Source organism: Vicugna pacos, chromosome 6 (genome assembly GCF_048564905.1).
Source record: "Vicugna pacos chromosome 6, VicPac4, whole genome shotgun sequence".
NCBI classification, from domain to species: domain Eukaryota; kingdom Metazoa; phylum Chordata; class Mammalia; order Artiodactyla; family Camelidae; genus Vicugna; species Vicugna pacos.
In genome coordinates this window covers 60,201,665-60,273,753 of record NC_132992.1, presented here as the reverse complement: position 1 = coordinate 60,273,753, position 72,089 = coordinate 60,201,665, and the positions used below count along the sequence as shown (strand labels likewise).

The following is a 72,089-nucleotide window of genomic DNA, read 5'->3' as shown; positions in this document are numbered from 1 at the left end:
GGTAGTAAAGATTGCTTGGGATATTCAAAGGCAATTTAAATGCATTTAGGCCACAGCTTACAAGGGGATCATCTTAGGAAAATCAGAAGTGAGTAAACATTAACAGCTAGTAAAATAAGCAGTATTAAAAACCACACTCCATCTTGCTTGCTTTTTTATTTAGTGAAAAATAAAATTTTTTTTGACATCTGGAAACTTATGCCTGCTTCTAACTTGGGCTTAGGATGACTCATTTCAAGACTGTGCCACAATTGCCATATGCTAGAATACAGAAATCTGAGGCTGCTTATTTTTTAAATTTAATTTTTAAGCTCAAAAATATTCACTTATGTTACCATTCTTGCCAAGACCAGCCTCAGGAGTGTGCAGACCAGGTAGGGAAGCGTTTCCCCACCTGAAAACACAACCCCTCACTGATGTGTCTGTCAGTGTTGGAGAATCATTTCTTTAAGATCTAGTGACTTTTCAGCCTTTCAGAGTCTCTGGGGGAATTCAAAGTCCCCTCTGAGAGGAAAGCTTAGACTAGCACCTTAAAACGCCACCAGCTGTGATCTGCTAACACCCTGGTAGGAACCTGGAAAGGGGTCCCAAGAAGAACATAGAAGAAAGAAGAGATTGAAAGAAGCAAGTGCAGGTAGGAAAGACAAAAAGCCTGTTTCTTAATATTTCCCTGAGGGCATTGCTTGATTGCAATAATTGGACCAAAGCCTCAAGTGGCTTTATTAACTTTATAATTTTGTTTAACAAATACTTTCACAGCACTTACTAGACGTTAGACACTATTCTATGTACTTTACAAGTACTAGTTCATTTATTTCTCAGAACCACTAGGCACTTTTATTATCTCCAGTGGATCTCCATTATCTCTGAGTGCCAGATGGGGAAACATGCACACAGAGGTCAAGGGAAGGGTACCAAGGATCCTCCGGAGCCACTAGGTGGCAGGGCTGAGAGTCTGGATCCAGGTCCGGAACTGGCTCCAGAGTCCTCACTCTTAACCATTCCACTGTGCTCATATACAAACTGTGAATGCTTTGCACTCTCTTTGAAAGCTTTGGTGTTAGGGAAGGCGGATGAGGAGACAGATCAGTTTAATGGTAACAGCTAGCTCCCAGAATGCAGCTTTCAAGTAGAGAATACATAACACTCTACAGAAGACTCAGGGGACAAGAGTCCTGGAATTTGACTCCTTCCTCTGCTTTGTGTAACCTTTAGAGAGCTACAGCAACTCACTGCCTGCGTATTCATCTTTGAATGGAGATTTTGATGCTGACCAGATAAGAATTTTAATTTTCATCTGAAAGAGAGGTTGAACTCTCCCGGGGTGGGGCAGTTGGGCATTAGCTTGATGGCCTGTGAAGGAAACTTCAGTTTTTGCTCCTTTGAAAGCAGAGAATAGTGGTATGCAAGAAAAAAGTATTTTGGGGAATCTGAAACTCTTCTCTGTGGCTTAGCGTCATGGGAATTTTCTTGGCCTGGGCAGTGAAGGTAGCATGACCCTCTCTCTATGAGGGATATGAGTTATTCACTCTTTCCAACCATACAATTGCTTCGTTATGTCCACACCCACATTTTTCTGTTTACAGCCAAAGAAAAGGCCCATTGTTGATACCAAATCAGCACCTGAAAACAAGTGTATCATAATTCATCTAAAATATCTTAAACTATTCTGGGGAACAGTATATTTTATTTTATTCTGGAAAGCAATTTTTAGTCATCTCTTATTTAAGAAAATGGTGTTAAATCTTTCTTGGGTATTAAAAATGTCTAGATACTTAAAGGTATTAAGTCTTTAAAGGTATTGCAATAATTCTTCACAACCCTCAAAACTGCATTTTCTTTTTTAAAATTTTATGTGTTTTTGCATATTAATAGTTTATCCACAGGAGCCTGGGTTTCTGGCCTTGGAGAGCTACAGAGGACTGAAGTAGTTGTTAGTCATTGTTCAGAGACCACTGCATTCCAAAGACACAATGGACATTGAGTGATTTTGGTCCCTCAGGGGACATTTCCTTGGCTGTAAACAGAAAACTGGTGGTGGGATGTTGTTAGGGGCATTTAGTGGTTGAGGCCAGAGATGCTGGTAAATACCGTACAATCCACCAGACAGTTCCCTACAACAGAGGATTATCTGGCCCCAGATGCTGATTGTGCTGGGATGGAGAAACCCTGCAATAGAGATGTTCAAAACATTATTTGTAGGACTTTTTACAGAGTTAATTTTATGCTGTTTACCTTATAAACCTTCTTGATGCATAACTAGTCAGTCCATCTTGGGGTTTACCAGCTTGAGAGGGTGCCCAGTAGGACTCTATGTTCAGAGGATCAGAGAAACTTATTTCAGGGCTTCAAGTTCCAAACCACACTAAAAACACTTTCATGAGCTAGCTTAAGAACCTAACCTTCATTTATAATTTTGAAAAACTATTTGCTAAGTTCTAGTCTTAGAACAAACTTTTGGAATGTATCTGTTTGAAAACGAGGTGCTGCCTTGGTGGCGTTTCTCAGTTCACCTCATTGGGAAAATAGTGGTGTTTGCATTGTTCAATGTCATGCTGTTTGCTCTCGGAACTACTAAAGAATAAGTCACCGCTAGGAGGATTTCTGTTGCAAGAGTACAGAATATCATGGGTGAGGGTAAGATGATGGGCTTTGGAGTCAGTGTCACCTGTTTTTGATGTGTGGTCTTTCTGGCGCTAATCCTCAGTATAGTCATCTGAAGATACCGATTTTGATGGACTTGTTTGAATGATATGAAGTGATTTCTCCAAATCATGTGCACCAGTGCCTGTGAACACAGTAGATGTTCAATTAATGCTAATTCTCTCCTCCCCACCTATTTTTCTTACAGAAAACTCTTCCCTTCTTCTCTTAGCTCATAAAAAATGAACTGTTCACCCTTTTGGAGGCATTGACAAGGGAGTTTTCATCCTTCCTTCCAGCTGTTATGTTCTCTTCCAAGGAAGGGGAAAAGACTCATCTGACTGGCGAGATTTGAGGAAAGTACCTTTAGGAGAGCCCCGTGAGTTCACATGGAAGTTTTGTACAAATGAGACAAAGGTCCCCCTCTGGGTGGACACAGTCCTCTAAACACAAGGCTTGATGAGCAGATGATATCTCTTTTCAACACAGGCACAATGCAGGGTGCCAGCTCAGTTAACAGAGAGTGAGCTGGATTTCAGCCCCCTGCTGCCCCTCAGCTGGCACCCTGTGCAGGGAACAACTTGCACTTATATGGGCATTCTCATTTTTAGAAATGCCCTACCTGCAAAAAACATGCATTTTCCTCTGCCCCTGGTTCTGTGGGTCAGTACATCTGGGTCAAGGCCCAAGGACCAACTTCCAGAGACAGGTCTCTCTTGACTCTGTACGTGATAGGAATGAGACAGGAGGCCACTTCCCCTGTGGGACAATGGCTGCTCAGCAAATCTTGCTTGACTTCCAGGGTCTAGACATCTAAACTTGGGGAAAGGAATAGGAAGCCTGATGGTGGCTTGTGGGTTCTGGTGGCATTCCCCATGTGACCCTTAACTCTATCGCTCCATAGAGGAAAGGGGTGAGATTACCATTTCAGAAACTCCAAGAACATATTCATTAATCCATACGTCTATTCATTTATTCCACAAATGTTTTTCAGCATCCTCATGTGGCAAGTACAATGTTAGAACTTGGGAGTAAAACTTTGAATGAAACAAAATCTCTGCTCTAAAAGAACTCACAGCCCAGTGGGAAAGAGAAGCAAGTCACAACATAGTATAACCAGTTCTCTGATAGACACGTCTATGGGGACCAGATCAAGAACTTAACTCAGTCTGAGAGGACCAGAGAAATCCAGGATTTTCCCAGGAAGGGTAAGATCTACTTAGCCTTGAAGGTAGAGGAGTTTTTTATACCCACGTGGAGGTGAGCAGGAGGATGGCACCTGGCGTGATGTTCAGGTGTCTGGCTTGGACAACTAGGTGAATAAGGGTGGCAGTAATTGGGAAAGAGGATGCAGAAGGAGAAGAGTTCTAGACATGCTGCTTTGAGTTGATGGCCTGTGTGTCATCTGGAGTTGTCTAGTAACCAGGTAGTTATAAGAATTTTGAGGGGAAAAAAGAAGACCATTGTTCTACTGAAAACCTAATATATGCCAGATACTGTTAAGTGACTTACATGCATTACTTCATTTAATTTTCCTCAGACTTTGTGAATTATGTATTATTATCTCCACTTTGCAGGTAAGGAAGAAAAGGGCTTTCTGAAAGCCACACAATGGCAGAACAGGAATTTGTATTTGAATCCAGGTTTTCTATGCCAAAGCCCATGACCCTCCCAGGATCTAAGAATGCTTCTGGGAGAGATGCTGGAGGTCAGGGTTGGAGAATCTGGTTTGGGATCTTTAACCCAGAAATGATGGCTTATCCTGCATTTGCATTTGTCTTATTAAGGCTGCGTCAAGGTGTTCTTGTTGGGATAATTTTTGGCATAGTGTTTAATTTACATTAGATTTTCCTTTTTTTTCTTTTTTCTTTTTAAGAACTATTCATGTAGTGTTATCTTTTAATTACTGTTTTATTTTAAATTTTATAAGTCAGACTTTGGGCTGGATATCACTTGGTTTTAATGCTGTCACTATGCTGGGTACTGCCAGTCAGTTGGCCCGGTGACTCCCAACCAAACACAATTCAATCTGCTTTTATACAGATTGAATTTTCGTAGCAGGAGAACCGATCATTATACTTGACCAAGATTACAGCTTAAATTTTGTCTCAAGAAGATAAAAAGTTTATCTCATGAGCTAGAATTAACATACACATTGTAAGAACTGTAGCTGGTGATGTCACAAAGGAAGCATTTACTTGAGTTTATTTTTGAGGTTGCTAGAGTAGGAAACCAGTCCCCGTTTACTCTGATGAGAATTTACTCTCATTCTCTGGCTTTTTCTCTCTGTATTCCTGTCTCTTTTTCTCTCTCCCTCTTCTCTAACGATCTATTTTTCTGTCTCTTTGACTCTTGCTGTTTGTTGTTAATATATTGGAATTCATTTTTTAAACTTGCAATTCTTAAAATCAGAAAAAAGGCCTTATTTCTGAGGAACATTTTATTTGACCACATTAATAGGCATAGAGGAATATCCAGACAGCTTGGATCTCCTAGTTTCCAAGCAGCTTTCATTGAAATTCAGAAAAAATATCAAAAATTCTGTTTAAATCACCTTGGACACAATTGAGGAATAAACACAGATCACCCAGTAGAGGGCAGTGCTGACTTATTCATGGATGCCTTCAACAGCCGATGCAAAATTTAGTAATGAAAAGCCTTTTTCTTTTTTCTTTAAAGGAAGCCCCTGATAGATAATACATAGCTTTGCCTGAGAATATTTTTGAATTCAGCAAAAATGCCTTTTTATAAAGCAGAAGCGCAGTCATCAGCTTTGCTCTCTGAACACCTAAGAGCGTTCTGTGCTAGCTCAGCTCAGGTACTGATGAAGAGATTCTGACTGCTGCCTAGACTAAGGCAGTGCAGACACCACGTCCCACCCTTCCAGTCCCAGTCCCCAGTGTCCCTTCAGAGACTTTGTTGGGGGCTTGCAGTGGGGAAGATGATTCAAGGCATCAGTGGTGCCTGCTGTCTTTAACTGGTCCTCAGACTGGTCTGTGGCTCTTATGGAGAGAAGGGTTTGCGGCTGATAGGATCTGGTAGATATCACATTAGCTTTGTGAGACTGAGCACAAGGAACAGTACATAAGACATGAAGGAGGGAAAAGACGCTTCCCTTTCTTGTTCAGGAAACCAGGGACAGTCTTGCATCCAGACTAGAAACCTTGGAAACAGAAGCCTGTACAATGGTGAGTGGAAGCAGAGGTTTCCACAACTCATTCTACAGGAATCACTTAAGGACAAGTGGGAGTAGAGGCAGGAGATTAGGGCAGAGGAGTTGTGATTGTGGTTTTGATTTGCATTTCTCTAATGATTAGTGATTTTGAGTACTTTTTCATATACCTGTTGTCCATTTGTATGTCTTCTTTTGAGAAATGTCTATTCAGGTCCTTTGCCCATTTTTCAACTGAGTTATTTTTATTTTTGCTATTGAGATGTATGAGATCCTTATATATTTTTGGTATTAATCTCTCATCAGAGATATAGTTTGCAAATATTTACTCCCATTCCATAGGTTGCCTTTTATTTATTTATTTTGATGGTTTCCTTTGCTGTGCAGAAGTTTTTTTAGTTTAATGCCATCTCATTTGTCTATTTTTGCATTTTTGGCTTGTATTTTTGGTGTCATATAAATAAAAGCCATTGCCTAGTCCATCCTTTTACTTTTAATCTACTGTATATTTAAAGTGAGTTTCTTATAGACAACATACAACTGGGTCTTGTTTTTTGATCTACTCTGACAATCTGTGTCTTTTAATTTGTGCTTTTAGACTACTGACCTTCAAAGTGGTTCTTGACATAACTGGATTAATACCCACCATATTTGTTACTACTGTTTTCTATTTATTGCCCTTGTTCTTTGTTCCTAATTTTGTTTCCAGCATTTTTAATGCCTTTTGTGCTTTTAACTGAGCATTTAATATGATTCTATTTTCTCCACATGATGGTTAATCTTATGTGTCAACCTGACTGGGCAAAAGGGATGCTCAGATAGCTGATAAAACATGTGTCTGTAAGTGTGTTTCTGAGAGATATTGCATTTGAATCAGTATACTGAGTAAAGATCACTCTCATCAATATACTTGAGGTCTAAATGGAACAAAAAAGCAAAGGAAGGGTGACTTTGCTCTCTGCTTGAGCTGGACTTTCATCTTTGCCTGCCTCTAGCATCAGCACTCTTGGGCATTTGGAATTGGATGGGGACTTACACCACTGGTTTCTCTGGGTTTTCAGGCCTTTGGACTCAGACTGAATTACACTACTGGCTTTCCTGGTTCTCCAGTTTGCAGACAAAAAATCATGCGACTTGTCAGTCTCCATAATTACATGAGGCGATTCCCATAATAAACTTTCTTTTAAACATACACACTCTCACACACATATCTTATTGGTTCTGTTTCTCTACACTCTCCTTTACTAACATATTAATTACATTTCTGTTCCTTTTTTAAAACTTCCTAAAGTAGTTGCCCTAGAATTTGCAATATACATTTACAAGTAATCCAAGTCTACTTTCAAATGACATTGTACTGTAGTGCAGGCACCTTATAATAACAAAATATTCCTACTTTACTATAAAATGATCATAGAGCCACAGGAAGTTGCAGAATGAAACAAGAGAGGTTCTGGGTATGCTTCACCCAGTTTTTCCCACTGGTAACAGTTTACATAATTTCAGAACAGTCAAGAGCCAGCAAATTGATACTGGCACAATCCACAGACCTTACTCAGATTTCATCAGTTTTATGTGTGCCCATCTCTCCATCTGTGTGAGTGTGCGCATGATCTTATGCAATTTTATCACCTGTAAATATGAGTAACCACCACCATTGACTAAATAATTTACTGAGATATATAAAAAGAAGTCTAAAATAAGGCATTCATTGAGAAAGAGAGAAAGGGAGAGAGAGATACACAGTGAACTTTCCAAGTTTAAGAGACTCAGGATAACAAGGAAATCAGCTAATCTAAAGAAGAAATCTAAATCTAAAGAAGCAATCAGTGCAACGATATGCAGACCAACATGGGGCCAGGAGCACAGTGAGATGTTCCTATTGAGAAATCCCATGAAGTTACTAAAGAAAAGGAGACAACTATGTAAGAGGCGCAAGGCTCTTTGGGTAAGGTTTTGTCTGAGCTTGCCTGTCTGCAGAATATCAGGATACTAAACAGTAACCTGACTGCTTGTGCATGCAGTGTGGCCCAGCAGATGCAGAGGGGTGGAAGACTCCCTCCCTTAAGCAGGGGGCAGACCGTGAAGCTTCCGTCCACCATGGCCAGGCTGCAGTATTTCTAGACAAGTGCTGTGGGCATCTGGGGCCAGACAGTTCTCGGTTGGGTATGTCTTTACATGCTGTTGGGATCTTTAGCATACTTGGCTCTCGATCACCAGGCACTACAAAAACAAAGCACACCCAACAACTTTCCAAAAGTACCCAGAGGTTGTAATCATTGTCCCCAGTCAAAAGCCACAATCCCCCATCTTGCTCTTGAGGGAGAATATTCTCTCCCCAGGCTTCCTCAGTCTCTGTTTCCACTCATTGGGTCTTTCTCTCCCTGCCCCGCCCCCCACCCCGCTGCCAGAGACTGCCAGTCTTGGAGGATCTAGATTTTCTAAGTTGTTTTTATACATGTATTTATTATGGAAGGTGAGAATTTTCTTACACACAACTGCTTACATCTTGGCTGATGTACCCTGATGGGGCCTGAGACCATACTATCAAAACTGTAAGGAGGGAAGGTGAGATATCATTCTGTCACAGCTGGAATTAAAAACTAGGGTTACTGATTACACAAAAGGCTTTGATTGGGACATTCAAAGCATTTTTACGACATTCAGAGAAGTTTGATTACCAACTTGAGAACTAAAGGAGGTTTAACTTTCCAGGAAAGGAGAATTTAATTCAACTTGGGCTTATTGTTATATTTACACTAAGCTAAGTTCTGTAGTCTCTTCAAAAGAAACATTAGCTTTGCTACCTTATCTCAAGGGGCTTAAAGTTTCATTGGGGCAATAAAACATTAATCCTGAAAGTAATTAGAGATATCATAGTTCCCATCAGAGGTAACTGTAAAAAGAGGTGAGACCAGGGAGGAGGTGATATGGCTCCAAATAGCCAGAAAAAAACCTTCCGGAGAAGGATGAGAGTAGGGCAGGGGTGGTGGTGGAGGGATTGCAATGGGACTAGAAAGAGAGAAGGAAGAGCTGCTGAAGGAAATTTAATTATCGCAAGCAACATTCTTCAAAATGTTTCAGGATGAAAGAAAAGGAAGTTTGGTAAGCAAGACAAAGAAGTAAAACATTGAGGAGGGAAGCCACTTTCTCACTTTCATGACTGTATTAAAGTTACGCTGCGCTTCTGCCAAAGAACAGCCTTTGAGATCAGAGCATACAAGGTACTACAGGAGTTAGAGGGGATGAAGTTTTGCAGCATCAATGCCTAGAACATTCTCCATTTGACTGTCCGTTGTTATCAGCTATGACCCCGTTTCTAGGCACTCTCACTTGGTCCTCACGAGGCTCGTGGATTGAGGCTCTAGCTTTTAAATGCTTAAGAATAAGAAAGTTGCTGCTCTTGATGTTTATCTAACACAAGTAGGTGTCTAGAAGGAAGCGATTAAATGTTTTGAAGCATATTTCTAGTGCAAATTAACCAAGAACAGCATCTTAATATTTGGTGAGTTAGACTGTGGTGTTTGATGACTTTCTGTTTTCCTTGCATTGTGTAGTTTAGGATGTGAATCATGGCTTGGGTAGGAGATGTAAGACCAAATAAAGGATTTATTTGCCAAAGCAGATACTTTTGCTGAGAGTAAGTTTGTGTATATTCAGAATCATGTTGTAAGGTACTGAAGTACAGTATTAAGTTTTAGTTTTTTCCCCTGTGAAAGCACCCCGTCTTAACTGAGGGTCCTTTGCCTTGGCTTGTGGGGACTTGCATGATGGCCACACTCTCCAGCACTGTCCTGTCCTCATAAAAAGATCCTGAGACCTGAGTAGAGGAGTAGCCACAGCTCTTTTCAGATGAGAATGGAGAAGTGGGGCTGAAGTGACAGTGATCCTCTCCTTGTCTCTTGGCAGTTGTTTAAGTTTCCCCTACCCTAAGGAAATAATGTAGCTTATGTTTGATTAAGTTTTTTAAAAAATTGCTGGAATGTTATATTTAAATGGTTCAGAATTGGTCAGCTCATGAGTGGACTGATTCAGGTGAGGCTGGGGTTCCCCTGCTCTGCCTGTTACCCCTCACCCGTCTCAGAAGATTTCCTTCATTTGTTGATCTTACTTGCTTTGAGCATTTTGGCTTCAAGTTTTGAGGTAAATTCTGTACAAAATGGAAAGAGGCAACCCAGATGGACGCTATTTGTGAAAGAACTTGCTGAGTATTTTCCCCAGAGGCAGCAGATTCTGAAGCTGGATTTTTCTCACCAGTGAATAGAACAGTGAGGACCTTTTGCACTGCAAAGATATTAGTTATGATAGTTATTTTTTTGATGATAGTAATTGATTCTTTAGACTTATACTGGAGCTGCAAAATGAATTATGCCTCTATTGAAGTAAAATAAAATTTCTGATGTTGAAATTTGTGTATTAATTTGCTGTTTTCACTTTCCAGTGCGAGAACTGCTGGTGAGGTGAAATGACTGTGTGGTTTTGTAACTGAGCAGGACCCTACGGGGCCTTCTGGGAAGAGACTGCCCCCAAACCCCCGATGTCCTCTGCCTGCCTCTCGTCTGTAGAAAAACTTCAGTCTCCCAGGCTTCCCCAAGTTCCAAAGAATACACTTAATCAGAGAAATGAGAAAATACAGAAAGAAAGGAAAATAGTCAAGCAAGACAAAATAATAATAGTTTAGCCATTAAAAAAAGTCAAGGACCTTTAGTTCCTCCTCAAGGGCTATAGACAGTATTCTGAGCCATGTCCTTTGAGCTGTTTTGCAGATACTGAAACTCCCACCGGGTGGAAGAAGTATGTTGCCCACAAGCACGTAGACCCCAGACAGGTTGGAACCAGAAGCTTGATGGTGTTGCCTGCCAATTACCTCACCACCAACCAATCAGAAGAATGTCCATGTGCTGATCACACACCACACAACCCCCCTCCCTCACCCTAACTGTAACTCAGGACAGTTGAGGTCTTTTAAGCACAACTACCTGGACTCCTTGCTTAGCACCCTGCAATAAATGCTGCAATTTCCTTCATCACAACCTGGTGTCAGTAGATTGGCTTTGCTGCACCAGGCAAGCAGATGCAAGTTTGGTTCAGTAACAGTTTTTTATAGCTTGTGAATTAGTCAGGGTTTTCCATAGAAACAGAACCAATAGGAGATACACACACGCATACACACACACACACACACACACACACACACACACACACACACACACACAGAGAGAGAGAGAGAGAGAGAGAGAGAGAGAGAGAGAGAGAGAGAGAGAGAGAGAGAGAGAGACTTATTTTAAGGAATTGACTCAGAATTGTGGGCACCAATAAGTCTGAAATTTGCAGGGCCACTGGGCAGGCTGGAGACCCAGGGAAGAGTTGATGTTGCATCTGGAGTTCAAAGGCAGTCTGGAGTCAGAATTCCCTCTTCTTCACAGGATCTCAGTCTTTTTTTACTTAAGTCCTTTAACTGATTGGCTGAGATCCACCTGCATTATGGAGGCTAATCGGATTTACTCAAAGTCTACTGATTTAAATGTTAATCACATCTAAAAAATACCTTCAGAGCCACATCTAGACTAGTGTTTGACCAAAAACTGGGCACCATGGCCTAGCCAAATCAACAAATAAAATTAACCATCACAGCTTGTAAATTAATAAATGTACATAAGTTTACAACAAGTACATACCCTGGAATGAATGGGACAGTTATACTGGACCAAATCATCAGATAAAAAGACAAAGGCAGATTTTTGAGACTTGGATGTTTTCAGAGCTCATGTAAACCTCTTACCTTCCAGGGCTGACAGATCAGAAATCGTATTCTTTGGGCCAGTTTTTCCCAGCCCTGGACCTGCTGTCCCATATCCCACTCCCATAATTGCCACTTGCAGATCTGTCCCCTTTCACCCTTGCCCCCTCCTCCCCTGCAAACACAGCTGGAGTTTGTGATGGAGAATTCAGTATACCCATCCATGGTGTGGTCTTGTTGGATACAAAGTATAACTCAATCCATTCAGTTTACAGAAGAGAAAAAAGGCTCAGAGGAAACTCTTGAATAGAATTTGTTCACTGTAGTGAGACTCAGTATAGTATTGAAACCAAGCACGACCCTGAATAGCCCTCCCAGGTACAAAAACTCAATGTACCCTGTCTCTTGTTTGTAGAAAAACTGTAGTCTCCTAGGCCTCCCCTGAGTCACAAAAGAGCAGGCTCAGGCAATTACTGATTGGGACAATAGGGTCACAGAATCTTTAGTTCCTCCTTGAAGGACATAGAAAACAGTGTCTGATGCACATTCCTAAGTTGTTTTGCAGATAGTAAAACTGCCACCAAATGGAAGATGCTAACTGCATGATGACCAGACTGTAGACATAACATACATAAGCTGCTCCATTTTGCACAATTCCAAGAACTGGCTTCAACAAAATGGTGACAAATTGACCCTAGAACTGAAGATTAACTGCATTTAAAACAATCAAGACAGTGCTGACCAGACCACCACATAACCAGTTTCAAGGTGATTTTTGGAGCTGACCGTGCTGTTCTGCACATAGCCCAGGCCTGCACACCCCTGAAACTTCCTGATATCTTCTTATAAAACCCTTTACCCTCTAACTGACAAGTGGGAGATGGTTTTTGGGGAGCTAGTGCACCATGCCCCAGGTTGCCAGCTGCCTGAATAAACCATCTTTTTTTTTTTTTTTTGGCCCCCACCAACCTTTGTCTCTTGGAACATTGACTTGAGAAATGAGGAGAGGAACCTGAGTTCAGGTCCAGCTATAACGGTAACAGTATTTTTAAGCACCTTATTTGAAAAGTCATTTTTCATAAGGAAAATAAAACCCATATTGCAAAGGTGACAATATTATTCCAAGTTGTAATTGGGGGAAATCACCAGTCAGGGTCAAGTTCTACCTAGGGCACATCTTTCTCCAGGAACCCAGAATATCACAACATTCCGATTCATCACAATGTAAACACTCTTATTGCTTTCAGGTGCAAGGAACTCTATAGGTGAGAATACAGAAGTTTATAAACAAAGTCCCTGCCTTTCAGGTTGGAGTCTAAGAAATGATAATTACAATAGAAACAATAAATAATAATTAATAATGATAATTCTAATAACTACGAAAGAAAGAATGAATATAATTATTGTATATGAGCCACTGTGCCCTTCACAGGCATTGTCTCATTTAAGTCTCCCTATATATTCTTTCCTGGTACAGTTTGGGAGATAATTTACTCAAAGTCCCGGAGGGCTCAGCTACTGAACTCTATTTGAGACGGCTCCTAGCACTTCACTCAAGGATACGTGTGAATCTGCACTTCCTCATTCATCAGTGGGGCAAGGGTCACCAGCAAAGTGTTTTCCAAATGTGGGTGGACGATCCCACTCAGCCATTGGGTTAAATCGGTGGGGGAGGGGGGTGGAAAACAAATGGATGGTTTGTTGGGTTCCTTTAGCTAAAAAAGGAAAGATAAGAAGGGGGAGGGGGAGGAGGCCGAATTCATAGGTTGGAATATTTGCTCTCTTTCTCTTGATACAAGAGCTTTGAAGGCTCTATGTCCTCAAGACAACTGTTAAAGAATCGTTCTTGATGTCACAAATGCTGTGACTACTGTACCAACAGAAGCATCGCCAAGTACTTGACATCTATGCCGTCTGTTCTTACTGCAATCCTTTACTGGGCGCCCAAGCAGATGAGACCTGGGCAGCGATCCCGGGGCTCGCCGCTGGGCCGGCCTCCCCCACGCCCTATGGGCAGAGCGCTGCCCGGGGGCGGCTACCGGCCGCGTGGTGCGGGTCCGGCCGCGCCAGGCCGCTCCTCCTCCCACGAGCCTGCTCTCGGGGCGGGCCCGGGCCCGGCCGGGCGGGGCGGCGGCGCTGATGCACGAGCTCTGCCGCGGGGCTGAGAGGCGGTCAGTCGGCCGGTGGGTCCGTAGGTCTTTCGCGGAGCCCGGCGCGCGTGGCCGCGATGAGCTGGGAGCTGCTGCTATGGCTGCTGGCGCTGGGCACGCTGCTCGCGCTCGTGGTGCAGCTGCTGCGCTTCCTGCGGGCCGACGGCGACCTCACCCTGCTGTGGGCCGAGTGGCAGGGGCGACGCCCAGGTGAGGGCCCGCAGCCGCCTCTCCGGAGTGGGAGGCCGGGCTCCGTGCGGTCCGATTTCCGCTGCTTCCGCGGCCCTCCGAGTGGCGGGGAGCTTCCGGGCGGCGCTTTCCCCGGGGTGGCGGCGCTGTGGATGCGGGAGGAAGGGGCCGGGGCCAGGCGGGGCGGGTCTGCCTCTTGTCTTCTGTCCTCGTCCAAATGGACTCGTGGGGTTGCCAAACTAAGAGAGCGCTGGAATCGGCGGGGGCGCCCTCAGGTTTCCGAATCCGGTTCCCAGGGATTCTGATGCAGGGTCGGTGGACAATACTTTGAGAAACAGCGCATTTGTAAAGGAGCTTCCTTTTGAAGACTAGAGCTCGGTTTTTCTACTTCCTGTTGTTGTTTATCTTCCATTTCACACTGTACTCAGAGTTGTAAAATCCGAGATAATCCAGTCAGCCACATACCTGCCTTCTCACTGGGCTGAAAGTATAACCCTAGATAGAACTGGGTTGGCAAGATCATTATTGGTATAATAAAGGGCGTTCTGCCTATCTCACTTTTCTGTGTGCTCTATTTAATATTTAATGGTGTTTTACTAAACGCATTCTATGTGCTAAGCAGGGTGCTCGGCTCTTTTCACACATGAACCCTTAACAATGATTCTTGTAAAGCAGGCATTATTAATGTTATTCTCCAGACAGGGAAACTAATGTTCAGAGAAATTCAGTGGCCTACCCAGAGCTAGGCTTTGGATTCACAAGGGCTGGGGGGAAGTGGGGTTTCCCTGGGCCTGGTTTCCTGTGTGAAAATATGCAAGTCATGTGAGGAGGTTTGCTTGGAAGCGATAGCTAATATGCTTTAAAAATGGGGCCCGGGAAGGAAAGGGGGAACCATATTGCTTACAAGGGGGTGAAAATTCATTCTTGGGGACCGAAAAAAACCTTAATGGTACATTGTTTTCTGCCCCTCCAAAGCTCAACTCTACCTGACAAAATGTTATTCGTTAGTATTTCATTTTTCTTCCTCGGGTTTTTGGGGTATAGTGTGTGCAGCGCTGTTGTTGAGTTCATAGAAAGTATATTACACATATACAAAGTCAACGCCGCAAAACTATGGCAAATGGAGGGCAGTGACTGGCAGACGTTTCTCTTGGTCCTTTGCTCCATCTCAGCAGGTGGAGTGCATATGCCTATTGGCTGCTTTGTGGATGTTTGTGGTTGATCCTCAGTGCTTTTGTGTTAACTTGGACTGTGAGAATTGTATACAAATAGTTATAATTTATTAGTCTAGAAAACTTATTTCACCCATTACGTCAAGTGCTGGAAAGGAAAAATGTTGACAATATCTAGCAGCTAAATTAAAAGTCATTTTTACATATCAAGCAAAAGTTACAAGTTAAGATAATTTTTAAGAACTTTATTTAATTTTTTCAATTTTACTTTCGCTGGAAAAATAAAAGTTTTGAAGGTTTTTTAATATGTTTGATTACTTTGCCATTATTAGTATGTAGTTATATAATTTGCTAATTTATATCTGTAATATGATATATTACAGATTAAGTAAATACAAGTTATTCAGCAAATACAGGTACAAAGTTAAACGTTAATAGCTTTTACATTTTAGTTTAACTTTTAACTTAATTTTTAAATTTCACCATTCTTAAAACCTGCATTGAGTAAAGAGTAAACCTTATAGAACTTCTTTTATGTATAAAGCACAGATAGATACATGTAAATACAAAAACAGATACACAGTGTATCTGTGGAATTGAAATTTCATGGGGGAGTTATTAGGAAAAAAAATGACTCAAAAGACTCCTAGGGACTGAGGGGTGAGGGTGATAATAAAAAAAAATTAAAGGAACATGAAGACAGACTCAAGTTTCCAAAAGAGCTCAGACTGGAAAGATGGGCAGACTCTGTCAAAGTTAGAAAAAAATTATCCTCCTTTTCTTCTCTATAGGTTTGTTATTTTTTTGTCACTTGAAAAAATAGACAATATACTCACATAAGGCAAATTTTAAAAATACAAAAGGCTATACTGTCACAAGTAAAGCTCTTTCCCACCCTTGTCCCCCTACCACCCAGTATGCCTCTTTGGAGACAACCACCATTTCCTCCTGCCTTTTATGTATCCTCCTGGAGAAATTCTCTGCCTTTCCAAGCACGTATCTCACATGGTGAAATTTAAGAGTGACTAATTTTAGGTATTGCATGTAGATCCAGAAAAAATCCATGGTACCAGTCCAGAGAAGGAAAAGTCTTAACAGCCGCACATGTGAGGAAAACTCAGATTTTAGTTGACAGTCACCTCAACATGAGTCAACTGTGTAGTGAGGTGCCAGAAAAGATGAGGCAAGCCTGGGAGACGTGTAGGGTCTGATGGCACAAACTGCAAACAACAACAGATGTCTTTTGAATACCTGCTTGTTCATGCTGGCCTCTGTGCTGGGCACTGGGGACACAGCAGTGACCGACTCAGCCATTCTCTGAGTCCTCACGGAGCCCCCCTTCTGGGGGACAAGGGAGCTGATAAGTCATGTCAGCCACTCTGAACTGTCCGGACCCCATGGGAATCCTGTGTCCTGCTCTGGCCAGCTCCCTTCACTAGGAACATTGACCAACTGGAGCTTGTGCAGAGGGTGTGAGCAGAAGAGTGAGGAGACCGGATGCCGTGTCATCTGAGGGAAGGCAGCAGACACTGGAGGTGTTTACTTAGCCTTAAAGAAGCAAGAGATGAAGGGACTTAGGGAGGACATAACAGTTGTTGTCAAGTAGATGAGGGACTGTCTTGTGCAAGACAAGCTTGACTTATTCATCCTGATACTACCGCAAGGCAGAAACAGCTACTGATCTGTGGAAGTTAAAGGTATAGCACATTAGTATAAGAAAGAATTGTTGAAGCCCTTGAGTGATTAGACTTGTCCAAAGAAGGAGCAGGGGCCTCAGAGATAAGCAGCTTCCTCTTGCTGTGAGGAAATTAAGCAGAGACTAGGCAACAGCCTGAGGGGAGAATTTTCAAACTAGGTTGGAGATTGAACTGCAAATTTCCTTCCAACTCAGAATCTGCTTTCAGAGGACTTTGGTTGGGGGAGGGGGGCATTATGTACTCCAGATTCTGTAGACTTGGTGAACAAAAGCTGGAGCTAGGTAAAAAAGTTTTCTTCTCCATCGTGGGAAGAAGGGTGGCAGAACTGCAGGGGTGCTAAAGTAAAAGTGAGCCTGGGGCTTTCATTGTTGTATTTAAATAATACTTGCATATTGGTGTACAAATGAAGAAATCTTTGTTCTATGCTGGTTAGTAAATAGTTACAAATTAATATTCACCATGGAGTCTGCGTTTTGAAGAACTTTGGAATAATGAGTGGTTAGTGAATGAACAAATGGCTGAATATACATTCTGCTATTGCTAATAAAGTCCTTCAGGAAAGTTGTTCAGTACACAGAAGTACCAAAGATGGTAGGAAAGCACTGTAGCCTGGACACAGAATTTGGGATGTTTCTGTCCTTAGTTCAGATATTTACATGAAACCTTCTTCCTGAGGACACATTGCTTTTTCTTGAGTGGCTAAGAAACAGTTGGGTTTTAAAATATTGATCATATTAAATTGTGGGCACGATAAAGCTAGTGTTCAGAGTGTGGGCTTTGGAGCCTCACGTCCCCACTCTGCCAGGGTTCCTGGGTGTTTATTCACCGTGATTTATGGAGTCCTTTCTCTATTCCAGTTTCTGTAGGAGGCTCTGTGGACACAGTAATGAACAAGGAAAACAGGGAATTTACAGGCTAGTTATGTAAATGAATCTCTGTGAACCTCAGTTTCCTTTTTTATAAAGTTGAGATAATTCCTGTTTCACCAGGTTCTTGTGAGTTTTAATAAGGTAATGCCTTTAAGCTCATAGGAAGCATTGAACAAATGTTAAACCATTATAGTTAGTAACCCCATTGTCTCTGGCTGGGGAAATCAGAACACACAAGTTACTGACTGAATGTTTTTTGCTGGCAAAAAGTCCATTTGTTTAACAAGCTTAGCAACAGTTACAGTTGACATTTTATTAGGTGTGTGTCAGACACTGCTCTGAGTGCTTTACACGTTTTGGGTCATTTTTCTCCACAGTCCTATGAAGGAGCTGTGGAAAATGAAGGCACTGAGTTCTCCCACGGGAGCATTTCACTGCTGTCTGTGGCACAGCTGGGATCTGAACCCGGGCAGTTCCAGTGCTTGTGCTGTTAACCCGACAGTCAGGTTTTGGAATTGTTTGACTAGAACAGCAACTTGGTTTCCTGACTTTAACTTTTATGATCTAAAATCAGTGTGTTAAATAATACCTTGTTTGCTATTTTTTTGATAAATAACACACATTTCAATAATTCAGGCACACTGGAACGTTGTACCACAGTGACTCTCTATGAATTCACATGGACACTGGCTAGCATGTCCTGCGGTGCAAATAAGTTTTTCATTGGAGAATAAACCACCCGTCATTGCTTTATTACTGTAACATTTTTACAGTCTTTAACAAGAATATACTTGGGCAAGCAGAGTACAACATTTCATCTCTCTGTCATATGCATTTCATCTTTCCTCAGATGAAAGCTCAGGCATTTGGGGAGTACTTTTACAAAATGACCTTTCATTGATAGGCATCAGATATGATTGATAAATGAAGAAAACATGACTTTAAAAATCGGAGATGATTCCTCCATACTCCAGAGGAGAATTTGGCATATTCAGATACATCATCAATACCTCCATTGCAAGAAGTTGGAGCAGGAGAGCTGAAAACTAGATGAGAATTTTAGTGGTCATCTTGTCTGAATCCTTCATTTATGGATAAGGAAAGTGAGACAGTGAGTCCAGACTCTTAGCCTTACTTTCCTCCATCAAAAAAAATAGATAATCAGAGCTTTAGAGTCAGGCCATGGAGTTATAAAGCTTACCTTGAAGTAAACTCTAGAAAACTCACTAAGCGTCTAGAATATACAAAATAATGTGTTGATCACTGTTATCAATATAATTTGTATTCATGCTTTTTTTTAACTAGGTAGAACGTGTTTTCCTAGGGTATTTAATTGAAGAAAATTTTATATCACTTTATTGAGGTATGATTGTCGTATAAGAACACCTGTCCATATTTAATGTATACAACTGGACGAGTTTGGGGATAAGTATACACCTGTGAGACCATCACTACAATCAAGGCTGTAAACATAGGATATTTACATTTTTAAGCTCCACACATTATGTCTTCATATTCAGTGATTTTGTGTAAAACTTTTTTTTTTTTTTTGGTTAATCTTTGATTTATGGATGTAACCCACAGTTTATTTTCTCCTCTCAATCCCCGCCCCTTTTCCAACAGAATGGGAGCTGACCGATGTGGTGGTGTGGGTGACTGGCGCATCAAGTGGCATTGGTGAGGAGCTGGCTTACCAGCTGTCTAAACTAGGAGTTTCTCTTGTGCTCTCAGCCAGAAGAGCACACGAGCTGGACAGGGTGAAAAGAAGATGCCTTGGTAAGTAAATCTAAAATAGCAGCAGGGATTCCTACAAGTACATCAGAATCCAAAGTCCAAAATCTGAGAATTTTAGGGGGGGATTCTCCTGGGAAGTACACTTGGGTTCCAAATGCTCCAAGTGTTTTGACCCAAATCCTCTTCCTTTTGTCATCTCTTAGCTTCCCTGGCCTTTGTCTCCTCTTTTTCTGCCACCTTTCTACTGTTTTTGGCACTGGTTCTTGTCGTTAAGGAGTGGCCATCAATTCTCTCAAATGCTGGTGGATTTTTAGTGACCAAAGAAATGTCTTATATTTTCATCTTAGAGGAAGAACAGTGTGGTTCTTACGTATGACATACGTGTAACCATAGAAATTTAATTAGAAAAGATCCTTACTCATTTTGCTAAAATGTCAGATACTAAAGTCCTATGGGATGGTATAAGATTTTTGTTATAAACGAAAGAACAGGAATGGAATTAAGTTTGGAATAAAACTTGAGATCATATTTTTTCATATATATAGGACAACAAGGTTTTTGTCTGTCTCTTTGGATTTTGGTGTAGTTATGTTCACATTGAAAATAGCCCCAAGTAATAAAAGTTATTCCCCATGGGACATTTAGTATCTAAGCTGAAATAATTTTGAGTTTTCTGGCAGACTTTTTTTTTTTGGTCATCTACCTGTCATTCTTTAAATATCTTTCTTTCACTTTGCTGATGGAACTAACCACCCAGAAATAGAGAGTTAGTTGCCACATGGCCTCCTTCACGGTATTGCTTTCAAAAGCCCCTTGTGTTTTTGCACTGGGCCACTTCTTATGGCAGTTGCTCATCCACTGTTGAGACTTGCGCTGGCAGAAATGAACCATAACAGCTTTCTTAGCTGGAAGAAGGCTGCTTTCCTTTTATCTGTCAGATCATTGGTGCAACTATGCTATTTCTTTTAAAACAGTTCATGTTTCACAATTTACTCCTTTGCCTATAAAGCCTTTACACCACGTATGTTTTTCTCTACTTGCTTGTTTTTCTTATTGAAACACAACCTTGTTGTATTTCAAGGTTAGAATCCAAAAAGATTATTTCAAGGTTAGAAATCAAAAAGATTATTTTCTATTCTTTGGATGAATAGAAATAGAAAAAGGGCATTACAGCCCAACGTATTTCTTGGTTGGGAATTTCAGGATTGTGTCCTTTTCCGTCTTTGCCTCCTGGAATCTTTAGCCTCTGCAAGGAAGCTTCTAGGTGTCATGCAGCTGGAGGACTCTGAACTTCTTACTGATTTTCAGCATAAATTATTTTTGTTTTTTAGTGTGTTATGTAAAAAAGCAACTAAATTTTGTGAACCTGTCATGAAGCAGATATACCTCTATACTTTGAAAGAAACTGCTCTAAAATTTCTGCTTTTTTTTTTTTTAGCTTGGAGTATAATACTGATTTCTTCTAGAGTCTGTTCTAATGTTAGACTGTATCGTTCAAGGTGAAGAGAGCCCTTCTACTTCCCATGTACCCAGCTAGCTCGCTGTCTGATAAGATGTTGCCATATCACCACCCATTTTCCTCTTGGTCAGTGAGAGAACCTCATCCACAGAGCCCCCAGAAATGAGTCCATTGCCAAATCTGGTTGTAGGGTGGGTGTTAGACTCAATGTAAGTAGTAAGGAGCTTAAGTGAACTATCATGTGACTTCCACATTAATTTTTAAGTGTCTTTATTTAGAGAATGGCAATTTGAAAGGAAAAGATATACTTGTTTTGCCCCTTGACCTGGCTGACAGAAATTCCCATGAAGAGGCTACCAAAACGGTTCTCCAGGAGTTTGGGAAAGTAAGTAGCATTTTGACTGGGTAAATCTTGCTCTGAAGTAGCTACAAAAGAGATTCCCATCTGTGGTGCTACCATTAAAAGGGCTTTAGGTAAATGGGTTCATGCGGTGAGATCAAGGCCAATGAGTTGGGCCTCAATCTCTGAGTCTGTGGCTTTATGTAATTAGTACTTAACAAATACTAACGCCTCCTCTATGTAGTAAAAAGAAGCTAAAAATTCACTGTGCCTTCTATTTTTGTGACACTTACTACTCTCCATATAAAGTCACTTAAGATAGGATTTAATTCACAGGTGAATTCTAGCTTCCATTTTATCTTTTTTATTGCTGACTTCTGGAAATATACCAGTCTGTTCCATTGATTCATCACGTTAACAACATAACCAACTATTCCTAGGAATTCCATCAATCTATCTATAGGTCATCCCTAAAGTGCCCCTTTTCTGATTTTCTTTAACTAGATCGACATTCTGGTCAACAATGGTGGAGTATCCCAGCGTTCTTTGTTTATGGACACCAACGTGGATGTCTACAAGGAGCTAATAGAGATTAACTACTTAGGGACCGTGTCCTTGACAAAGTGTGTTCTGCCTCACATGATTGAGAGGAAGCAAGGAAAGATTATTATTGTCAATAGCCTCCTGGGTATTATATCTGTGCCCCTTTCTGGTGGATATTGTGCCAGCAAACATGCTCTTCGGGTAAGGCTGCCAAAACTCAACTCTGATAGAACTGACCTGAATGTGTATATGGGGGATTTGGCCATGACTGAAAGAGGTCATCGGGGCTGGGTAGGGATGTAGGGAGACAGAAAGACCCAAGGAGACCTTGGATAGAAGATGTCCCCAGAAGATGCTGAAAAAAGACTTGAGCCTCACGTGCCTCTTCTTAATTGAACAGACATGTATTGAGCACCTACACTGTTGTACTGCAACAGATCCTGGGGATGTAAAGATGATAAGATATGGTCCCTGCCCTCAAGAAGCATATAGGCTAGTTGGCATGTCACCCTTTACCTTATCCTCATTTCTGCCACACTTTCATGGCAAATTTGGGGCCTACCCCTTGTTTCTTCTACAAACACTTGTCCTCCTCATTTCTGTGATTTTTTTCCTTCCCCATTATTGTTGTTTATTTTACCTGAATTTCTAAATATACATGCATGTCAGAGGTAGGAACTGCCCACTGGATGATTATCCCTCAGCTTCATATCCCTCCTGGGTCTAGCCTGGACTCTATTTACCCTGGTTACATTGTAAGAAAAAAATCTAGTTAAGGCAGAGGCTAGGAGAAAGCTTGATTGGGTTGCATAACTGATGAGATGTAAATATTAGAAATGAATGAATTTTTAATGTTGGCTTATGAATGGATATGAAGAAATGTTACTATACTGGTATGGAACAAATTAAATCATAAGGCCAATAGGAGGAGAATAGTGAAAGACACATGATTTATAATTAATGCTGTCGAAGGTCAGTTTAAGTAGAATGCTTCACGGTTGGCATAATGAGATGCAATAGCTGAATGGTCGTCACAGTTTCATGAAACTTTGAAGCTTTGGTTCCTTAGGGTCCTCTTTCCTCTGTGAAGAGCAGACAGTTGCAGAGAGTGGTGAAATGAAATGCTGCACGGATGATTTCCTCATATTTGGTAATGAGGTATCAGTCGCTTCCTGCAGAGCAGTTGGGCAAGTCTTAGGCAGGCAGATGACAGAAGGTGGTCACCCCATCTCTTTGGCGCCAAGTAGCTCATAAGACCTGCAGGATGCTTTCAGTCAAACACCATATGAGTTGTCTGGCCTGCCCTCCAGGACTCACTGTTTTATTACTGGATTTGATTGTGTGATACCGTGTGGCAGGTTGAGACTCTAGTTATATCAGTAGTTGAACACTGAAACCAGGAGGTTCTTTTTGAAGAGCATATTTCCTTCCTTGATGCCCAGCAAGCTAGGGAGTGAACTTTTCATTGAAAAGTTTACAGACTATGCTACATGTGATTTCAGACAAGGAGAGGTTTTAGGGTCTGCTGTATTGGCTTTCATGAGGTCCTCTCCCCTTTTGCTATAGAGGAGCAGAGGGTTAAGGGTACGGGAGTGCATTCATTTATGAAGACTTTTTCTCTGTCCATCTGAGTCAGGCACAGTATTACTCTCTGACAGCATGAACCCTCACAGGCCCTGTGTTTATTTGCACTAAGGGCTGGTAACTGTTTAAAGTTACTGGATCATAAATGAATGTACCCTGGGTTAGCTATTTGGGCTTTTGAAAGTTAACTCAGCTTACAACAATGTAGTCTTGAAATGTTTTCTGATTTAGGAGAAGAGATGAGGGGAAGTAGATGTTCACTCCCTACTTGGTTTAGAAATGGCCGGTATCTTTAAAGTCTAGGAGGTCTAGCTTGTTTTTACAAAAGTTATTGAGTAAACAATCATATTACATTTTTAAATAGCTATGTACTCTCTTACTACCCCTAAAAGATAAATCTTTGCTGAAACTAATGGTCTGTTAAAACAGTAACTAAAAAAGTTGAACTCTATCCTCTATGATAGTTTCTGTTAAGTACTTATCTCCTCTGTCTCCCCCTTTTGCACTTTAGGACACTTTGAGGGATAAAAAGACAAACAAACAAACAAAAAAAACCCAGCCTCAGTGATGCTCAGTGGAGAGCATGCAGCCTTTTTGCAATGGGGAGCAAGGGACTGGGTGAGAGGGTGCATCAGAATCTCCAGGGGGTAGTCTCTCGCTTATCCAGTGCTTGCCTACCGTAAAAATGATTGATGGCACAAGCCACCACTGCCAACAGGGGCGAACCATTCATACCTGGAAAGAGCTGAGAAGGCCTGTTCTAGATTGCCTCCAGTATTACAGTTAAAAATGCCTCATCTTGCATAATTACATTTCCTGTCCTTTACTCAAGCATTTCAGAACATATGTGGATAATGTGCTGCTATTGTCCTTCATAAAAAGTTGAAGTAGAAGTAATTTCATGCTAATAGTAAACATGAGATTTGTGTCTGTATTGAATTTTATTTGCCTTTTTTTTGGTTTTTGCCTGTTAGGGTTTTTTTAGTACCCTCCAAATGGAGCTTGACGCCTACCCAGGTGTAACAGTTTCTAACATTTGCCCAGGACCTGTGATATCAAATATTGTGAAGAATTCTCTAACTGGAGAAGTCACAAAGGTAAACATTTCTGGTTGGGGAATAATTTGAATGCTTTAGTAGTTACATACTGGTGTTACTATCACTATGCCTCAGAGTTTTCATGTTAGAATTGCTTATGAATTACTTACAAAACTTAACTCATAGCATTAGGAAATGTCTTGATGTTAGCTGATGGTGCTTTGGCATCCAGTTTTAATAAAAGCTAAAGTTACTAAGATACTGCTTATAGGTAATCCACTATTATGGGGGCTATCAATATTTTAAAAGCCAAGTTTCTATCAATTAACAAGTTATAGCAACACTTAAAGGTTCTGTGTGGCTGAATTTTAGTACGTTAAATCTCATTGGGATTTTAAAGCTGGAATATGAAGGAGCTTAGAAAAAGCCTTGTCAAACTGTGATAATTTTAGGTTAGCCTCACCCAGTGCTTCTCTCAGCAATCAGATTACATATAAGTGATCTATCAAATGAATAGTAAATGTCTCATGAAGAATCTAGTATCACTCAACAATATAAAATCCCTCTAAAGATCATGAAATTTTCCTTCTTCTCCATTAATACCTATTTATACTGAGACATACATCTGCATATGCTTATATGTAAATGTTTACAGAAAATTTATATTTTCACATTTTCTGTGGAAGTGCTATGGTAAAACAGAATAAGAACTCTATTATAGCAATCAAGGAACTTGGAATATAGATTTGGTTACCACTAAGTGATCTGTGTGAGCACAGATAAGTCACTGCCTTTCTGGGCCTTCATTTATTTATTTGTAGAATGGAAGTAGATTAACTAGAATGGCAGTACCAGATTTGTTCAATACCAAGAAACCACATTTATCTTCTTCCTCCAGTTCATCCACCACGGACTCCATGTTTTATAGAATTTCCTTTGCTAAATGTATTAATAATTTGTTTAAAATTTTTTGTTATTAAAGTGACATATAGTTATCATTCAGATGGTATAATTCTAACTAAAAGCAAAGAACCTTTATCTTTTGTTAGCCTGCACAGTCTTATCTGGTTAAGTCTGTGAATTCCCTTAGGCTTTTTGAAATACTACAAACAGCTTATAGACACCCATTCGTATCTATGGGGACTCCTAAGGGGCATGAGGCTGCATTAAGGGGGTCACTCAACTAGATGTCTTCTGGGTCCTTTCTAGCTTAAAAGTTCTGTGAAATGCCTTGGATAAATAGTCACCACTCACTAATTTTTAAAAATTTTCTTAGATTCTGGGCAGTGAGGCAGACCAGTCCCACAAGATGGCAACCAGTCGCTGTGTACGGCTCATGCTAATATGCATGGCCAATGACTTGAAAGAAGTTTGGATCGCGGAGCAGCCTTTTCTGTTAATGGCATATTTGTGGCAATATATGCCAACCTGGGCCTGGTGGCTAACCAACAAATTAGGGAAGAAAAGGATTGAGAACTTTAAGAGTGGTGTGGTAAGACCAATTTATACATTTAAAAAAAACCTATCAATCTTATAGGAAAGTATGAAATTTTCTAGTGCTTAAACATTTTTCTTACTAACCCCTCACCAACCTCATGGTATGAATACAAAAGGTATAAAAAGGTTTCCATCCCCCAAGCATAACTGTTGGTTTACTATAAATTGCTACTGGTTTTGGGAAAAGTTTTCTACAAGGTAAAATCATACCAAAGATTGCTATTTTTTTCTTCTACACTTACTGTTTGGCCAGTGTTTGTGCCAAAATGCACTTTCTCCACCATTTCTCCCCACTAACTCCTATGCATCCTACAAGTCTCAACATCTTACAAGTGTCACCTCCTTGGGTTGATACCTGGCCTCTCCTCCCCTTTCTCCCCAACTGGGTGAACCTCAGCCTTCTGCTTACTTCTGTCAAAGCACTTGCCACACTATTAAAAGAGACGTACTCTCATGTGTAGTACTGGTTCAACCTTTTCCCAAAGTACTTTGCACATCTGAGGTGCCTGTGTCCGTGCCTAAGAAGATATGCTGATCATTCTTTCAACACTCATTTTTACCGAAAAGTGAGGAATGTTATAAACTCTGAGGAAACTGTGGCCATCAAAAGAGTTTAATGAATAAACAGCACAGGAAACATAAGTTAACCCAAAAATTATAAACATGATTATGTGAAGAAAGGTTATTTCTATGGCTGGTTTTTACTGTTAAAGTATTTCTTTCAATGATCACTAACTTTCTTTAGAAATGTTAGTAGGGACTGTATATAAAGAAAATTATAAAATAGGATCATACCATTTGTATCATTTTATAACCTACCACTATTTAAGCAATCACAAACTGTTAGATGTTAAATATGTTCCAACTTTTTGCAGGACAGTGAAAATGAATTTGTCAAAAAAGCAAAAAACAAAACAAAATACTTCAAGAGATTAAAGGTTATAAAACTCTCATGAAGCACTCGTGTGTCTAGAGCTTGAAAAATCAAAGGGGATAATTCTTTTTCAACCAACTTATAATAAGGACCAGTTTGCTTTGGTAATGTTGGGACTTGGTACTGTGGGATGGTTCTAAAGGTAGGGCTTCATCAAATATTACATCTGTGTTTGAAATTTGAAGGATAGCAGATATAGTGGCACTGTGCCTAGTGATGGGTGAGAGTTGAGAGGGAAAGGCCACTTTACTAGGGAAGTGACCCAGCATCCTGGTAAAGAGCATGCAGCCTAGTGCCAGGCTACACCAGCTCTACCCCATACTTGTCCCATGCAAGTTAATTCTTGTAAGTCAATCTCCCCATCTACAAAATAGAGATTAACGATGTTAATAGCGTCTAGTCATAGGATTGTTATGGGGATTAAATGAGTTAGTATGTGGAAAGCTCTTGAAACATACCATGCGGTGTTATGCTTATTAAGGTAGTAGCTGTTAATGCTTTTGTTTTGATGGCAGCAGGATATTCAGTGAACAGATAGCAAAGGTCAAAGAGTTAACTTATATGGTAGAGAGAGAATACATGATAGAATTAATTGTTTCAGAAGGGAAGGAAGAACCAGGGGCTAGAGTTTCAGTCCCACTGTAGAAGCTGTTGTTCTTTCGGGAATGTCCATAAGGTTATTTTGTTTTGTTTACAAAATATCTACCTCTAAAATATAAAAAACATCACCCAGTAAAAAGCATTTGATTCTATCTAACATTTGCTAAAAATGATGACCTCTCTCTCCCTACCAATATCTTTAAAATGTTGCTTATTACATAGTCTTACTGCTTTATCACTCTAGGATAAACTGGGCATCCTTTTATTTCTCAGAACTATTTCTGAGATATACCACATTCTTTACACAAAACCCTAGAAACTTCTAAAAGTTTTTCCTCACTTCTTTAAGTTCAGTTCTCTCCTCCCTGCTTCTTTCCTCGCCACTGTTATTTTCTATTGTACATATCCATCTCCTTAGATTTGTTTATAAGCATCTAAGTTAAGAGAATGCCAGTATTAACCCAAACTAAATGTACTTGTTGATAGTACTTGAATTTGTTTCTGTCTTTTAGGCTAGGAACAGTATGTCTGGAACTTTGTTTTGATGAATTTTTATTAATTTTAGGGATCAAGAACAATAGCTGCATTGAACTTCGTGTTATAATTTATTGCCTTATCTAGTGCAAATTCTTGCAAATGGTAAATGCATATCTTCCCACATGAAATGTCACCTCTTCAGGATTATTGAGTTGCCTTGTTTTACTCTTGAAGCAATATACTAAAAGTTCACGAATCATTTTAGAGTTATCTGTCAAATATTTCAATTCTAAATACTCTGACTTATTCTTTGTATTTATTAAGGCAAGTTGGTGTGGGTATGACATGCTGATCCAGAAGAGAAATAACAGATTTCAGCATTTATGAAATAGCATAAGAGATGCTAACCAACGACAGGGGAAATAATGATGCTAACTAAGCCCATTAGAAAAATTTTTGTGTAGATGTAGAATTTTGGCTGATTTTTATTCTTATTTAAGCTCTTGACCAGGTTTTATAAGGATTCTCAACAGTGAATCATAATGATATAGCTCCTCAAAACAGAAGGAATTAATTATCAGAACTGGAGTAGAGGGACTGATTCATGTTTCTGTCACTCTGTTATAGGATGCGGATTCTTCTTATTTTAAAATATGGAAGCCAAAACATGACTGAAGGAGTATTTGCATTTTTCAAGCCACTGGAGAGAAATGGAAAACATGATAACAGTGATCTTCTTATACACTGAAAACTAACTTGTGATTTTTACTTCTTAATAGACACAACTTTCCTTTCAATATGTATTAAATAACAAAAGATTGCCATGAGTCTTGCAATAAAGATATAAGCAGATATGATATTCTTGGATAAAAGAGCATTTTTAACATACTCTAGCATATACGCCTAAAACCTAGGCTAGGAGAATGCTAACCAAAGAATTACAGTAATCCATTTAACATAAATGCATGGACTATTACATGAAGCAGAGTGCTGGGTAATGGGCAGATATAAAGAAGTATCTGAAATGGTCCTGCCTCCAAGGTGCTTACAGTCTCTCAGAAGAGTACAGGTACAAATGACTATAATTTGAAGCAGTTGGTAGGACTCATAGCAGTCATAATTTATTAAAAACCTATTGTATGTCATTTGCTGTACTGAGGTGCTTATTGCTCCTAACAGCCCTCTAAGGTAGGTGGTATTATCCATCTTTATACATGAATAAAGAAATGCCCAAAGTAAATTAAGTGTAACTTTCCAAAGGTCACTGAGCTAGTAGAAGGTAAAGCCTGAGTTAAACTCAGTTCAGGAAGACTCCATAGGCAACTCCTTACTTTCATTATTATAATTAATTTTACTTTAATCTTTAGCACCTTACAGGAGAAAACATGCATAGGCCACAATAGAAAATCAAATATTCCTTGATTGTTTACTGTCAAGGGAGGTATAAGAGGGGAAGAAAAACATGGTTCTTATTTATAAGCAGTTCACTGTTTAGCTATGGGCAAAGTAACACCCATAAAATAACTGTGGAATAGTTTTTGGAGAAGTTGGAGGCCACCCTGGTGGCTGTACTTTGGCGGAGGAGGTTGGGAAGGTGGTACATGGTGGAGTTATACCATGGGACACAGCAAGTAAAAGCCATGGAATAAATGCACACATGGCAACGTGGATATATCCTAAAGCATGGTGATGAGTGAAAAAAGTAAATGATGAACTATAACACAATCCTGTTTACATAAGACGTAAATTTATGTGCATAGAGGATAGTGGTCATTTTGCCCACAGTGGGTCCAGATAATGGAGTTATTAAACATAAGCTTGAAAATTATGTTTAGTACTTTTAAAGATATAAAACGCAAGAGTGAGAAATTTAGCAGCAACCTAAATGTCCACTGATGAATGGATAAAGCTGTGGCATATCTACACAATGTAATATTGCTCAGCCATAAAAAAAATCTTTCCACTTGAGACATGGATGGATCTAGAAGGTAATATGCTAAGTGAAATAAGTCAAAGTCAAATACCACATGATCTCATTTATACGTGGAGTTTAAAAAACAAAACAGAATAAAAAGCATGCACAGATACAGAGAACAAATGGCTGGGTGTGGTGGGGAGGCTTGGGGGCAAAACAGGTGAAAGGGATTAAGAGGTACAAACTTCTAGTTATAAACCCCTATGGGTTTCTTCCTATTGTCTATTGTTTCTCTTGGATTTTGATCATGTTGTCTTATCTCCTCAGGTGCTTTTAGATTGTCTAACATAAATATGAAAAATTACAAAAATAACTTAAAAGGTCCAGAGAAGATTGACATTTGCTCTGATTAGTCGCTAGGTACACTACAAATCCAGGGTCACCTTAATTCAGTTTTAGGGATTGAAAAGATTCAAACTGCATCTATTCTTTTGTTCACCCTTACAATTAGGATGTAGTCTTTGCGGTCCCAATCCAGTGTGCTCAGTTACTAGGGTCCCTTCTTCCTTGGAGAGCCCTGAACTCCAATTTTTAACCCTCTAACTTAGTAGCTAGGCTGCCAAAAATGTTAGTTATCTTCTCAGCCACCTCTTTCTGAATTGGCAAATGCTCCTAGAAGAAAAGCAGCTCAAAAGCTGAGCTCAGGTCTCTAAGTTTCATTTCTACCTTGGATCTTGGTGATGTAATTCTTCACTGTCTTCTTGGTTCTCTGATATCTTTAAGCAGATTTAAAAATATTATTTTGCCCAGCCAGTTCTCTGTGAGATGCCTGATGTGAATTACTGATGAACTACTAACAGTGAAAGTCAAAAAAGCTGGTTTTAGAGAAAATTTGGTGGAGATGGAGATAAGTTACACATACAGGTTTGATGCTAAGAGAAGCTGAGCTAGGTACCTGTGTTTGAACAGCATCAAATTATTGATGATATTTTAGATCTTGGGAGTGAATGAGGTTGTCCACTGTGAATGTAGAATAAGAAGAGGGGGCCTGAACCAGTTGTTAAGAAATTCCAAAATTTAGAGGTAAGGTAGAAAAGGAAAAGCAGGTTGAGAAGGAGTAGTCAGGGATATGAGATGAAAATGAAGATAATGGAAAGGAAAAAAAAAAAGAAAAAAGGATAAATAAGATGAGAATATAAAAGTAACTACAATTTAACCTTGAACAGCACTGGGGTTAATCTACATATAGTATTCATGGATTGAACCAACTGCAGACCGGGTAGTAACTTAGTATTTACTAATGAAAAATATCCATGTGCAAGTGGACATACACAGTTCAAACCTGTATTGTTCAAGGGTCAACTGTAGTTGGTTTGACAATATGAAGGTAAATAATGACCTTAATAAAAACTTTCTTTATTTGGGGGGATAGTAGAGATGGAATCCAGACTGGAATGGTCTGACAGGTGAATGAAGATGAGGAAACTTGGCCAGGAATGAAATGGAGAGACATGGGAGCAGTTTGAGAAGAATAAAAGGTAAAGGGAAAGCATGGCTTGGCATTATTATAATAGTGAAAATCTTTAAACAACTTAAAATGCCCAGTATTGGGGGGATAGTCTAATAAACTGTTGTATCTGTTAATGTTAGCCAATCATTAAAACTGATAGTGTTTTTAATGATATGAGAACATCTTCCTATGTGACATATATATATACACACACACATATAATTTTCTAGCTAGTAAATCTCAATCATGTAAATCATAAGCCTGAGATCTAAATTCAGATGTAATACCATCTTAATAACTATACTATATTGCTTTCCCCCAAATGACTAACACACAAATCTCATGAATTCATTAATTGAAATCAGTTCAAAAAGTTGTTATCCTCTAACATTGCTGTATTGAACTGTTCCACATAACAAATAAATGGAGTAATAGTAATAAAAACCTAATTGGTACATTTCAAATTCACTTCAATAATTTCTAAAAGAATATACTACTGTACTACCAACCTAGGAGGCTACTATAGATTAAATAAGGTGGAAATAAAGTAAGGGGTAGAGGAAATTCATGTCTCAAATGACAGATTCATTGCTCACCCCCCTTAGGATGAACCTGTAAAAAGTTCCTAAGCAGCAAGAGGATGAAAATAAAATAGTGATCACATTAAGAAAAAATTTCTCTCATGTCTTTCTGCCTTGAGTTTAGATACCTTAAGATGCTTGTAACTGGTAGTCCTATTGGATAAGGACTGAAGCAGTATATTCAGTTGAAAAGAAACACAGAAGGACCCAGATTGAAAGAATGGCTTCTATAGTCACAAGCAGATTGCCCTAATGTTGCTAATCCTGTGAGTATTCACATGATGAATGGGATGAACTCTTTTCCTTTCACATGTATCAAAAGAACACTTGGAAAGAAAAAGATTTTTTTTAAAGAGATTTGACTAAAATTTTTGAAGATTTTTGAATTGAAGTAAAGAAAAGAAAATACATAGATTATGTGAAAACATTCAGACCATGTTAAATGTTAAAACAGTACAAAGTTTGAAAATACTATAAAATTTAATTATATTTGAAATAAATATATATACATTATGTAACCTTCAATAGGATCCATTAGCATCTTAAAAACAATATGTGTATCTTTTAAGTATGTAAAAATTACATAGCTGTTGACACCTCTAAGGCAAGTCACTTATTAAGAAAGCATTAAAAAACTATCTAATCTCATACAAATGCTTTACATTACCAAAGCCTACCACAATCTATAGGGCACAAATATTGGCCAACTAGTTCTAACTTTTATGTTAGACATAAAGTTGTTGTTTTAAACCACTGAGATATCTAAGAGAATCAACTCTACAGAGCTTAGCTTTTCTCAGGCATGTGACTTGTGGAAGGAGAGAGGGAAGTCCAGTGAAGTTATGAGGAATCACACTGTTACTTTTCTAGAGTGAAAAAATAAAAACATCTCATTTGATGATAATACATTTACAAGTCAAAATGGGCTCTAAAACAAACGTATATGGAGAGGTTTTGAAGAATAAATTGGATATCCCAGGGGAGGATCAGCCGCTTGTACTGTAAGGTTTCTTAAGAGAAGTGGATGAGCTTGTATACTGTAACGCTCCTCATCATCATTTGTGGCATAAAGCAATTCCCATGAAAGATTGGCCCACTGACCTCTAACAGCTTCAGCGTTTAACTTCCCGATTTGGATCAGTAATTCTTGAAGGGTAAGTACTCTCCCAGTGTAAACTCCCTGCAAAGAATAAAGGAGGTGGGAGGGAGTGAAAAATAAGAGAGATTATATTCAGGCCTTTATATTTTATACAAACTTAGAGAAAAATTCTATTGTAGTTAGGCAAACAGAAAGTGGTGTTATCAAAATATACACACAAGTTACTTGTCTTCAGAATCAAGAATCACTTCTATTTGGTAGTTCTCTGAGTAAGTATGAGAAAGAAAGTTCCCTGACAGACACTGCACTCACTTCTCTCTCCATTCCTCTCTATTCCCTCACCCTATCCAGCCTCAGCAATGCATAAGTCATAAGTACTAGTCAGTGAACAGTCATCCAATAGACTCTTTTTAAAAAATAGCTTTACTGAGATATAGTTCACATTCCATATAATTTATGGATGTAAAATGTACAATTCAATGGCTTTTTAGTATATTCAGATATGTACAGCTATCTCCACAATTTTAGAACATTTCCATGACCTCAAAAAGAAACCCTGTGCTCTTTAGCTATTAGCCTATACCTTAATGCCCCCAGTCCTAAACAAAAATTTTTTTTTAAGATTCCATATATGAGATTATATGGTATTTATCTTTTTCTGTCTGACTTATTTCACTTAACATAAAACCTCTAAGGAGGTTTATCCATGCTGTCACAAATAGCAAGATTTCTTTTTTTTTTATGGCTGAGTAATAGTCGTGTGTGTGTGTGTGTGTGTGTGTGTGTTTTCTTTATCCATTCATCCATAAGTGACACTTCGGTTGTATCCATGTCTTGGCTATTATAAATAATGCTGCAATGAACATGGGGGTACAGGTATCTTTTTGAGTTAGTGTTTTCATTTCCTTTGAATAAGCACTTAAAAGTGAACTTGCTGGATCATATATATGGTAGTTCTATTTTTAATTTTTTGAGGAATGTCCATATTGTTTTCCATGGTGACTACATTAACTTATATTCCCACCAAAGGTACACAAGGATTCCCGTTTCTCCACATTCTAGCCAACATTTGTTATTTCTTGTCTTTTTGTTAAGAACCATTCTAACAGGTATGAGGTGACAGTGGCTTTGATTTGCATTTCCCTGATGATAGTGATGTTGAAAATCTTTTCATATACCTGTTGGCAATCTGTATATCTGCTTTGGAAAAATGCAGATTCAGTCTATTCAGATCCCTTGACCATTTAAAGATCAGACTGATTTTCTGCTAAAGTATGTAAGTTTTTTATATACTGGGTATTAATCCCTTATTAGATATATGTTTTGCAAATATTTCTCCCACTTTGTAGGTTGTCTTTTCAATTTGTTGATGATTTTCTTTGCTATGCTGAAGCTTTTTAGTTTGAAGTAGGCGCACATGTTTATTTTTGCTTTTCTTGTCAAATTCAAAAAAAAAATCATCACCAAGACTGATGTTAAGGCTTTGCTTACCTATGTTTACATAGACGTTACCATCCATGTTTTCTTCTAGGAGGAGTTTATGGTTCCAGGTCTTATGTTTAAGTCTTTAATCCATTTTGAGTTAACTTTTTTGTATGGTATAAGACAGTGGTCCAATTTCACTCCTTTGCAAATATGGCTGTCTAGTTTTCCAAACACCATTTATTGAAGACACTGTCCTTTGCCCACTGCATATCCTTTGTTGTAAATTGACCATATATGTGTGGACTCTCTATTCTGTTTTACTGACCTATGTGTCTGTTTTTATGCCAATACCACACTGTTTTAATCACTGTGCCTCTGTAATAAAGTTTGAAATGAGGAAGCATAATGCCTTCAGCTTTGTTCTTTCACAAGATTGCTTCGGATAATTGGGATCTTCTGTGGTTTCATACAAATTTTAGGATTGTTTGTTCTATTTCTGTGAAAAATGCCATTGGATTTTGACAGGGATGGCAATGAATCTGTAGATTGCTTTGGGTAGTATGAACGTTTTAACAATGTTAATTCTTCCAATCCATGAGCATGGAATATCTTTCCATTTATTTGTGTCTTCTCTCATCATGCCGTATAGTTTTTATTATCTTTCACATCCTTTAAAAAATTTATTCCTTGGTTTCCATAATTTCTCTTTCTCATAGTTCTCTGTTAGTGTATAGAAATGCAACAGATTTATATATATTAATTTTGTATGCTGCAAATTTACCAAATTCATTGATGAGTTCCAGTAATTTTTTGGTGGTGCCTTTAGGATTTTCTATGTATATGATCATGTCATCTGCAAACAGTCACAGCTTTATTTCTTCCTTTGCAACTTGGATTCCTTTTATTTCTTTTTCTTATCTGACTGCTGTGGCTAGGCCTTCTAATGCTATGTTGAATAAAAGTGGCAAGAGTGGGAATACTTGTTATGTTCCTGATCTTACAGGAAATATTTTCACCATTGAGTATGGTATTAGCTGTGGGCCTCTCATATATGGCCTTTGTTATGTTGAGGTATGTTCCCTTTATACCTACTTTGTTAAGAATTTTTATCATAAATGAATGTTGAATTTTGTCAAAAGCTTTTTCTGCATCTATTGAGATGGTCATATGATTTTTATTCTTTAATTTGTTTATGTGGTGTATCACATTGATTGATTTACAGATATTGAACCATCCTTGGATCCTTGGGTAAATCCCACTTGATCATGGTGTATGATTCTTTTAATGCATTGTAGAATTCAGTTAGCTAATATTTTGTTGAGGATTTTTGCATCTTTGTTCATCAGTGATACTGGCCTATAATTTTCTTTTTTTCTTTTTTCTTCTTCTTCTTCTTCTTTTTTTTTTTTTTGGTGATATCCTTGTCTAGTTTTGGTATCAGGGTGACGCTGACCTCATAGAATGAGTTTGGAAGCACTCGCTCCTTTGCAATTTTTGGAATAATTTAAGAAGGGCAGATGTTAACTCTTCTCGAAATGTTTGGTAGAATTCACCTGTGAATTCATCCAGTCTTGGACTTCTATTTATTGGGAGTTTCTTTATTACTGATTCAATTTCATTACTGGTAATTATTTTATTCATATTTTCTATTTCTTCCTGGTTCAGTCTTGGGTGATTGTACATTTATAGGATTTGTCCATTTCTTCCAGGCTGTCCATTTTATTGGCATATAGTTGTGTGCAGTAATCTCTTATGATCCTTTGTATTTATGTGTTGTCAGTTATAACACCTCCCTTTTCATTTCTGACTATTGATTTTAGCCCCTTCTCTTTTTCTTAAAGAGTTTGGCTAAAGCTTTATTAATTTTGTTTATCTTTTCAAAGAACCAGCCCTTAGTTTCATTGAGCTTTTCTATTATTTTTTTAAGTCTCTATGTCATTTATTTCTGCTCTGATTTTCTTCTAACTTTGCAGTTTGTTTGCTCTTCTTTTTCTAGTTCTTTCAGGCATAAGGCTCATTGTTTATGTGAGATTTTTCTTCTTCCCTGAAGCAGGCTTGTGTCATTATAAACTTCTCTCTTAGAACTGCTTTTACTGCATCACACAGATTTTGGATCATTGTGTTTTTGTTTTCATCTGTTTCCAGATTTTTTTTTTTTCCTCTTTGATTTCTTCAGTGATCCACTGGCTTTTCTGTAGTATATGGTTTAGCCTCCAGGTGTTTGTGGGTTTTTTTTTTTTTTTGGTAGCTTTTTTTTTCTTGTAGTTAATTTCTAGTCTTCTAGTGTTATGGTTGGAAAAGAAACCTGATATGATTTTGATTTTCTTAAATGTACTGAGATTTGTTTTGTGGCTAGCATGTGATATATCCTAGAGAATGTTTCATGTGCACTTGAAGAGAATGTGTATTCTGCTGCTTTTGCATGGAATGTTCTATATATGTATCTATTAAGCCAATTTGGTTTAATGGGTTATTTAAGACCAGTGGTTTCCACTGATCTTGTCTGGATGATCTGTCCATTGATGTAAGTGGGGTATTAAAGTCCCTTACTCTTACTGTGTTACTGTCAGTTTCTCACTTTATGTCTGTTAGTATTTGCTTTAAGTATTTAGGTGCATCTATGTTGGGTGCATAATATTTACAATTGTTATACTGTCTTGTTGGATTGATCTGTTGATCATTATGTAATGTCCTTCTGTCTCTTGTTACAGTCTTTGTTTTAAAGTCTTTTTTGTCTGATATAAGCATTGCTACCCCAGATTTCTTTGGGGAAAATAACCCCATTTACAATTGCATCAAAAAGAATAAAATATCTAGGAATAAATCTAACTAAGGAGGTAAAAGACCTGTACTCATAAAACTGTAAGACAATGATGAAAGAAACAGAAGATGACACAAACAGATGGAAAGAGATACCATGTTCATGTTTGAAACAATTAATATTGTTTAAATGACCATATTACTCAAGACAATCTACTGATTCAATCCTTATCAAAATACCAATGGCATTCTTCACTTAACAAGAACAAATAATTCCCAAGTTTGTACAGAAACATAAAAGACCCTGAATAGTGAAAACAATCTTGAGAAAGAAAAATAAAGCTAGAGGTATCATGTTCCCTGAATTCAAAATATATACTAAAGCTACAGTAATCAAAAGTATGGTATCGGCACAAAAATGACACACAGATCAATGGAACAGAACAGAGAGCCCGAAAGGAACCCACACTTATGTGGGCAATTAATCTATGATAAAGGAAGCAAAAATACACAGTAGGAAAAAGACAGCCTCTTCAATAAATGGTGTTGGAAAAACTGGACAACTACATGCAAATGAATGAAACTAGACCACTCTCTCACACCATGTACAAAAAAGTAAATTCAAAATAAATGAAAGACTTAATCAGAAGACCTGAAATCATAAAACTTCTAGATGAAAACATAGGCAGTAAGCTCTATGACATTGGTCTTAGTAATGTTTTTTTTTTTTAATATGTCTCCTTACACAAGAGAAACAAACAAAAGTGAACAACTAGGAGTACATCAAACTAAAAAAGCTTTTGAACAGCAAAGGAAACTATCACAAAATGCAAAGGCCACCTACTGAATGGCAGAAGATATTTGCAAGAAATATGTCTGATAAGGTGTTAATGTCCAAAATATACACAGAACTCATACAACTCAACATCAATAAAACAAACAACTCAATTTAAAAATGAGCAGAGGACATGAATAGATGTTTTTCCAAAGAAGACATACAGATAACCTACAGGCACATGAAAAGATACTCAACACTGCTGATCATCAGAGAAATGCAAATCAAAACCACAATGAGATATACTCTCACACCTGTCAGAATGGCTATTATCAAAAAGACAATAAATAACAAGTGTTGGTGAGGATGTGGAGAAAAGGAAACCCTTGTACACTGTTTGTGAGAATGTAAATTGGTGCAACCGTTATGGAAAATAGTATGAAGGTCCCTCAAAAAATTCAAAATAGATCTACATATGACCCAACAATTCCATTCCTGGGTATTTATCTAATTAGAAAAAAATATATATATATATGCATGCTTATGTTCATTGCAGCATTATTTATAATAGCCAAGCTACGGAAGCAACCTAAGTGCTTATCAACAGATGACTGGATAAGGAAGATGTGGTATATATACATGATGGAATATTAATCAGCCATAAAAAAGAATAAAATCTTTCCATCCAACAACATGGATGAATCTAGAGGCTATTATACTAAGTGCAGTGTCAGACAAAGAAAGACAAATACTGTACAATTTTGCTTGTATGTGGAATCTAAAAAACAAAACAGAAAAAGAGTTATAGACATAGGAAATGAACAAGTGCTTCCCAAAGGAAAGGGAGGAGAGGACGGGGATAGAAGGAGGAAAGAAATAGGTGAGGGAGACTGAGGTACAAACTTACCAAAAAAAAAAATTTATTCCTAGGTATTTTATTCTTTCTGATGCAATTATATGTGGACTGTGTTCTTTTGTTTTGTTTTGTTTTCTTTTGTTTTAACATTTTTTATTGATTTATAATCATTTTACAATGTTGTGTCAAATTCCAGTATTCAGCACAATTTTTCAGTCATTCATGGACATATACACACTCATTGTCACATTTTTTTCTCTGTGAGTTATCATAACATTTTGTGTATATTTTCCTGTGGTATACAGTGTAATCTTGTTTATCTATTCTACAATTTTGAAATCCCAGTCTATCCCTTCCCACCCTCCACCCCCCTGGCAACCACAAGTCTGTATTCTCTGTCTGAGTCTATTTCTGTCCTGTATTCATGCTTTGTTTTTGTTTGTTTGTTTGTTTTTGTTTTTGTTTTTTAGATTCCACATATGAGCGATCTCATATGGTATTTTTCTTTCTCTTTCTGGCTTACTTCACTTAGAATGACATTCTCCAGGAGCATCCATGTTGCTGCAAATGGCATCATGTTGTCGATTTTTATGGCTGAGTAGTATTCCAATGTATAAATATACCACATCTTCTTTATCCAGTCACCTGTTGATGGACATTTAGGCTGTTTCCATGTTTTGGCTATTGTAAATAGTGCTGCTATGAACATTGGGGTGCAGGTGTCATCCTGAAGTAGGGTTCCTTCTGGATACAAGCCCAGGAGTGGGATTTCTGGGTCATATGATAAGTCTATTCCTAGTCTTTTTTTTTTTTTTTTTACACCTATTCCTAGTCTTTTGAGGAATCTCCACACTGTTTTCCATAGTGGCTGCACCATACTGCATTCCCACCAGCAGTGTAGGAGGGTTCCCCTTTCTCCACAGCCTCTCCAGCATTTGTTATTTGTGGATTTTTGAATGATGGCCATTCTGACTGGTGTGAGGTGATACCTCATTGTAGTTTTGATTTGCATTTCTCTGATAATTAGTGATATTGAGCATTTTTTCATGTGCCTTTTGTATGGACTATATTCTTGATTTCTCTTTCTGATCATTTGTGATTAGTGTATAAGATTTTCTATATATAATATCACATCTTCTGCAAATAGTGACAGGTTTACTTCTTCCTCTCTAACCTGGATGCTTTTGTTTCTTTTTCTTGCCTTAAGTGCTCTGGCTAGGACTTCCAAAACTATGCAGAATAAAAGGGATGGGAGTGGGTATTCTTGTCTTGTCCCTGATCTCAGAGGAAAAGCTTTCAGCTTCTCACTGACAAGTATTATGTTACCTGTGGGCTGTCACATATGGTCTTTATTATGTTGAGGTTGATTCCCTCTATATTCACTGTGTTTCCCACTTTGTTTAGTTCTTTAATCAGGATTTCCTTCAGTCCTTTGAACATACGTATAATGGTTACTTTGAAATCTTTGTTCAATCTGACATTTGGTCACTCTCACAGGCCATCTCCATCACCTGTCCCACCCCACCTCACTTCCCCTGTGTATGTGTCAGACTTTCCTGTTTTTTTCTCCATGTCTCATAATTTTTGTTGAAAATTGAACATTTTAGATAACACTCTAGCAATTCTCGGTACTGACCTATCCCAGGCCCTGTTATTGTTATTTGCATATTTACTTGGTGAATGGCTGGATGACTTTAGTGAAGTTAATCCCTATCTCCCCCCAAAATGAGAAAGTCTCTGATACTGCTTCTCAGGGAGTGCAGCCTTGTGAATGCCCACAGTTACAATGAGATGGCAGTGATTTTGGCAGAGTTCTCCTTTTTTAAATAGTCACACCTAGCTGGTGGCTCTACATTTTCTACAATGACCTGCTACCTAAATTGCTCCAAAGGCTGATCCAATTAAATTTGGGCTCCTCTGAAAGAATAGTTTTGGAGGTCAATGTTTGAAGTTTGTTTTGACCCCTGGAGGGCTCTTCTCTGCTATTTCTTTCCCTGGTTCTCTCTGTTAATCTCTCTAGCCTACAGTTTAACTTGGATCTCAAGTGATTTTACCAATTGCCTCTAACCACTTTTCACCACAACAGCCACTGTTTTTGAGAACATCTTAAGCTTTGGTGGGTCCACACTATGAGCAAATGTCACTTCCTCTGGAAAGAGATCTGGAGCTTTTCTTTTTTTTTTCTTCAAATGGTTTGCTTCTTCTAGTGGGCAAAATCTCTGAGCCAGAGCTCTGTAACTGGGGGGTAAGACAATGGCTTACTTCTCTCTGAGTGACACCTATGCTTTAGGACTTACGTGTTTGGTAGAAGAGGAGCAGTAAACTCAGGTCTTCTTGGCTTGCCTCTCCCAGTGTGCAACCTTCACCTTACAGGTAGGCAAGGGGCATCAGAGCCCCACTATTCTCACTAGAACCATGCCCAGTTAAAGCCTCCATCCAACAAGTTGGGGTGGCCAGAAGGGAGTTCCCACCTCTTGACTACACATGTTTAGAAACAAGTCTCACAATAGGCAGGTAGGAGTAAGATGAGAAGTTCTGATGTCCTTCCTCTTCTAGGTAAACAGTCCTCCAACTGAGAGTTGAGGGGAGAGAGAGCCCTGTGTTCTTGGCAATTTCTGCCTTGCTGAGCTGGGAGGACATAAGTGTTGTTCAATAATACAGTCTCTAACTGTTCTTCCTAGGTTTTAGTAGATTTTCTTGAATAAATGTTTTTTCATTTGCTGTATGCCTTTAGGACCATTTCCAAGACTGCAAATTGTTATCTTTTAAAAATAACTTTCATCATTTTCATTGGGAAGAGCATTTGCAGTAATGCCAGACACAGAACCCACAATAAACCTGTAACACTGAATCTTTCATATTGCGTACACTCAATGACATTTTAAATGCAACGAGAATAGTACTTAATCTTTAAAAAGTCATTCCTTATTTAGAGTCTTCCTATATTTTCACAAGTCAGATCTGCTTCAAAGTATGAATGTCAGCAAGAAAAATACTTTGCCACTTATAAATTAATTTTTCTTCTAGGAGTCAAACCCAAATTGATAATTCATACACTTTATACTGTCATAACTATAATCCATCTAGTCAAATGTGCTATATAGCAGATTACATTTACTTGACTATCTTATAGCTTAGTTATTGCACAATGGCTATACAGCATTCTTAATTGGCTTCTATTAGGTTGCAAAGTAAATAGTCATTCTAGGACTGGGTTATGTTGACCATAAAGTCTTGATTACAAATGCCTTAATATTATAATTACTATATCCATAAGTAGAATATTATATCTCTATAACTTAGATCAAATACCTTATAAATGATTTCTGTTCTTTAAGGTTAATATATAAAAATCATTCAAAAACACATTTTTAACCTTACCATATGAGGATCATACCCCAGAGAAAACAAGTAAGGTTTTTCTTGTAAAACTGCTTCTTTCCACTTTTCATCAGATACCAAACCAATATACCAGTCACTTTCATATTCTTCAAGGCAGTTAGTCAGCTCTTTAAAGTCTTCTACTGGACCTAAACTTGCTTTATCAATCATGAGTTTCAGAGTATACCTAAATAATGGAGAAACAGAGAATTTTAGAATTCTAAAAATCAACCTTATAGATGAATAGATTTTGTTCAATCAGTATTTTTTTAAGACATTGAAGTAAAATCATACACATTTCAAAAAAAAAGATCAGAGAGAAATGGTAGAGTTAAAGGGAAGAAATCTAGTAAGCAATATGAAAAATAGGTTCTCCACATAAAAAAAAAAGGAAGTTCAAAACAAAGTGTACTTTTTACACAAAACATATTTTACATTTTTAGGAAAGTGATTTTAAAATTAGAAATGAAGGAGTATCCCCTTGGTTATAAAAAAAAAATCAACATTTTCCAGCCAATATTTCAAGTTGCATGTAATCAAAAAGAATTACCTGAAAGCTTTCAGTGCTAGTTGGAACAATTCTGGCTTTTCTGTGAGCCAATCCAAGGCAACAGACCAAGGCAAAACACCACTGTAAACTCTCAATATATGACCAGGACTAGGAATCATATTGTCTACTCCAAATAAACTAAAATAACAAGTCATTACTGCATGAACATAAAAGTCTTTTAAAACTCTGTCCTTTGCAATTTCTTCCACAACAACTGAGGCATTTTCTTCTGAACGGAAACATTCCAACTGCTTTAAAACAAACTGGTACCAGTCTTCCGGAAATAATGAGCTCATCTCCTTCACTTTGGAATTAGGCAAACAGTTAGACATCCACTCTTCAGGTAAGCTTAACAAGTGGGAATGAGAACAACTGAACTCCACGAGAGGGATATATGCCATGTCTTCTTGTTTTCCTTTGTCAATAGCAGGGTATCCCAATACAATTGCTTTGTAAAGACTATTTTCAGTAACTGTGCCTGTAGAATGATTACCAACCCTCTGTGATTCTACTGATCCTGGAATAGGCAAATCTATACCTGGCAAAATTTTCAACTGATCTTTTTCTCTTCCTTTTTTGATAGTTGGTTCGTCACCAAAAACATCATCAGACCAGTCATCCAAAGTTTCTGAATTTAAACTGTCTGTGTCTTCTGGGGATTCAGTTTGCGGTGGAGTATTCAAAGCAGGCAGAACTATTAGAGATGCTTTCCCTTTATTTTCAATTTTGTGAACATTCTCCTGCATGCTGGACCTTCTGGAACAGTACTGAACAAGTATCCACACAAGTACTTTAACAAGGTCACCTTTAAATTCTCTTAAGTTATCATGAGAATCAATTATGCCAGACAAAACATTCCTGGCATCAGAATAGAGTTTCACTGGCAAAACAGTACAAGGTGTCAAGACATTTCCAAAGTGTTCATTTATGGAACATACTCTTGCATATTCTTCTTGCTCAAAGGCACTTTCAAAAACTTCATCAACTCTTCGAGCTTCAGCAGTATGACAGGACGTCTCTTGCAATTCTAACCCCTAAAGAGGAAATAAGGAAGTATTTAAGCTTATGATCCCTTACTACACAGAGAAAACTAACTAGTTTTGTAAATGCTCATGGATTGGATTCTCATAATAAAAATACATATAATGGAAAAAAATTCTTTAACACAAGAGCTACACCTTAATTCAAACTTAATGGCACTTAATACATTTGATGTTGGTTACAGAGATGAAAAATAATATAGAAACTCTACTAGAAATTGATAAAACAATTTTAATGCATGATGATAATTTTAAGACTATATCTATAGTCAAGGTTGAATCACACTTATTAAAAACTTTTTTAAATTGTAAAAAATTGGAGGGGGAAGCAAAATTGGAGTTACACAATATGCACAGGTTTGTATCCTTTCCATCCTGCATTATATGAGAGCATTATTCTATGGTATGGATATGCCATAATTTATTTAACCATTTCTCTCTTCTGGTCTTTAAAAAAAAATAAAGGTTTATGTATTTGGTTATTGTCAATCTCCTCCAACTACATAAACAGCTCTCTTTTGATTACTGCTATATCCTCTGTACCTAAACCAGTACCTGGCACACAGTGAAGTATGGAACAAATGTATGTTGAAAGAATGAATATTATGAATAAGTTCTTATATAAATTTTAAACACATTTTGATTTTTTCCCTAGAATGAATCATTTGAAGAGGATATACCAGGTCACTGTTTACTATTATTATTATTATTGTTGTTTATTTATTTATACATTTTTATAAAACTACCAGTGTCTTTAATAAAAGACAAGGCTTTTAGGTTGTATTATGATATCAGAACCTGCTTTTAAACCATGACTCTACCAGATTCTAGTACACAATCTTGAGTAGATCACTTATCCTCTAACATTCCTTTTGCTTTTCTTTCAAAGAAAAGTAATCCTAGTACATAGGGTTATGAAGATAGTAATTAAAGTCCTCTGTAAATTTTAAAGTATTATATAAATGTTCGTAGTAGCTAAGCAAGCCTATGTCCAAAAAAGTAAAAAAAAAAAAAAGACTGCCACCATTTGTGTTCATACCACAAATGTCACAGAGCACAAAAGATCAATAAAGGACTCACATTATAGGTATTATAAAACTATACCATTTAAAAAACAGAACTAAATTAAGCAATGAAAACATCCTCTAAATTTTTCAGGATTTTTGTTTTGCCTTCTCCTACTTAAGCATGTTAGACTAGAACAGTAGTTCTCAAGCTTTAGGTGAGTCAGAATTACCAGAAGGCTTGTTAAAACACAGATTGCTGGACACTCCCCCAGAGTTTCCGATTCAGTACATCTAGGGTGAGGCCTAAGAATTTCCATTTCTAATAAGTTCCCAGGAGATGTCAATATTACTAATCTGGGAGACTGCATTTGGAGAACCACTGGACTAAAGGAAAAGCTTTTTAGTTACCAGCAATTTTATCCAATCTGTGCTAAGACAAAAAAATTCATTCATTCACTGTTCATTCAACAAATATTTATTAAGGGCCTATTATGTGCTAGGCACTGTTCCAGGGGCTTAGGATATATCCTCCAAATAGAGAGAGAGATCCCTGCTCTTGTGACATTTACATTAGAGAGTGGAGGGACACAGGAAATCAGTAATAAAATTAATAAGTAAATTACATAGTTTGTTAGAAGGTATAAGTGCTAAGGAAATAGAAAGTAAAGCAGGCAAGGAGGACTGGAAGTGTAGGCAGGTATGGGAGTGCATATGCAATTTTAAATAGGATGGGCATAGTAGACCTCATTGATAAGGTGACATCTGAGCAAAACCTTGAAGGTGGTTAGGGAGTTAGCTGTTGTGGTTATCTGAAGGAAGTGTTCCAGGAAGAAGGAACAGGTAATATACTGGATTACAGTAAGAAAGTTCAAGTAGTAGATGAGACCAAAGAGGGAACAGGGAGTCTCACCATTTAGGGCCTTGGCTTTCACTCTGAATGAAAGAAGAGATCAACTGTAGAATTTTGAGTAGGAAAGTAACATGATCTTACTAAGATTTTAAAGATCACTCTGATAATAGGCTGTAGGGTGGCAGAAGTAGAAGCAGAGAGTCCAATTAGGAAGCACTGCAGTTACCCAGGAAAGGGACTAAGGTGGTGGAAAGCAGGGTGGTGAGAAATAGTGGGACACAGGCTACGACCTAAAGACAGAGTAAACAGGATTTCTTATTGGATTGGATGTCGGGTACAGAAGTAAACAAGGAGTCAAATATCACTGGACTAAAGCCCAGATGTTTTTGAGTTGAGCAACCAGAAGGATGGAATTGTCAGCAAGGATTGGGGCACTCTGATTTAAGAGGTCAAGGGAAAGAGAATGAACCATCAAAGGAGACTGACAAGGATTAACTGGTGAAACAAGTGAAGAGATCAGTTGTGTCAAATGCCGCTCACAAGTCAAGTAAGATCAGGTCTGTGAACTGACCACTGGATTTAGCAATGTGACAGCCACTGCAGACTTTGTCAATAGTGGTTTTTAGTGAAGTAATAGGTAACAGGGTCAAAAACCTAGAGTAAGTTAAAGAGAGAATGGGAGAAATAAAATTGGAGATACAAGCAACTCTAATGCTCTGATAGGAAGGAGAAAAACTGAGTGTTAGCAGGTAAGAGCAATGGGGTCAAAAGAAGGTTTTTATAAAGTTGAAAGTGCTTAAATGATATAGGAGTGAGGAAAATATTACTACTGAGTCCCATTTTTGAGACACTCAACTAGACAGGGATAAAAATAATACAACTGGACGAAAAGGGGGCAAGTGTACTTTGTTACTATGCTCTATTACACAATCAACACTAGTCTGCCTTTCAGTATGTGCATGTTGAAATATACTTTAAAAATCCCTAGGTGTTTTCACAGGTAATTAAAAGATACTTTTTGAAAGTGAGCTATTAAGTGTTTGATGTGTGCATAACAAACAAAATTTTTAAACATGTACTAGAGAGGTTTCAAATGCACAATGACCTTAATGTTAATACAGCAATAAGTATAGCCACATTCTAGAATCATTATCCATATTAAACGATCCTGAAAACGGCCCAAGTAATGAGACCCAGGTAAGAGGAGACCTAAAACAAATTAGAAAAAAAAAGTTAAGTAATTGTTCAAGTTTGTCTTATTTTGCCATGTGAATCTTCAAAATCATAACACACTAGGAACTAATTCATAACTCTTTCTTCTTTTTATGTTAAGAACAAAAACAACTATTCATTGCATATCAGGAGGCATTAAATTAAGCTCTTTACAGGAACAGTTGGAAGAAAAAAATCTATAGGCGACTACATATAAGAATTCAAGGATATATTTTCCAAAAAACAACAATTTAGAACCTGCTATATAAAATCCTAAATACATGTTAAATATATTAGGAAAACATATTAAATATATATAAGCCAACTTCATATTAATGACTTAAAACATTTCGGATATTTTTATATACAAGCATATACAAATGTTTTATGGTGTTAAAAATTTACATAAAATGTTATCTACCACACTGTACAAATACTCTTAAAACTTAGTTTTTTTCTCAACATTATGTCTCTGAGACATTATGTCAACGACAAACAGCTCAGTCATTCATTTTAACTGCACTGAGAATTCAGTCTGAATATAGCTGAATTTAAATATTCATTCTCTAACTTAAACATTTCAGATGTTTCATTTTTAACTGTTATAAATAATGATGTATAAATTATCTTTGTGCAAGTCTGCTTGTACAACATATTATGCAAAAAAGAGTTAACACAGCAGAACTGATTGCTGTCCTTGAAAGGCCTGCTTACAAAGTTGGCTCTTGGCTGGCAACTGGAAATTTGAATTTCAAGACAGTTCACATCACCCTAACTGATAAACAATCTCTCATTGTGCCTAAACTGTTTCTACAAAGAATATAGTTCATACTGAATACTTGTTTTCTTTTTGGGATTCTGGAATTTTGGTATGTGGCAGGCAGAGGGTGCCTACTGATCAACTCCTCAATACAAACAAGCCTTAGGCAGTGAGTCTCAAATAAGTTTCCATGGTAGTCAACGTATTCACACATACTGTTACAATCAGTTGCTGGGGCATTAAGCATGCTGTATGTGACTCCACTGGGAGATTACACCTGGAAGTTTTCAGCCAGTCTCTCATCCCATGTGACTTCTCCTTTGCTGTATTTGCTCTGCATCCTTTTGCCCTAAAAAATCTTAGCTATGAGTACAACTATATGCTGAGTCTTGTGTGTCCTCCTAGAAAATCATCAAAATGGGAAATGGTTTAGGGGCCCCCCAAAAACACATGTGTAAGAGTTTCTCTAGAACTGGAATCACTGCATCACGGAATCTAAAACTAGAATCCCTAGGCTATGGGATATGTACATCTTTACTACAGACTATTAAGTTTACTTTTCTCTGTGGCTGTATGAGTTTATACATTACCTTCTTGCAGGGTTTGAGAGTTCCTGTTCCCCATTCCCTTACCAATACTTGTTAATGTCAGTCTTTTTTGCCAATCACATGTGTGTGAAATGTTACCTCACTTATTTTTTTTCCCCAGGAAATACTTTATAACACACTTCTTGATTGAATATAATTGATTGGATAATAAAGTATAATTTCTACCTCATTACTAAGATATTTATTATTTCAGATGTGAGTTAAAGCTTCCAGATATTTTAAAAAGTAGCATTGCACTATATAATAAAAATTAACTAGAGCTGGATAAAAGTATTAGAAGTGTAGAATATTTCCTATATGAAAGGGAAATGATTATTTATAAAAATTTATACTACAAAAATAAAAGGTTTTCCTAAATTATCTCACATAATAGATAATTAGAAAAGTTCAACCCCAATAAATATTTCATTAAAATTCTAATTTTAAATTGCTTCTCTGCCAGGAGTAAGTTTTCCAGGAAGACTCTGGACATAATTAAACAAGTTTTAGGGGCTAAGGCACATGGTGGGAGACAACACACTATTGTCATCAGCTTGTACCTTATCTAAAACCAATCTTGGGAAGAACAATATAAATTTACAGTTAGTGTATGATGAAATTATAAGATTATCACAAAATTATAATTACCATAAAATAAATTCATTCTCATCAAAAATGTTGTTAATATTCACACAGCCCTTCATTTGGGAGGCTACTGATTACTGACCAAAGCTTTTATGTTACCTGCCCTCTGATCTTATCAGACTGCTTAAGTTGCTGGACAGTAACTAATAAGATACAAGCAAATTACCTAAGCATTTCAGTGATATTATATAATGCTTGTTTTCACTCTCAGTGGGTCTAAGCTATTCCATCTACTTGGCATGAGCTCATTACAAATTCATGGAAATTTGGGGAGATAAAGGGTTTTCATGTTTCATAGTGGGACTATCACCTGATTTTATTCAAGAAAATGTTTTTTAAAATTTGTTAAATCACCCTAATGAAATCTTCCCTAAGTATTTTTATTTTATAACTTTATTTACCTCAAAATAAGGAGTAGGAAATTATACTTCTACTTTATATTTAGTCCTTCTGCCTATACATCAAAAGTATTAGAATCTGTATAATAGGTGGATCAAGACTGTTCTTTTGTGTGTTCATCCTTTTGTATTTTAAATATATTAATGAGGATTTCTTAAGCATGGCTCATTTACTTACCTAAACTTCCAGCCGCCATTGCAGACTGTAGTGCAGTGGTCAAACTCGGGACCATCTGGTAGTAGTACACTGTATCTGCACACACACAGGCTGTTGTGCCCACTACTCCTGGCCAACTCTGAACAGGTCGAGGAAACCCCACCAAGAACAAAGGAAGGGTGAACAGAGGGAGTAAGGGAGATGAGAGTAGTGTAGAAAAAACTATTAAGACCAACACGAATGGAGAGAAGACAATATTGAGTATACATAAACTGGTGGTTGATTTTCTACGTTTTTTCTCTGTCCATGATGCCAAAAGCACAGTCACAGCAAACTGCAATTTAGAGATGAACTGAATCAGACGATCACGCATGATACCAACCTGTAGAGACATAAAAATGTCTTTTTTATTCTTAAAGACTTTTCTTGAATTTTCAAGATCATATAAGAACAACTGTATAATTTTATTATTGCCCCAATATTTTTGATAAAATAGCCCTTATTTGAGATTCTTTGTTATAATTTTCTCCAATCTCACAATTAATAAATGAAACTACATTTTTTAAAGTTTGGGCTCTTCAAAAAAAAAAAGTAGTACAAAAGAGAACTGACAGAGTGCTATGTTTATCTTAAGGTTGATTAAGCTTGGCATTACATGCTAATTAAGTCATGAGACCCAGAAATAGTAAACAGTTAAGAGACTATCCTCAATTTATCCTTATTTTAGAGAGTATTTTACTGATTAAGAAATAGATATTGTGTCATACGACAAACCTCAACAGACTGAAGTCATGCTAAGTATATTCATACAAATCATGTAAAGTATGTTCTTCAATCAAAACTGAATTAAATCAACAACAGAAAGAAATCTGGAAATTAAAAGACACATTCCTAAATAACCAACGGGACAAAGAAGAAATCACAAGATAAATAAGAAAATATTTTGAGATTAATGAAATACATACCAAAACCTGTGATATAGCTAAAGCAGTGCTCAGAGGGAAATTTATAGCTATAAATGCCTATATTAAAAGAGCAGAAAGATCTTAAACAAGTAACTTAATCTTCCACTTTAGGAAACCAGAGAAACTAGAAAACAAAGAGCAAACTAAATCTCAAGTAAGCAGAGGAAAGGAAATAATAAAGATTAGAGCAAAAATTAATAAAATAGAGAATTTAAAAAATAGAGAAAATCAATGAGATCAACAAAAGTGACAAACCTTTAGCTAGAGTGACCAAGAAAAATACACAGAAAACTCAAATGACTAAAATCAGGAATGAAAGAGGTAACATTACCACCAATCTTAAGGAAAAAATAAAAAGGATTATAAGAGAATACCAAAACAACAGTATGCCAATAAATTAGATCACTTAGAAGAAACTGACAACTTCCTAGAAAGACATGAATTATCAAAACTGACTCAAAAAGAAATAGAAAATCTGAATAAACCTATAAAAAGTAGAGAAACTGAATTAGTAATTTAAAAGCTACCCAAAGAGAAAAGCTGAGGCCCAGATGGCTTCCCTACTACAAAATACCTATACTATAAGATATTTATGATATATACTAAATACCACAAACATTTAAGAATTGATTTAAAATTCCCAACTCATTCTATGAGGCTAGTGCTATTTTGATATCTAAATACTGATATTAAATCAAAGATATAAAAAGAAAAGAAAGCTACAGATATATATACCATACAAGAATTCTCAACAGAACACTAGCCAACTGAATCCTACAACATATAAACAAGACTACAAGACTGAGTGAGATCTATTCCAGGAATACAGCATGGGTTTAAGAACTGAAAATCAATGCATTACACCATGTTAATAGACTAAAGAACCAAAACTACATGACCATTTCAATAGACACAGAAAAGGCATTTGACAAAACCCAACACCTGTCATGATAAAAAGACTCAGTGAGGAACAGAAGGGAACTTCCTCCTTGGGAAATAGCATCTACAAAAAGCCCAGAGCTGATATCACATTTAATGGTAAAAGACTGGCATCAACTTAATGGAGAAAGACTAAATGCTTTTCTCATAAGATGTCCACTCTTACCCTTTTATTCAATGTTACACTGGAGGTTCTAGCCAGGGCAATTATGTAAGAAAAAGAAATGAAAGACATCCAGGTTGGAAAGGAAAAGGCAAAACTTATCTTTTCTATATCTAATTTGTAGATGACATGACTTATATACAGAACATCTGAAGAAATCCACTAAAAACCTATTAGAAACAATAAAATACTTCAGTGAGGTCTCAGGATATAAGATTAACATTAAAAAAAATCAACCCCTCTATACTTGAGCAATAAACAACCCAAAAAATGAGTTAAGAAAGCAATCCATTAATAATATCATCAAATAAGAAAAAAATACTTAGGGCTAATATTTAATAATGTGTGAAGTGAAAACTATAAAATACTGGTGAAATAAATTAAAGAAGGTATAATTAAATGTGAAGACATGTCACTTAGATGAATGGGAAGAATTAACATTTTTAAAATAGTAATACTCCCCAAATTGATCTACAGATTCAAGTCAATCCCTATCAAAGTCTTAGATATCTTTTTGGGAAACTTGAGAAGCCAAAACCAGTATTTCTATGGTAATGTAAGGGTACCAGAATAGTCAAAACAATCTTGAGAAAGAACAACAAACTCGTAAGACTCAGTTTTAAAAACTACTTCCCAATTTTAAAACCTACTACAAAACTACAATCAAGACAGTATAGTACTGGCATAAGGATACACATATAGATGAATGAAAAACAAAAAAGAGAGTCCAGAAATAAACCGTTACATTTGTTCTTTGATTTTTGACAAGGGTGACAAAAAAAGTCATTGAGGGAAGAATTTTTTTTTTTCAATAAATGGTGCTGGAACAATCGAAAATCCAGATACAAAAGAATGGATTTGGAACCTGACCTCACATTATATACAAATACTAACTCCAAGTAGATCATAAACCCAAATCTAAGAGCTAAAACTGTAAAACTCTTAGAAGAAAACATAGTAAATCTTTATGATCTTGGAAAAGGCAATGTTTATTGGATATGAAACCAAAAATACAAGCAACAACAACAAAAAAAGATAAACCGAACTTCATCAAAATTATTTGTATTCATAGGGACAGGTAATTGGGTTTTTTCATTGATGTCTGCTTGGAGGAGATATCAGGGATTAAACCTGGGACCTCTTGCATGCTGAGCATGTGCTCTACCAATTGCGCTATACCTTTCAGCCAGAACTTCATCAAAATCAAAACTCTTTTGCTTCAAAGGACATTATCAAAAAAGCTAAAGATAACCTAAGAATGGCAGAAAACTTTTGCTTATCATATATCTGTCAAGGAACTTGGATCCAGGATATACAAAGAACTCTTAAACTTAACAATAAAAAGATATATAACCCAAGTAAAAATGGACAAAGAATTTGAATACACATTCCCCACCCAAATATACACAAATGGCCCATAAACATATGTAAATATGCATCATAAGCACTCAGAGAAATGCAAGTCAAAATTATGAAGATTGCAGCTCACACCCATAAAAATGCTATGATGAAAAAGTCAGACAACAACTCTTGGTGAAAATGCAGAGACATTAGAATCCTCACATATTGCTGGTGAGATGTAAAATGGTGCAATCACTTTGGAAAAATATTTGGCAATACACTGAAAATATTAAAACATAAAATTCATAAATAACTGATATTCCAGACCTAGGTAAACATATTTGAGAGAAATCACATGTCCACATAAAAACTTGTACATGAATGTTCATAGCAGTATTATTCATAATAGTCAAAAAGTAGAAATACAACCTAATGAGTGAATTAATTAAATGTGATATATCCACATAATGGAACATTAGTCAGCAATAAAAGAGAATAAAATACTGATACATGCTACAACACAGATGAAACTTGAACACGTTAAGTGAAGGAAGCCAGTTGCAAAAGACTATATAGTGTATAATTCCATTCATGTGAAATGTCCAGAATAGGCAAATCCTTAAAGATAGAAAGTAGATTAATGGTTTCTGGGGCTGGAGTGAGGGGTGGGTAGATTGGAGAGTGGGAATGGGGAATGACTATGAATGCGTATGAGGTTTCTTTTTGGGATGTTGAAAATGTTCTAAAATTAGATTGTGGTGATGGCTGCAAAGTTCTGAATATATATCACAGAACTTTATACTTTTTAAGTGACTGATTTTATGGTGTATGAAATACATCTCATTAAAGCTGTTAAAAAACATATTTACCAGTAAGAGTCTGATTCCTGTATCCAGGCTTCTGTTCCACCATATATCTGTACTAGAGATCAACAAGTGCACTGCTGATACAATGACTGTCTCCAATAAAGCATTTTCTGTATTCTGCCATACCTGCAGTACACAAATTTACTTTATTAGGCAGAATTTTATAATCTAAGTAAACTGTGAGAGTAAACAAAATTATAATTAAATTTGAAAATAGGAAAATACTACTAAACGCATATTAGGATTACCATTCTAAAAGCTCTTGTGAATCCAATGGAGACAGACACAGAGTGAAGCCCTTGCAAGGAACTGTCCAATGAAAGAAATGCTATCATAGCAAAAGGTGACACTAAGACAAACAAACAAAAAAACAAATTTAATGAAGGCAAAATAACACCTTCCACTATATTTTATTTTGGTCAATATGAGTATTTTTATGAGCACATTTAAGCAACTAACTAAAAAAAAAAAACAACACCCAAAACATGAAAGAATAAACACTTGCATGTAGTATAATATTATACAAATACAGGAATTCCATAATACTTTTGTTCACTTCCCAGATATAATACAAGTTTATTAGATTTTATCTTCCTACCTAGATTTAGCAAAATCCGTCTGACAACACCAATCTTCGCGAGCCTTGTTTGCTTCTCTAGGAATAAAGTCACAGTCTGCACATCCTTTGGATAGAAGGGGTTCCGGAAAATTCCAAAGATATAGACATTTTGAATTTCCTTAAGTATCCATAGTATTATAAATAATACCATCAAAATATAGCCAAGAATAGCCTGGGGACTGTTTTTGGAAATCTGTGAGATACCAGCAAAGTGATGCAACAAACCAGTTTCTAAGAGAGCCAAGACTAACACAATGATGTAGAAAAGGTATTCCTTCCAAGTAAACTGTTTTTCTGAACAACTGGGTAAAGTCTTAGATTTGGTTCCAGTTCTGTGTCTGATCACGTTGAGTTTGAACACAAAACCTATCTTACTTAGATTAAGACTCAGTAAGAATCCAAGTCCAGTCATGAAAAGAACCACACCAACAGTGCTGGGAATGAAATACGATGTTACAGCTGTTCCAGCAGAAATGAAGAACATTATTAATAACCTGCAGAGGAAAAAAAAAATTGCTTGAAAAGAAAAAATGTTCTTTAAGAATGAGTTACATATAACTTCAATATTTAAAATAATTACCATAGGTGGGTTGACACAGATGAGCCTCCAAGGCCAAACTCTAAAACCTGCTCCATTGCCCATAAGAAAAGTGCATCAGGTGGGGGCAGAGTCCCGAGCGCCCACAGAAAGGGTAAAAATATAAACAAGATGTGTAAAAGTTGATTCAATTGTTGTAGAACTGGTACATTTACCATAAACCTACAATAAAAAAAATTTAAATCATACAAAACAATACATGGAAGATCTTTCCAGGAAAAAACAAAATAACATATACATTTACCTCCACACCCCACTCCCACCCGAAACAAATTACAGCCCCAAATTACAAAAGATCAACAAATATAAATTGTGATAGTGGTCCTTTCCCTATACCAGCAACTATTCAATTTTGTACAAGTATAGTACTTAGAGAATATGTATATTCAAATGTGAAAAGAAGAAAGAAGTAATTAGAAATAATACTGAATAAAATTGAATTTAGGGATTTGTAAAACTGAACTGAGCCCAAGGCAAAAATATCTTTCCCTTAAATGTCTAAACTACATTGGCTGAAATTCTACCAATGATTCTTTAGAGTTTAATATTTTTAAATTTAAAATTTTAAGCAACTCTGGGAAAGTGAAAGCATTTCCGCTGTTCATACATTAGTAGCTAGCAAAGAAAGAAAGCTCTTCTCTTTCTCCTACTCTCTCCTGTACTGCTCCCAGGTGCTAGAATTTTAAGTCAGTATAGTTAATATCAGAGGTCAGCAACATTAGGTTATGAATGTATCTCAGTGGGTTAGCCTGGGAACTTAACAGGCACATAATATTGTTCCTATTTTGTATAATAATGGTATGGGTTTGAGAACACAAACTTGTGTAATACAATCTCATAAATTAGTGAAGGCTTCTAAAGTGGATAAACTGGTTTTTGGTACTGCCCTTACGTTAAACATAACATCATTAAATTGTTTCAAATAATGTAATAAGAACTTGAAAGCACATAAGAATAAACATTATCAATATGTTACTAAGATTTTGGAATAAGGCTAACCAAACACCTTGCCTGGAAACCAACACTGCTGTAGTACTTACGGAGTTCCAAAGACAACTTACAAAAGAGAAAACTAAATCTCAAAACTTATCATTGTTCTTCAATACCTGAGCTGCTATGAATCAAAGTCAAGGAGAAAGGCAACTTCTAGGATAATTATATACTTAATTTTATGTTAATAGCCCAGAAGCAAATGCACAGCAACTACGATTATAATAATGGCATAATGTGGTTGCTCACACAGATATCAGGACTAGGCTAGCTAATGTATTTTGCCTCATAATGTATGTCCTTCAAATTTTTATAAGCCAAGAGAATTAATGAATACAAGGTTAACAATGTGATGCTAAATTAGAGGGCACTACATTCTCTAGAGTAGTTCTAAAATAAAATTCATTTCATTCTGAGAAGAAAACACCCAAGTAGCAAAAAACAAAATCGAACCACACACAATAAGCAATAGGAAGGTCAAAGAAAACATGTAGATTTGTTGAGTTTTTTTTTTCCTTATAGAGAACCCTTCTCTTGCCAACATATTCAAGGAAAGGATAATTTATGTAAAAATCAAGTATAAGCAGGAAGTATTTCAGTCAAGTTCTATTTCACCCACCCAATCTTTTTGTTCTTAAACAACGATCAATAGTATAGAAAAGTATTTATACACAAGTATAAGGATACCATAAATAAATATAAGAATACATAATTGAAGTAAGCAAACATTGTGATTACTTTCCCGTGTGTATGACTCAGCCCCAAATAGATGATTACTATGGTTCTTTAAAATGGAAAAATTTGATAATGTAACAGGAATTTGCTAGGGCAAAAAAAAAAAAAAAAAAAAAAAAACTAAATACATAAGAAAAAAACTTTTTGTTTTTCTAACAACCATGAAAATATTTCAAATTCTGTACACTCACTAAGATCCACATGCCCAGAAAAAAGATGTTCCTCATAATGGTTAAGAAGATATAAACAAGAACCATTCAAACAATTCCTGAAAGTCTATGAACAAGCATGGTAGGTTTAACCCTGGTGTTTGTTAAAAATGCATAGAAAAAGTCATTTAAAATTAGTAATATACAACTGTACTGGTTAGAATAAAGAATGAGAAAAGAGAAAAGATTATTACACTCTCGGGCTTATCTCTTCAACTTTCACATTCTCTGAAAGAAAATTAAGATACAACTTGAAATATCTGACAACTCACCAAATTTGAATAGTCACACATTTCAGATAGTATTTATCTCCAGTATCACACCAACTGTATAAAGAATACCTTGATCCTTTATTATTTTGTTAATCAGAAGCTAACATTTTTCTAAAATTGAAATTTTTCTGCACAATCTTCATTTTTCTCTTCAAAAATAGATTTGAGGATTGCCTTTGTCCTTTCTTCTAGCTATAGTTGAAAAAAACCTATTTGTAACTATTAAAATGTAAACATTAAAACTGCATATTAAATCCAACTTGAATGTAGTAAAAAAACATTTTATTCTCTTTCACTTAGAAATAAGTAACAAAGTCAAGAAAACCAAATATAAATTAACTGAGATTTTTAAAACATTAAAAGAACCTAGAGCATCATTTAAACATAAAGATGCATTATAGCAGGTATATAATTTCTGATATCAGAAATGGCAGTGAGATAGTAACTCAATAGTCTGTATTTTGAAAACAATAAACTTACAAACTTAAATCTTTCAAAAGGGGTCATATAGACATACATTTAAACTCAATTTTATTGCTAACTTTTCAAAATGAAGCATTTAACTGTAATATATTTTATAGTTAGTAAATGGTAGTGGTACTAAAAAAACTTCCTACAAATTAATTCTCCCCTTACATATTTGATTAAGTGAAGAATTACAAGGGTATTAAAGAGTGTCCTCTGACCCATAAATGCAGCACAATTAGAAGAGATTAAGAGTTAAGGAATAGCAGACAGACCACCTAAGAACTGGTCAGTTTCAGTACACAAACTAGCTAAATACTTTTAAATGCCATGCTTTATTTTGGGCTACCGTAACAAAATACCATAGACTAGGTGACTCAAACAATAGAAATTTATTTCTCACAGTTCCGGAGGTAGGAAGTCTGAGATCTTAGTGCCATTTTGGTTGATTCAAGTGAGAACTCTCTTCCTGGCTTGCAGCCAGCCAACTTCTCACTGTATCCTCACATGGTGGAGAGAGATCAAATTCTCTGGTATCTCCTCTTATAAGGGCACTAACTTCATCAGGGACCTAGTTACCTCCCAAAGACCCTTTCAAAGTATCACTGCATTGGGGGATTAGGGCTTCAATATATGAATTTTGAAAGGACATATACATTCAGTCCCTAACATTCCACCCTGGTATCCCAAATTCGTGGTTACGAATTACATGTAAAACACATAGATCCCTTCCCAACAGCCACAAAAATCTTAACTCATTCCAGCATCAACTCTAAAGTCCAAAGTTACATTTAAATATCACCTAAATCATATACAGGTGAGACTTGAGGAAATATCCATCCTGAGGCAAAATCTTCCCCAGTTATGAACCTGTGAAACCAGACAAGTTATGTGGTTCCATATGCAATGGCAGGACAGACACAGGATGGACATTCTCATTCCAAAAGGGAGAAACAAGAATGAAAGATGGGGTGATAGGTCCCAAAGAAATCCAACATTTAGCATGGCTAATTCCATTAGATTTTAAGTTTGAAGAATAATCCTCTTTGGCTACATACTCTGCCCTCCAGGTCCCCAGTGTGGTAATGTCACCCAAATAGCACTAGGTGGGGAGCCCCACCCCCACAGGGTTTCAGGGCATTACCAGCCCCAAGCCTTCCAGCAGAGTCCTAGTTTTTTGACATGTGATAATCTCTGAATCACTTTTGGGTAATTTTCCTCTCAAAGAATAGTGCATGTTCGCAGCCAAATAGCTCTATTATCCCCAACCTGTCAAATCTAAGAAGTTGACAGCCTTCATTCATTACATCTTAAGTTCAAACTGGAAGTGCTTCTGCTCATTAATCCCACAAACTATTTATTAAGTGGTAGTCTAGCCACATCCTTGATGTCCCCTCCAGAACATGCTTTCTTATTTTTTGTAATATGGATAGACTGAAAATTTCCTAAATCTTCAAGTTCTAGTTTCCTTTTGCTTAACAATTCCTTCTTCAATTCATTTCTCTCTCTTTATATTTTACTACAAGCAGCCAGGAGAAATCAAGCTATTCATTTAACACTGTGCTTAGAAATCTCCTCAGCTATATATCTAACTTCATCACTCTCAAAGTTCTACCTTCCACAACATTAAAAAATAGTCCAGCTAAATCCCTTGTCACTTTACAAGGATTGCCCTTTCTTCCAATTTCCAATAACATGTTCTCGTTTCTGTCTTGAGATCTCACCAGAATTACCTTTAACGTTCACATTTCTAGCATGCATTTCAAAACTCCTCCAACCTCTACCCATTACCCAGTTCCAAAGCTGCTTCTACAGTTTTAGGTATTTGTTATGGGAGCACCCACCTTTTTCATATCAAAATCTGTCTTAGCCAGTTGAGGCTGCCAAAATGAAATATCATGGACTGGCTGGCCTTAACAACAGAAATTTATTTCTCACAGATCTGGAGGCTGGAAGTCTGAGACCAGTGTGCCATCATGATCAGAGTATGGTTAAAACTCTTGTTCTGGCTTGCAGACAGCTGCCTTCTCACTTTATCCTCACATGTTGGAAGAAGAAATCAAGCTCCCTGGTCTCTCTTCATATAAGGGCACTACTTCCATCAGACCAGGGCATCACCCTCATTATCCCAATTAGCTCCCCAAGACCCCACCTCCAAATAGCACCACACTAAGGGATTTAACATATGAATCTGGAACAGGGATGGGGGAGGGCACAAACATTCAGTCCATAACATACCTATACATTTCTATCTGGACACTAACCTGTGAAAGAGAAAGCTACAATCCAAAGAAACAGAGAAAAGTCAGATTTAGAAAAGGCAAGCAAAAGGAGTTATCAAACAATTTTGTTTAAAATTGCTATTTTCTATTTCTTCTATATTTTAAAAAAATCAAGATTCCTTCTATATAGTTACTATAACAAAATTAAGTAAGTTATTCTATTCATCTTAAATCCACTCCAACTATGCATAATATTTATTTGTATAAACTTTAAATTCTTCATTTTCCCCTAACAGGAGAGTTTCATCTTTTTTCACAGGTTTCAGTCAGGCAATCTTTTACATTCATAGCTCTTTATTTAAAGTAAAACACAGGATTGGAATTTTGCTTATTTATCTTATCATACAAAAAGGTTTTTTTTTCATTCTTCAATAAGATTAAATTATTGCTTTAGGATGTGTGTTTAACAGAGATTAGTCCTAAGAGATTAATCATCAAAACAATCTATCACCCAACGGTATGGTGACCTTCAATTCACAGATTCTCTTTTTTTTTTTAATACTAAGGAGAGTGCTTTAACTATGTATGCTTAAAAACAAAGCAAGTTTAAAATATTTGATAGCTTATTACCTGTGTGCAAGATCTACTGAAAAGAAGAAAAAAATATAAAGAGGCCTCATAAGAGGAGTGATTTCATAAGTATCCTGGGTTTGGAAAGTCGCAGTCTCTGTAGCTGTGTTTACAATTAATGAATATTCTCCAATACATAACGTCATCCATCCAAAGACAAACAGTAGAACAGTGCCTCCTACACTGCCATACAACAAGGTTATTCTGTTCGGGAGCAAATACCATGTTCCAAGACCACACAATAACCCAGCAAGAGCAGAATGAAAAACTGTATTGGCTATATATTTTTTGCCAGGAATTAGAAATTTGATGGTCTCAGCACCAGCACAACTTGTAAATTCATGCTCATCTTCTTCTGCTAAGATATCTGTTGTCAGCATTCTTTCTACTGTTACCGATTTGTTTCTGGCGTGTAAACTTGTGAACTGGATGACAAATGCAGTGAAAAGCATTAGTCCACCTGAAAGTATTGCTGTATAATAGTCTTCCAGGATGCCTAATTGGTACAAAAGTGTTCCTATTCCACCTAAAACCCATGGCATCAAAAAAAGGATAACCTGATTAAGATATATGTAAGGAGGAGCACAATAGCCTAATTTGAGTCGAGGGCCTCCAAGAACAGTCTGTGGAAAGCGCTTCAGAAAGAAGTCCTGTTTGTAATCATTCAGCAGAGGGACATCTGGACTCATCCTTCTCACTCAGGATTATTCTGAAAGTCACATCCTTTTCCGTAACACAGCAGTCTCTAAGAAAAAGAAAAAAGTCACTGTTTGAAACTGGCATACTTGAAACATGGGGGAGAAAAATTCCACATTTCTATTAGTTCCTTCAAGGACAAGATTTGTAACTTCACTTCTCTAGATCTTTCCCATTGTCTTACACACACTTGGCACAAAACAAATAGTTGCTAAGTTGTTTTTATTTATTAAAAAGAAATGTTTCACTATTAATTTATCTAGAACTTAGATAAATTTGGAATTTCTTAAGTAACTCACATTGTCAGATTTTAAGATCAAAGGAAAGTTCAAAAAGCCAGTTTAACTCTGCTGGTGGTTTAACCGATTGTTTCCCTGAGTGCTTCTGTTGTTTGTTTTTGAACTTTTTCCTTTATTACAAGAGTGAGCAAAGTTTCCATAAAGGGCCAAAGAGTAAATATTTCAGGCTTTGTGGACCATACGGTCTGTGTTACAATGACTCAACTCAGCTGTTGTTGCAGAAAAGCAGCCACAGATAATACATACATTAGTGGATATTAGTAGTTGTGTTCCAGTATAACTTTACACTATTTACCCAAAAAGGCTGGGGGCCAGATTTAGCCTGTGGGCCAAGGTCTGCCCACCCCTGCTCTATAAAATAGGATATTCTCTATAATGCTGTTGAATTGAAATGGAAATAGAAGTGGAAAATACAAATACTCAGTGTGTAGTCACATCACTTACAATTATACTGAACTTAGGATTTTCTGATAATTTAAAAAGTCAAATCTTGCTAAAATAGTAGCATTTCAATAAAAAGGTACTGGCAGCTCAACATGTAATAGGAAGAACAGTGAACTGGAAACCAAAAGACTCCATGAGTCAGATTAAATGCTTATTTTTAACTACATTACCACATGCAAACCACTTCATGATTCAATTTTTAGTCTCTCTTTCTGTTGTCAATTACCAAAATCTATCAGAACTAGGAAAAGCTGAAATAATAATAGGACTCATACATGCTTTAGCCTAGATTATTTTCATTTAACAGACATAAAAGCCTAAGATCAAATAATATGAATTCTCTTGTCAAACTTCTCTTTTCTTGGGATATACTCAGTAGCTTATTCTGAAAAAAAAAAAAGTTGTCTGTCACAAGATCAGTTAGGAAAGCATTACCTCAGGAGTCATATGTTGTTAGAAAAGAAGAATTAAGTTTAAAGCCATCTTCCTAAATACAGACATATAGACCAATGGAAAAGAATAGAGAGTACAGAAATAAACTCTCACATATACAATCAAATATTTGACAAGAGTGCCAAGACCATTCAATGAGTAAAGAACAGTCTTTGCAACAAATGGTACTGGGAAAACTGGGTAACCACATGTAAAAAGATGATGTTTGATCCTTACCCAATACCATATACAAAAATTAACTCAAAATGGATCAAGTACTGAAGACCTAAAACAATAAAACTCTTAGCAGAAAACAAAGGACAAAACTTCTGACACTGGATTTGGCAGTGACTTCTTGGGTATACCAATGTACAGGTAACAAAAGAAAAAATAGACAAAATAGACTTCATGAAAATTAAAACACTACATGCATCAAAAGACACTATCAACAGAGTGAAAAGGCAACCCACAGACTGGGAGAAAATATTTGCAAATCATACTTCTGATAAGATGTGAATATCCAGAATACATAAAGAACTTCTAAAACTCAACAAAAACACAAACTGATTAAAAAATTGTCAAAGATCCTGAATGGACATTTTTTAAAAAAAGATACATAAACAGTAAAAACCACATGAAAAGATGCTCAACATCACTAATCTTAGGGAAATGCATATCAAAAATATAATAAGATACCATCCCACATTCATCTGACTAGCCACTACCAAAAAAACAACCACAAAAAACAAGTACTGGCAAGGATGTTAAAAATTTGGAACCCTTGTGCACTGTTGGTGGGAAGGTAAAATGGTACAACTGCTGTGGAAAACAAGTAGTTACTCAAAAAATTAAAAATCAAATAACCATATAATCTAGGAATTTCACTTCAGGATATATACCCAAAGGACTGAAAGCAGGGTCTTAAAGAGATAATTTGTATACTCACACTCACAGCAGCATTATTCACAATAATTAAAATGTGGAAGCAACCCAAGTGACTATTGAAGGGTGGATGGATAAGTAAACTATGTTAAATACTTTCAATGGAATATAATTTACCCTTAAAAAGGAAGGAAATCCTGCAATATGCTATGTCATGGATGAACCTTTAGGACATTATGTGAGGTAAATAAGCCAGTCACAGTAAGACAAATACTGCATGATTTCACTTATACAAGGTACTTAGTGTAGTCAAAATCATAGATAGAAGAAGGGTAGTTGCCGTGGGCTGGTGGGGTGACAAGAATGGGTAGCTATTGTTTAATGGCTATAGAGTTTTTATAAGATCACAAGTCATGGGGATAGACGGCAATGACGTTTCTACAACAGTGTGAACGTATTGAATACCACCGACCTGCACACTTAAAAATGGTTAGGACAGTAAATTTTATGTTGTATGCATTTTACCACACACACAAAATTTACAGCCATCTTAAAGTAACCTTTCTTCCAATGAGTTTAACATAGTCTTTCCTCAAGTCACTTCTACCCAACCAGTATCAGCCCTGGAGAGAGGTTCTGGGCATCACAAAAGGTTTTTTGGTCACCATTAAGAATTACTGCCTTACAGCACCTCTTGTTATACTGTTGGGAAGTCTTTTATACTGCAAACACTTATCATCTCATATTCCCCAGCTACTGGTCTTACCATCTGCACAGAAAGTCATAGCTTTTACTCATGACAGTCCTGAAAGTACTTAAAAAATTACAGAACCAGTGGGCCAAATGGAGCCTTAGTGGTTGATGGTTCAATCTTGGAATGAGAAGATTGCCTTCCTCCCCTCTGAATGAGAATATTTCCTGTACGGATGTCAGGCTCAGTGTACTACATTCTGATATGATTATTCAGTAGAAGCCATAGGTAAGTAAGGGCATGCTCCTGTGAGCATGTGTAAACATTCTGATTTCAGTTAGCTATGGAAGAGGCTATCAGAGAGGAAAATGAGCTTGGATAGCTGGCCTGGGCATTTTGAAAAAATCTAGATATGTCTTAAAGTTCTCCAGGAAGTTAGGTAAAAGCTGGCCCCTTCTCCACTGAGGCAAGTCAGGAACAAAGTGATGTGGCTCACTGGGAAAGGAAGCCAAAAACTGAAGATAAACTTATAAACTAGATTATCTAGCTGCATGTTACTAACCATATTCATTTACCTTTTAGTACTTCTGAGTCTTTCGTAAGTTTAGTTTACAGAAGACCTAAATAGACATCGCTCCAAAGAAGACATACAGATGGCCATTAGGTATGTGAAAAGACACTTAATATCGTTAATTATCAGAGAAATGCAAGTCAAAACTACAATGAGGTATCACCTCAAACCAGTCAGAATTGCCATCATTAAAAAGCTCCAAAACGATAAATGCTGAAGAGGGTGTGGGAAAAGGGAACCTTCCTACACTGTTGGTGGGAATATAATTTGGTGCAGTCACTTTGGAAAACCATATGGAGATTCCTTAAAAAACTAAAAATAGAGTTACCAGTATGATCCAGCAATCTCATTCCTAGACATATATCTGGAGAATATTCTAATTCAAAAAGATACACACACCCCAATGTTCACAGCTGCATTATTTACAATAGCAAGACATGGAAGCAACCTAGATGTCCACTGACAGATGACTGGATGAAGAAGTTGTGGTATACAAATATTCACACACACACACACACACACACACGGAATACTACTCAGCCATAAAAAGAATGAAACATGCCATTTGCAGCAACATGGATGGACCTAGAGATTATCATACTAAGTGAAGTAAATCAGACAGAGACAGATTTAATATCATATAAATATCACTTGTATGTAGAATCTAAAAAAAATGACACAAATAAACTTATTTACAAAACAGTTACAGGTTCACAGACATAGAAAACAAACTTACCATTACCAAAAGGGAAGGGGTGGGAGAGGTATAAATTAGGAGTTTGGGATTAGCAGATACAAAGTACTATACATAAAATAGATCAACAACAAGGTCCTAGTATACAGCACAGAGAACTATGTTCAGTATCTTGTAGTAACCTATAACGAAAAAGAATATGAATATATATATAACTGAATCACCATGCTGAACACCAGAAACTAACACAACATTGTAAATCAACTATACTCCAATTTAAAAAAATTAGTTTAAATGTTCTTACCTATTCAATGGAATACTCTGTGATTATAGTCTAAACAGCGGAATATTCTGAAGATGATTTACTGTTGATGTGGAATAATGGAAAGATGCCCACAATATATTGAAAAGTAAAATAAACATACTGATATCCCACTTGTATATACAAAAAGAGTACACACACATGTATATATGGTTGTTCAGTGTATATAAGTGTAAAAAATTTCAGAAGTCATACACACTAGGCTATGTTTGTGTTTGTATTTTAAACATAACATTTTGACACCTCTTCAAATTACCAAATATTCTCTAGAACTCTCAACCGATCCCCTGCAAACACATTCCATGCTTATCCTGGGTGCCTCTGCTCATGACCGCCTTCTTTGCCCAGGATCTTTTACTTCCTTTCATAATTAGTAATTTTAGTCAACTTTAGAAATTCAGTCTAACCCTTTCTGAAAATTTTGCAGGGCACTTAGACCAAATGTGCCTCTCGTCTCTCTGTATATCAAAACATTTTGCTTCAAATGGCAAAATTTTGTTCTTTTTTATGACTGAGTAGTATTCTGTTGTGTGTATACACACACACACACTACATCTTCATTATTCATCCGTTGATGGACACTTAGGTTGCTTTCATATCTTGGCAACTGTAAACAATGATGCTATGAACACTGGGATGCATGTAATTTTTCAAATTAGTAATTTTTTTTTTTTGGATATATACCCAGGAATGGAATTGCTGGGTCATATGGTAGTTCTACTTTCAGTTTTTTGAGAAATCTTCAGACTGTTTTCCACAGTGGCTGCACCAATTTACATTTCCACCAACAGTGTATGATGGTTCTTTTTTCTCCATATCCTCACCAACATTTGTTATTTTTGTTCTTTTTGATGACAGCCATTCTGACAGGTGTGAGGTGATACCTAACTGCAGTTCTGACTTGCATTTCACTGATGGTTAGTGATATTGAGCATCTTTTCATATGCCTGTTGGTCATTCTGCATTTCCTCTTTGGAAAAATGCCTATTCAGTTCTTCTGTTCATTTTTGACTCGAGTTTTTTTTTTCTTTTGAGTTGAATAAAATGTTTATAAATGTTGGATATTAACCCCTTACAGGTCTATCATTTGCAAATATTTTCTCCCATTCAGTAGGTTGTCTTTTTGTTTTGCTGATGGTTTCCTTTGGCGTGCAAAATCTTTCAAGTTTAATTAGGTTCCATTTGCTTATTTTTGCTTTTATTTTCTTTAGGAGACAAATTAAAAAAAATTGCTGCAATTTATGTCAAAGAATGTTCTGCCTATGTCTTCCTCTAGGAGTTTTGGTCTTACATTTAGGTTTGTAATCCATTTGAGTTTATTTTTGTATACAGTGTTAGAGAATGTTATAGAATTCTATTATTATTTCATGAATATAGTCTGTCTCTCTGGGAATATTCATTACACATATGTGTATGTGTGTGTATGTAGATAAATGCTATGTTTTTGTACACTATCTTATGACCTTTGACTCTTTTCTACTGAAGTGTTCACTTTTCTTATTAACTTGAAACAGCTTTTTATATATGAAGGGTATTAACTCTCACATGTTACAGTCCCTTTTCCCCCTCTATGTTAACTTTCTCTTGAAAAGCACTGTTAGAGAAGATTTTGGCAAGGATTAAAGACTACATTTTGATAGTCATTAAAATAGACTAAATGAGTTATCCTTCTCACAGGAAACAGCTAAATGATAAATTAGTACTTTTCACAATTGTAAACTTCTGAATAACTTCTGAATACCTACAATGTGTTAGGTGATGGTACTAAGACTGCTCTCTGACCCAAAGGAGTTTACAGTCCAGTAGGGTAGAGATCATTTTCCTCTCAAATAATTGTTACTGTTAAAAGCAACTGTGGAATTATTTTAATTTTCATTATTAAGAGAATAAATAAGGAATAGAAAGTTAGTATATAAATAACCTAAAATTATTTTAAATATTAAACTTGCTAAGAAAAGTAATTCTTGCTGATGTTTAAAAATGCCTACACAATCTTTGTCAGTAGAGTAATGAATAGAATGCACTCATCCATGTTCCTAAAAAGTGTTTAAAATTTGAAAGGAAATACACTAAAGTTCTACTTTTCCATCATCACCTTTACTAATTTGGAAAACAAAAAACATTATGTTTGGAAAAAAAGCAAAATGGCCTACACCTAACTACTCAAAAAGCAAAATATGAAACAGCTTAATTTTCATTTGCTCTAGAGAAAAATCATCTGACACTACCAGAACAGTTCTAAAAAGTACACATATGTAGACTTTTTTGATAGTCATGTACTAACTGTTGAGGGTCCTAGTAGGAATCTAGAGATGCAAAGACAGCTACCCCTATAATTATGAAAATACTCTGTGGGATCTTAACCAAATGCTATGCCACGGACAAACAGCTAAATTCTTGAAGATTCTTTTGAAAAACACTTGGTGCTGAAACATGAAAAATACATTTCATGTTATAGTTTATCAATTATGTAGTAAGCACTCTCTTCCTCCCAGCAACAAAACAAAAATCTACCCAAACACCTAAAAGAAAAGAACAAGAACAAGAACATCTCTTTGGATATATAAAATAGTAGTTATTCAAATTCCAGATTTTGAAGGGTCTTTGAATCTAAGAGTTTTCTGTAAATTCACAGGAACTCATTTGTAGGGAAAACTATGACTGGATGGGAAGGGTGATTAGATAGCTAAAATGATCTATTTACTGCAGAATATGTATTGGCAATGCTTCACAGGTGGAATGATGAGATGTTGGTTCTGTGATTCACACTTTCCAAATGTAGAACATTAAAATATGAATTGACAGCATTCCGTTATTTACAGAAAACTAAGATGGTAGGAAATACCCAAAGGTCACATCAGAGCATCATAAGTGTGCAGCACAGTCTGCAATACTTCTGCTCCCATCCCAGTCTACCCTTTTCACACCTTACTTATTTTACCCATTATAAATTCAAATGGATTAACAAGTTCTCTTCCAAAATCAAGTATCAGGTAAATGAAGTCTACCACTCACATGAATTACCAGAAATAAATCCATCCATTTTATAGAAAATAAAATTGAGAACCAGTGATATTAAGTGACTCAATCAATACCCAATGTCAGTTGGAGGAAGATTGCATTTTTCAATCACACCAAGCTACTGCCATATGAAAGGGAATTTCCTTTTGAGGATTCAGATATAGAAGGATAAATTGGGAGAATGGGTGTTCAAAGAAAGGTTAGCTTTAGAGGAATCTACACACGTCAGAATAGGAAGATTTTGTTAGCTACACACGTAAGAATAGGAAGATCTTGTTTGGCAATGGCAGGGAGGACTACTTGATAAGACATAAAGAAACACAAGTGGGGGAAGTGTCTGAAAGAAAAGGGTCTCACCAACAAGAAGAGAAAACAACTGACAGAATGGGAGAAAATTTTTCCAAATTATATATATGAAAGGGACTCATATCTAGAATATAGAAAAAATTCTTACAACTTAATAATGAAAAAACAAGCAATTTTAAAAAGGGGAAAGAATCTGAATAGACATTTCTCAAAAGATAATATACAAATGGCCAATATAAGCACACAAGATGATGTTTGACATTACTTATTGGGAAAATGCAAACCAAAATCACAATGAGATGTCACTTCAAATCCACCTGACTGGCTATAAAAAAGACAGACAATAACAAGTATTGGCAAGGTTATGGAGAAATTACCTGAAGTAGTAATGTAAAATGGTGCAGCTGCTTTGGAAACAGTCTGACAGTTTCTCAAAAAGGCTAAACATAGAGTTACCATATTATCTAGCAGCTTCACTCCTAGGTATTTACCCAAGAGAAATAAAAACGTTTAAGTCTACACAGAAATCTGTACACGCATAGCAGAAATATTATTCATAGCCAAAAACTGGGAACGACACAAACGTCCATCAACAGATGAAATAAAATGTGGTATACTCATACAATGGACTACTACACTATAAACAAGAACGAAGCACTACTGCATGCTACAACATGAATGAACCTTGAAAACAGAATGCTAAGTGGAAGAAACCAATCATAAAAGGCCACATATTGTATAGTTCCATTTATATGAAAAGTCCAGGATAAACAAATCCAAAAAGACAGAAAAGAGATAAGTGTCTGCCTGGGGCTGGTGGGGACAGTGAGAACTGGGGGGCTGAGGGACTGATTGTTAAAGGCTACAGGGTTTCTTTTTGGGGTGATGAAAATGTTCCAAAACTGAATGGTATGCAATGTGAAAACAATAAAGTTCTTACAAAAGAAAAAGAAACAGAAACAGAAAAAGTTCCCTATCTGGTATTTTCTATGGCAGTTTGTAACTAGTAGGCAGCTCCTTTAAGTAGGAAATTTAAAAGTAGCGTACAGGTGCCCAGTTAAATTACTAAAGCAGCTATATCTGAACTTGGAGTCTGGCTTTGGATGCTATGACAAAGGTTTGGCATGGGTGGCAGTGGATACCCAGTAACATAAAGGATGGCCTTTGCCCTAACTGCAGGTATGAGTAAACGAGGGAAAAAAATCCACCTAATATTACACAGCTGAATAAGAGAGAAATGACTGGTATACAGCAGCAAATCAATTCAAAGCCCTGATAAGGAACTTCTGAGGAGCAAACTTCATTTAAGTAAATGCTGGTCCTTGAGAGACAGAGTGTTGTGCAGATCAGTGAGGAAGGAATTACTCATATTCGGGGGCCCATGATATTCAGGGGCCATGATACGACAAATTTGGGGCAAAAGTGGAGATAAAGAGAGAATGAATACAGTACTAAGGGCAGAGTCTGTAAACTTCATTGGGATAACAAAGCCATCCCGAAATCTAGAATGAAAGGTCCATTTTCCATTTGGCAATAATCAAACTTAAAAGATTTCATAACGAAGAACAAAAATATCTATGGCAATTAAAACTGTAAGAACAACGTGGCTCTGCACAGGCTTTGAAATTAAGGGCGACCAAGAAGCTCCCAGGTGGGTGTCGGGGATCGAACGTACCTCGAGTCACCCAAGAGAAGAGGCGATGCGAAGGCATCCCGGGGACTGCATTTTTGCAGGCAGACCCGGGTTGGGCGCTCCCGCTGAGAGACTGCTTGCGGTCCGAACGCGGAGGCGGAGAAGCTGTAGTGGCCGGGCTACCAGTTTACCACGGTGGCGTCGGGGCCCGCTCCGCGTTTCCATGGCTAACGTCAACGCCGGCTGGTGCCGCCCGGCGCGGAACCCAGCGCGCAGTCGGGGGCGGGCCGGGCGCCCGGCTCGCCCCGCCCCCCGGCCTGCGTTCGCGTCCAAGTGTCCTGCTTCCAACTGGCCCCGCGAGGCGGAGCGCGGGGAGATACGCGCTTCGTTCGCTGCAGGCCTGGGCCCAGGCTCGCCTGGCCGGGGACCGTGGAAGTCGCTTGGACACTGTCCTCGCCCTGGCCCACAGACGGCGGCTGGGGTCGCAGCGCCAGCCCTGAACTTTCACCCGGGTCGCGCCCCTACGCAAGAGCGTCGTTGCCCTGGTGACGTGACGTCCTCCGCCGGGTAGTGCTCTGCGGCGGAAAGAGGAGCGGCCGCCATTTTGAGAATGTGTGGTACCCTGTGGTCTGACTGACGAGTCAGGATGGTAGTGCGACTCCAACCGCTGGGGGTCCTTCGACCTACATTAACCACATCCGTACTTTGGCTGTCACCAGCAACACAGCGACGGTAATAAATGCTTTTAAGTGATACTTCATACATACACGTGCTCGCTACTGCCCCTTTTGTTGCATTCCCCACCATGAGTGAATTTGTGTCTGCATTTTGTTAACGCAAGGAACCAAAATAAGTGAACATACCACTAAGGTATCGCTTTCTTAATAAGGCAAAGTTACTGTGTTTCACCTGAAGAAAAAAAAAGCTGTGGCGAACTTATTCGTGACGTTCACTTCAGATTTGGGAATCTTAACAGGGTAGCCTCAAAATCCCCAGTTTTGTTGGTTTAAAAGTTAAACATATGCCCATCACCCACTGCTTCCATTTTCCACGAAGTTTGACTTCTTCCCCATGTTGGGACACCTTCCAAGTTTGCTGGTTGGAAGTCCGCAAGACAGCCCCTGAACTCTTTAAATTGGACTCAAATGATTTAGAGGCTCCTGTAACGGAATTTTGAAGCCAGTTTGTCGGGATCAAGGTACCAGAGTTTTCCCCCAAGTGATTGATAACCTGGCAGTTCTTCGTTCGTGAGACTCCTAATTGGCTCGAGGGCTGTCACATTTGGATCTCTGATCTCAAAACTATAAATGAGCCTTTTTTCTTTTGCGGTTTTACTGAAAATGATGGCTTAGTTGTTAAGCTTTTAGGTTTTCAGGCCACAATGGGAAAGACCTTTTGGTGTTCATTGAAAGAAAGCCATGGCTTATTAAAAAAACAAACAAACAAAAAACAGATATAACTCTATCCAGAGGAAAAGTGTAGTTTATTGAAAGCATGTGGAAAAAACCCCTGTGCATTCGCAAAGTACGCATACTTTCAAGGGTACCGTTTGCAGATAGAACTCGTCAGTTTGGTGTGGAGAGGAAGTGTTCTCCTGGCCCATCCGTGATGGTTTCCAGTCTTTGGGGGAAGACATAACGTCAGTCATCATGTGTCAGGGTACCACATTAAGCATCTTTGAAGCATCAGCTACTGCTAGGAAGTCAGTATAGTGTGTTTAAGAGTAGGGGCTCTGGGTT

The 72,089-nt window shown here is 37.2% G+C and overlaps 2 protein-coding genes across 4 annotated transcripts; one reads left to right on the top strand and one right to left on the bottom strand.

Annotated features, from left to right (window-relative positions):
- The first annotated feature begins 13,586 nt into the window (after positions 1 to 13,586).
- On the top strand, positions 13,587 to 28,694 carry DHRS7 (dehydrogenase/reductase 7). The gene is made up of 7 exons (XM_031679104.2): positions 13,587 to 13,915; positions 19,256 to 19,408; positions 21,104 to 21,210; positions 21,670 to 21,909; positions 24,267 to 24,389; positions 25,606 to 25,821; positions 28,465 to 28,694. Exons 1-7 carry the CDS (start codon positions 13,783 to 13,785, stop codon positions 28,510 to 28,512), a joined length of 1,020 nt encoding a protein of 339 aa, XP_031534964.1. The 5' UTR covers positions 13,587 to 13,782; the 3' UTR covers positions 28,513 to 28,694.
- Positions 16,263 to 70,861, bottom strand: PCNX4 (pecanex 4). Of its 3 annotated transcripts, none has more exons than XM_072963162.1 (12): positions 70,393 to 70,861; positions 60,360 to 61,104; positions 54,819 to 54,998; positions 54,218 to 54,732; positions 53,868 to 53,968; positions 53,623 to 53,745; positions 49,367 to 49,727; positions 46,692 to 46,795; positions 42,690 to 43,723; positions 42,140 to 42,326; positions 32,945 to 33,023; positions 16,263 to 16,614 (listed from the first exon to the last, which is right to left on the bottom strand). In XM_072963162.1, the coding sequence occupies exons 2-12, from the start codon at positions 61,046 to 61,048 to the stop codon at positions 16,610 to 16,612; spliced, it is 3,378 nt and encodes a 1,125-aa protein (XP_072819263.1). In that variant the 5' UTR covers positions 61,049 to 61,104; positions 70,393 to 70,861; the 3' UTR covers positions 16,263 to 16,609. The 3 variants fall into 3 exon arrangements, with proteins under 3 accessions (XP_072819263.1, XP_072819262.1, XP_015105261.1); XM_072963161.1 differs by lacking the exon at positions 16,263 to 16,614 and adding an exon at positions 22,288 to 22,880; XM_015249775.3 differs by lacking the exon at positions 16,263 to 16,614 and having other exon boundaries at positions 32,305 to 33,023.
- Between the last annotated feature and the right edge of the window lie 1,228 nt (positions 70,862 to 72,089).

Bases quoted from the DNA above. Each gene is read 5' to 3' on its own strand.
- PCNX4 (XM_015249775.3), bottom strand. From the start codon at position 61,048: ATGAGTCCAGATGTCCCTCTGCTGAATGATTACAAACAGGACTTCTTT. The intron at 54,999-60,359 runs GTAATAAGCTAT...TTTTTATTGTAG, and splicing joins TCAGTAGATCTTGCACACAG to GTTTATGGTAAATGTACCAG. The intron at 49,728-53,622 runs GTAAATATGTTT...ATGTCTCTACAG, and splicing joins CAGGAATCAGACTCTTACTG to GTTGGTATCATGCGTGATCG.
- DHRS7 (XM_031679104.2), top strand. From the start codon at position 13,783: ATGAGCTGGGAGCTGCTGCTATGGCTGCTGGCGCTGGGCACGCTGCTC. The intron at 19,409-21,103 runs GTAAGTAAATCT...GTCTTTATTTAG, and splicing joins GGTGAAAAGAAGATGCCTTG to AGAATGGCAATTTGAAAGGA. The intron at 21,910-24,266 runs GTAAGGCTGCCA...TTTGCCTGTTAG, and splicing joins CCAGCAAACATGCTCTTCGG to GGTTTTTTTAGTACCCTCCA.